Below are 72,089 nucleotides of genomic sequence, written 5' to 3' on the forward strand. Positions count from 1 at the left end.
TGTTAGATGAAGACATTATAAATTAAGGTGTGATAGATACAATAGAACAATTATTACAAAGATATGATGTCTGTATGTATTATAAAGTTTATTGTGTATGACTAGGATGTCACAAATGCCAGACTAGGGTGTTACAAGAGCATGACTGGGGTGTTAGATGAAGACATTATAAATTAAGGTGTGATAGATACAATAGAACAATTATTACAAAGATATGATGTCTGTATGTATTATAAAGTTTATTGTGTATGGCTGGGATGTCAGAAATGCCAGACAAGGGGTTACAAGGGCATGAATGGGGTGTTAGATGAAGACATTATAAATGAAGGTGTGATAGATACAAAGAACAATTATTACAAAGATATGAAGTATGTATGTATTATATAGTTCATTGTGTATGACTAACTAGGGTGCTATGAGGGTATGACTGGGGTGTTAGATGTAGACCTTATATATGTAGGTGTGATAGATACAATAGAACACTTATTACAAAGATATGATGTCTGTATTAATTATAAAGTTGATTGTGTATGACTAGGATGATGTCACAGATACCAGACTAGGATGTTACAAGGGCATGACTGGGGTGTTAGATGAAGGTGTGATAGATACAATAGAACAATTATTACAAAGATATGTTGTCTCTATGCATGCTATGTATTGTATAGTTGATTGTGTATGACTAAGATGTCCCAACTGCCTGACTAGGGTGCTATGAGGGCATGACTGGGGTGTTAGATGTAGACCTTATACACGTAGGTGTGATAGATACAGTAGAACAATTATTACAAAGATATGTTGTCTGTTTTTATTATATAGTTGATGGTGTATGACTAGAATGTCATAAATGCCAGACTGGGGTGTTACAAGGGCATGACATGGGTGTTAGATAGGACATTATAAATGAAGGTGTGATAGATACAATAGAACAATTATTACAAAGATATGATGTCTGTACGTATTATATAGTGGATTGAGTATGGCTAGGATGTCACAAATGCCAGACAAGGGGGTTACAAGGGCATGAATGGGGTGTTAGATGAAGACATTATAAATGAAGGTGTGATAGATACAGAAGAACAATTATTACAAAGATATGTTGTCTGTTTGTATTATATAGTTGATTGTGTATGACTAGAATGTCACAAATGCCTGACTAGGGTGTTGCAAGGACATGACATGGGTGTTAGATATGACATTATATATAAAGGTGTGATAGATACAATGGAGCATTTATTATAAAGATATGATGTCTGTACGTATTATAAAGTTAATTGTGTATGACTAGGATGTCACAAATGCCAGACTAGGGTGTTACAAGGGCATGACTAGGATGTTAGATGAAGACATTATAAATGAAGGTGTGATAGATACAATAGAGCAATTATTACAAAGATATGATGTCTGTATGTATTATAAAGTTGATTGTGTACGACTAGGATGTCACAAATGCCAGACTAGGATGTTACAAGGGCATGACTGGGGTGTTAGATGAAGACATTATACATGAAGGTGTGATAGATACAATAGAACAATTATTACGAAGATATGATGTCTGTACGTATGGTATAGTTGATTGTGTATGACTAGGATGTCCCAACTGCCTGACTAGGGTGATATGAGGGCATGACTGGGGTGTTAGATGTAGATCTTATAGATGTAGGAGTGATAGATACAGTAGAACAATTATTACAAAGATGTGATGTCTGTACGAATTATAAAGTTGATTGTGTATGACTAGGATGTCACAAATGCCAGACTAGGGTGTTAATAGGGCATGACATGAGTGTTAGATAGGACATTATATATAAAGGTATGATAGATACAATAGAGCATTTATTATAAAGATATGAGGTCTGTACGTATTATAAAGTTGATTGTCTAGACTAGGATGTCACAAATGCCAGACTAGGGTGTTACAAGGGCATCACTGGGGTGTTAAATGAAGACATTAAAAATGAAGGTGTGATAGATACAATAGAACAATTATTACAAAGATATGATGTCTGTATGTATTGTATAGTTCATTGTGTATGACTAGGATGTCCCAAATGCCTAACTAGGGTGCTATGAGGGCATGACTGGGGTGTTAGATGTAGACATTATACATGTAGGTGTGATAGATACAGTAGAACAATTGTTACAAAGATATGATGTCTGTATGTATTATAAAGTTGATTGTGTATGGCTAGGATGTCACAAATGCCAGACAAGGGTGTTACAAGGGCATGACTGGGGTGTTAGATGAAGACATTATACATGAAGGTGTGATAGATACAATAGAACAATTATTACGAAGATATGATGTCTGTACGTATGGTATAGTTGATTGTGTATGACTAGGATGTCCCAACTGCCTGACTAGGGTGATATGAGGGCATGACTGGGGTGTTAGATGTAGATCTTATAGATGTAGGAGTGATAGATACAGTAGAACAATTATTACAAAGATGTGATGTCTGTACGAATTATAAAGTTGATTGTGTATGACTAGGATGTCACAAATGCCAGACTAGGGTGTTAATAGGGCATGACATGAGTGTTAGATAGGACATTATATATAAAGGTGTGATAGATACAATAGAGCATTTATTATAAAGATATGATGTCTGTACGTATTATAAAGTTGATTGTCTAGACTAGGATGTCACAAATGCCAGACTAGGGTGTTACAAGGGCATCACTGGGGTGTTAAATGAAGACATTAAAAATGAAGGTGTGATAGATACAATAGAACAATTATTACAAAGATATGATGTCTGTATGTATTGTATAGTTCATTGTGTATGACTAGGATGTCCCAAATGCCTAACTAGGGTGCTATGAGGGCATGACTGGGGTGTTAGATGTAGACATTATACATGTAGGTGTGATAGATACAGTAGAACAATTGTTACAAAGATATGATGTCTGTATGTATTATAAAGTTGATTGTGTATGGCTAGGATGTCACAAATGCCAGACAAGGGTGTTACAAGGGCATGACTGGGGTGTTAGATGAAGACATTATAAATGAAGGTGTGATAGATACAATAGAACAATTATTACAAAGATATGTTGTCTGTACGTATGGTATAGTTGATTGTGTATGACTAGGATGTCCCAACTGCCTGACTAGGGTGCTATGAGGGCATGACTGGGGTGTTAGATGTAGACCTTATACATGTAGGTGTGATAGATACAGTAGAACAATTATTACAAAGATATGTTGTCTGTATGTATTATATAGTTGATTGTGTATGACTAGAATGTCATAAATGCCAGACTAGGGTGTTAAAAGGTCATGACGTGTGTGTTAGATAGGACATTATATATAAAGGTGTGATAGATACAATTGAGCATTTATTATAAAGATATGATGTCTGTACGTATTATAAAGTTGATTGTGTATGACTAGGATGTCACAAATGCCAGACTAGGGTGTTACAAGGGCATGACATGGGTGTTAGATAGGACATTATATATAAACGGGTGATAGATACAATAGAACATTTATTACAAAGATATCATGTCTGTACGTATTATAAAGTTGATTGTGTATGACTAGGATGTCACAAATGCCAGACTAGGGTGTTACAAGGGCTTGACTAAGGTATTAGATGAAGACATTAAAAATGAAGGTGTGATAGATACAATAGAACAATTATTACAAAGATATGATGTCTGTATGTATTGTATAGTTCATTGTGTATGACTATGATGTCCCAAATGCCTAACTAGGGTGCTATGAGGGCATGACTGGGGTGTTAGATGTAGACCTTATACACGTAGGTGTGATAGATACAGTAGAACAATTATTACAAAGATATGATGTCTGCATGTATTATAAAGTTGATTGTGTATGGCTAGGATGTCACAAATGCCAGACAAGGGTGTTACAAGGGCATGACTTGGGTGTTAGATGAAGACATTATAAATGAAGGTGTGATAGATACAATAGAACAATTATTACAAAGATATGTTGTCTGGACGTATGGTATAGTTGATTGTGTATGACTAGGATGTCACAAATGCCAGACTAGGGTGTTAATAGGGCATGACATGAGTGTTAGATAGGACATTATATATAAAGGTGTGATAGATACAATAGAGCATTTATTATAAAGATATGAGGTCTGTACGTATTATAAAGTTGATTGTCTAGACTAGGATGTCACAAATGCCAGACTAGGGTGTTACAAGGGCATCACTGGGGTGTTAAATGAAGACATTAAAAATGAAGGTGTGATAGATACAATAGAACAATTATTACAAAGATATGATGTCTTTATGTATTGTATAGTTCATTGTGTATGACTAGGATGTCCAAAATGCCTAACTAGGGTGCTATGAGGGCATGACTAGGGTGTTAGATGTAGACATTATACATGTAGGTGTGATAGATACAGTAGAACAATTGTTACAAAGATATGATGTCTGTATGTATTATAAAGTTGATTGTGTATGGCTAGGATGTCACAAATGCCAGACAAGGGTGTTACAAGGGCATGACTGGGGTGTTAGATGAAGACATTATAAATGAAGGTGTGATAGATACAATAGAACAATTATTACAAAGATATGTTGTCTGTACGTATGGTATAGTTGATTGTGTATGACTAGGATGTCCCAACTGCCTGACTAGGGTGCTATGAGGGCATGACTGGGGTGTTAGATGTAGATCTTATACATGTAGGTGTGATAGATACAGTAGAACAATTATTACAAAGATATGTTGTCTGTATGTATTATATAGTTGATTGTGTATGACTAGAATGTCATAAATGCCAGACTAGGGTGTTACAAGGTCATGACGTGTGTGTTAGATAGGACATTATATATAAAGGTGTGATAGATACAATTGAGCATTCATTATAAAGATATGATGTCTGTACGTATTATAAAGTTGATTGTGTATGACTAGGATGTCACAAATGCCAGACTAGGGTGTTACAAGGGCATGACATGGGTGTTAGATAGGACATTATATATAAACGGGTGATAGATACAATAGAACATTTATTACAAAGATATCATGTCTGTACGTATTATAAAGTTGATTGTGTATGACTAGGATGTCACAAATGCCAGACTAGGGTGTTACAAGGGCTTGACTAAGGTATTTGATGAAGACATTAAAAATGAAGGTGTGATAGATACAATAGAACAATTATTACAAAGATATGATGTCTGTATGTATTGTATAGTTCATTGTGTATGAATAGGATGTCCCAAATGCCTAACTAGGGTGCTATGAGGGCATGACTGGGGTGTTAGATGTAGACCTTATACATGTAGGTGTGATAGATACAGTAGAACAATTATAACAAAGATATGATGTCTGCATGTATTATAAGTTGATTGTGTATGGCTAGGATGTCACAAATGCCAGACAAGGGTGTTACAAGGGCATGACTTGGGTGTTAGATGAAGACATTATAAATGAAGGTGTGATAGATACAATAGAACAATTATTACAAAGATATGTTGTCTGGACGTATGGTATAGTTGATTGTGTATGACTAGGATGTCCAAACTGCCTGACTAGGGTGCTATGAGGGCATGACTGGGGTGTTAGATGTAGACCTTATACATGTAGGTGTGATAGATACAGTAGAACAATTGTTACAAAGATATGATGTCTGTATGTATTATATAGTTGATTGTGTATGACTAGAATGTCATAAATGCCTGACTAGAGTGTTACAAGGGCATGACATGGGTGTTAGATAGGACATTATATATAAAGGTGTGATAGATACAATAGAGCATTTATTATAAAGATATGATGTCTGTACGTATTATAAAGTTGATTGTGTATGACTAGGATGTCACAAATGCCAGACTAGGGTGTTACAAGGGCATGACATGGGTGTTAGATAGGACATTATATATAAACGGGTGATAGATACAATAGAACATTTATTACAAAGATATCATGTCTGTACGTATTATAAAGTTGATTGTGTATGACTAGGATGTCACAAATGCCAGACTAGGGTGTTACAAGGGCTTGACTGGGATGTTAGATGAAGACATTAAAAAAGAAGGTGTGATAGATACAATAGAACAATTATTACAAAGATATGATGTATGTGCGTATGGTATAGTTGATTGTGTATGACTAGGATGTCCCAACTGCCTGACTAGGGTGCTATTAGGGCATGACTGGGGTGTCAGATGTTAACCTTATACATGTAGGTGTGATAGATACAGTAGAACAATTTTTACAAAGATATGTTGTCTGTATGTATTATATAGTTGATTGTGTATGACTAGGATGTCCCAACTGCCTGACTAGGGTGCTATGAGGGCATGAATGGGGTGTTAGATGCAGATCTTATACATGTAGGTGTGATAGATACAGTAGAGCAATTATTACAAAGATATGTTGTCTGTATGTATTATATAGTTGATTGTGTATGACTAGAATGTCATAAATGCCTGACTAGGGTGTTACAAGGGCATGACATGGGTGTTAGATAGGACATTATATATAAAGGTGTGATAGATACAATATTTTTAGATTATTCTATTTTTAGAACAACCAATACATTTATAAATTCCGTATAAGTCATCATTTCACCAAAGTAGGCACGGGGTTTAAGTATGCATTTCGCTGCATACATAAACTTTAACGATATATTTTTCTATGAAAAAAACTTATTTGTTCATTAAATTATGGTATTATCCTTAAAGGCTTTTACATTATCTTTCAGATGCACCAAAAATTAGCTCAATTGCGTTAATTTTTGTAAAATGCTGACACTTTGAAATTTGAAGATGTATATATGATGACCTATGCGCTTGCTTCAAACATATAACTTAAGAGTGCACAGTCTTTAATCATATATAATATATCTCAATTAAAGTGATATATATATTGCTTTTTATTTATGAAATAGATAAAGTGTAAAATACCTTTATTTTTGGTTAAATTATATAAAGCAACTTTCTTAGTTAAAAAAGATATATTTAATAAACCGATATATACGACTCGTTAAAAGGTCTTTTTTTCTAGCAATGAATCTCAATGTGTCATTTTCATCGTAGAGGCCTTGGATAACTTTAACATGTGCTTTTCAATAGAGTTCTTATATATATATTTAACTACTAGTATGCTGTATTCATTGTTGTAATGCACTGAAATATGGGCCTTTCCAAATTATTGTTATTGTGTTTGTGCCAATAAAATATTTGTATATTTGTATTTGTATATAAATAGGTGCTTTATTAAGCGTAAAACACGATAAACCACCATAAAAGCCTAGAAAAACCAACATAAAGGCAACTACCCATAAGAGTAAAAATCTTCCCCCAGCACCACCCAGGCATTTGTGTATATTACAGGTATAGCCCAAACAAATGCTTATAGTGTCTTTTACATGCCTGAATCTTTATTTATAATACAAAAATATGTGGACGTAGGCCAAATTTTTTTTAATCGACCCTACCCTCAATTTGGATAGCCAGACGCCAATATTGACCATACCAACCCCGGATCTTTTCACCCTAGTGACCAAACTGACCATATTATTGGTCTATACAAGGTGTCATTTTCATCATAAAGGCCTTGGCTAACATTAACATGTGTTTTCCAACATAAATAGGTGCTTCATTAAGCGGAAAACACGATAAATCATCATAAAAGCCTAGAAAACCAACATAAAGGCAACTACCCATAAGAGTGAACATCTTCCCCCAGCACCGCCCAGGCATACCATTGGTTATTTCGTGGCAGCCAGTTTTTATTATTGTCAGTGGAGGATGCCGGAGTGCCCAGAGAAAACCACCGACCTTTGATAGGAAAACTGACAATCCTAATCAATTAAGTAGGAAAGGTCCAGTGCCAAGTATTTCACGTATGATCAGGACGAAAGAGTACAATAGGTATATATCTGCATTGAAGGTCGGGATAATAGCATTATAACTGGGTACCTACCCCGGGTATCTACGGACACCCAATAAGTTGTTTCAGAGGTTATTCAAAATACACAGATTTGTATGGTAATCTCAAAGCATTAGGCATTAGATTTCACGTCTCCTAGCTTTCTAAATTCAATCATCACACACAGTCAAATTGACCACCCGCTCTAGCAATGGTTTGACTGCCGGTAAAAAACGGAAATTGTCACATTTCTATACCTCACTCACCATTGCAGTTTAAATTTGTTTACGAACAACATATACAAAAAGCGAATCTATAGCATGTAGCCATATGCGATCATGTCTTTTCAAAGGACACGGTAGATAAAAAGGCAGCAAAAATCATTGATGTATAGGGTATATAACTGGTAATCACAACATCAGATCACAACAAAGGTAGGCAGAGATCAGACATTGATGTATAGGGTATATAACTGGTAAATCACAATATCAGATCACACAAAGGTATTGAAACATGTTAAAACAAATTGTAATTTAAATAAAAGGTGGAAACTAAATATTGGAATTTCACCAAGGTACAGTGTTTCGATATATTTTTTTCTTCTTCATTGATTATATTTATTAATCAATTCATTAGTACCCTTTTAGCTCTACGTTACTTGTGACGTCATTCCTGGCTTTGTTGTGAGTATATCAGCACTGTTTCAATTCTTTATCTTCCCATACAAATTATTGTGGTAAGAAAAGTTAAAAAGGATAAAAACGTGTTTGAAAACGTACTATTTGTTTTATATCCAGAGGAGCAGATCAGTGGCAAACATTTCACCAGGAATTGTAATAAGAAGGAACATCAAGACTTCTATCAGCCTATTTTCAGGCTTTTCAGAAGAAGAGGCAAAAGACTTGGCTGAAGATTTCAGCAACATTGTTGAAAAAAGCGATGTCTTTACTAGGCTTAGTAAAATTTCCTCATCAAAAAGAGAAGCTAATGAAGTTCGGTAAGCTATTAAATTTTACAAGCCCCTCCTCTTTGGTAATAATTCTAGATAAAAAAAAGTTGTAAACTGCATAAAGTATGCAATGAAAATAGTTAAAAGCTGCCAAGAAAATAAAGGTTGTGTATTTTTGAGTATGATGAAGGAATAACCATTTGCTTTTCAGAGGTCAAGGTTATTTTGGAAATTTTTATGATATATTTGTTTGGCAATAACTTGAATCAAATAACTGTGGAAAGATAGGATGAACATTCATAACTAATCCGACAAATTTCAGATTAAATCAGGATATGGTAATAAAAAAACATAATAAAGTGAAAAATGATCATATTCAACTTAACCACAACCAAAATATATTCTCTACAATTATTATATAACAGAAATTTAAATCAATTAAAAACAACATAATTGTGTGAAAAAAGGAAATTTTAGGCAACAAGACTGACTTATAATTTCCCTTCCATCTTTATTCTACTTAATCGTTAGTTTTCTATTTGTTGTTGATTACTTGTTGCATTTGAATTGCAATATGCAATACTGTACTCAAATATGCATGTATACTATTACAAAAGGAGTGATTACTTTAATTCAAAATCCATGACCCAAATATTTTTACAGTTCAGATTCACACCCCCTACTTGCTATTTGAGGTATAAAACATGAAGAAACAAATTTGGAAAGGGTATAAAAATATAGCAAGTAACACACTGTTCACACTACATGCACCATAGGTACTATATTCGTAGACAATGAAAATCAATGGACGATAAATGTGTCCCCTGACCAATATTGACTGAGGTTACCTCTGGTCACCTTACACCGCTCTTCATATGTTGACTTAGGTTACCTCTGCTCACCTTGGACACATATTGACCATGTTTACCTCTGGTCCAGTTACAATGATGCTCTGATCACATAACAAACTCATTTAATTTGGTTACCTCTGGTCACCTTGTACATATATTCACTATGTTGACCTCTGGTCACCTTATATTAATGCTCACATAACACAATCATTCACTTTGGTTACTTCTGGTCACCAAACACATATATTGACGATGGATACCTCTGGTCGCCCTAAACCGCTATTCATATATTAACTTCGGTTAATGTTTGTAGATAAGAATGGTCAGTACTTGTGGTACAGTTAATGTGTACGTCAAGAAGACAAAGCATTTTCAAAGTTTTAATGGTTGCATACATTAGTACTCACGAGGGTTGGATGTTTGAAGATCATATTGGTCAACACTTGAGGGACCAATGTAACTTACATACGCCCAATTCTGATGTACTCTGATGGATGTAACATAGGAGGGTGTAATACGCATAATACCATAGGTACTCTGATGGATGTAACAAAGGAGGGTGTAATACATATAATACCATAGGTACTCTGATGGATGTAACATAGGAGAGTGTAATACGCATAATACCATAGGTACTCTGATGGATGTAAAATATGAGAGTGTAATACGCATAATACCATAGGTACTCTGATGGATGTAACATAGGAGAGTGTAATACGCATAATACCATAGGTACTCTGATGGATGTAACATAGGAGAGTGTAATACGCATAATACCATAGGTACTCTGATGGATGTAACATAGGAGAGTGTAGTACGCATAATACCATAGGTACTCTGATGGATGTAACATAGGAGAGTGTAGTACACATAATACCATAGGTACTCTGATCGATGTAACATAGGAGAGTGTAATATACATAATACCATAGGCACTCTGATGGATGTAACATAGGAGGGTATACTACACATAATACCAAAGGTACTTTGATGGATGTAACATAGGAGGGTGTAATACACATAGGAGAGTGTAATACGCATAATACCATAGGTACTCTGATGGATGTAACATAGGAGAGTGTAGTACACTAATACCATAGGTACTCTGATGGATGTTACATAGGAGAGTGTAATATACATAATACCATAGGTACTCTGATGGATGTAACATAGGAGGGTATACTACACATAATACCAAAGGTACTTTGATGGATGTAACATAGGAGGGTGTAATACACATAATACCATATGTACTCTGATGGATGTAACATAGGAGGGTGTAATACACATAATACCATAGGTACTCTGATGGATGTAACATAGGAGAGTGTAATACACATAATACCATAGGTACTCTGATGAATGTAACATAGGAGGGTGTAATACACATAATACCAAAGGTTCTCTGATGGATGTAACATAGGAGGGTGCAATACACATAATACCATAGGTACTCTGATGGATGTAACATAAGAGGGTGTAATACGCATAATACCATAAGAACTTTGATGGATATAACATAGGAGGGTGTAATACACATTATACCATAGGTACTGTGATGGATGTAACATAGGAGGGAATCTCAAAAGATTGACACAATGGAGAAGCCAGTTAAAAGTTACATGTATGACAAAGGTTGTGCTATCAGTGGTGTTGTTTCATTTATCAGCGCTAATCCGTATATGGCGTATCCAGAAATTTTCATAAGTGGGGGCCCACTGACTGACCTAAGAGGGGGCCCGCTCTAGTCACGCTTCAGTGATTCCCTATATAAGCAACCAATTTTTTCCCAAAAAGGGGGGGGGGGGCCGGGCCCCCTGCCCCCCCCTAAATCCGCCTCTGAAATTGAATAATTTGTGTCCGATTCCGAAAACCCGAATATAAAGAAACGAAATGTTGAGTTATATCCAGGAGGAATAGTTTAAAAGGAAGGATGACAAGTTATAGAAATTAAGGTTGAGACAGAACAACAAAAATTACCATTATATTTATATATTTGAATAAAAAAAAAAAATCAGTGTCGAAATTTTAGTGAGGCAATTTCCTCACTTGCCTCAAGGGTAGCTACGGCCTTGCGGTAATATAGTGCATTTGTTCTTTGTCACAAATTACTCCATATAGTGAATATAGTTTATTCATATTTTATTATGGGGCCGCATGGGGCCGGATCGACGTGGGCCGGATCGACTTGGGCCGGATCGACTTATAATAACAATCTGTGAACTTTATATCGTGTGAGACAATAGTTTAGACAAAGGAACGTTTAGTGATATATTTGATTCTTTTTCCGAACACCACCACCAATCTTTTCATTTGGTAACCTTATACCTGTTTACGACAGGGTGCTCCGAAGTCAACGGAGGAATTTACCAGCACAACAACAACAACAATAATGGCTGTTGACAATTATCACTCACTTATTTAAAGTTTATTTTAGATTTTAGCAAGTGTATATATATTCACGGAGTGTGTACATACTTAAAGACTTTTATCCATATTACCCTCAAAAGAGGGGTGTTCCTAACATAGGAAGCTCATACGAAGAAAAGAAGGTAAATCAATAGAAAGTAGAATTGCGTATTTTTGGATTATTCTATTTTTAGAAAAACCAATACACAGAAAAGCACTATTTATAAATGTTGTTTCTTGGTACCTAAATAATAGGAAATTGGATCGGGAAACAAACGTGAAATTATCGCAATTAGTGAAGAAATTGATCACTACTTCGAAGTTTTATAAATATCTACACAGCAGTGAACATTTTAAATTTACTAGTTAATAAATTTTATCAAGTTAAAACTGAAGAATATCCTCATCTCATGGGCTTTTCGTGCTATTAATTTTTTGTGACATCACAATTTTAATTGAGAAAGCAAGCATAGTACATATTCATGCATATATGAAGTACGAAAACATTGATCTGATCATATGTGGGGAAGAATATTTAAAACTCTTTAAAACTACCTGTCAATTAACAACATTCAATCGTAAAAAAGAAACCCAGAATATATGCAGGCTTTAGAAAAAAGAAGACTATAGATGTAAGGGGACGGGTTTAAATAACATGTACATTATGTAGAAATGAGACAATTCTATACAGGAGACCAGATGACCCAGAAATAATAACTATAGGTCACCCCGTAAGCGTTTAACAATGAGCAAAGCCCATACCGCTTAGTCAGTTATAAAATATAAATGTACATGCAAATATTATTATAATATAGCCGTCTAGGGTTTTAAAACGCGTATCACATGTTTAGAATAAGATTGTTCAATTAAGAAATTATGCTTCTTTTAATAATTTAATTGAGTTGTAAAAGTGTTGACTGAAGCACAACTTGTACGAAGCGGTTCGTTCGAAAAATATGCACACGATCAACAATATAAAATCCCCCTTCCCTGTTACCACCAAAAAAAAAAAATACAAAAAGAGGCATTCATTTCTTATAATTATATTTCTATGCTAATAAAACAACACAAAAAGTTTGAACAAGTTTTTCTTTTATATACCAGTGCACTTTTTTTGCAGCACGTGTCAACTCCAATTTAACATATAATTTTGATATTCCTTAATATGTATTTTTAATTTCAGACAAACTACTCGTAATTTCTTGAAAGTTTTTGATTACATTTAATTTTTTTCTACAAATATAACTTCCTTGCCAACAGAACTGCCGTTTTGTTTGTTTATTAACAAAGACTTCCGAAAAGAAATGTTATTCTTATCCTTAATATATACGCTGACTTTAACGACCTTATACTTGTTTAAATACAAAATCAAGAGATGTTCCGGTGATTGCGACTTAAGTAGCAATTTAACAATATTTTTTTTTAAAAATTGTATAAGAAGGCACAAAATTTAAAGTAGGCACGTATACATTTTGGAGGCCGAGTTTACACATTTCCCGATTTTTTATTGAGTTTAAAGTAACATATTTATCTTAAATTGTTATAAAAAACATATTGTACGTCCAAACAATATTAATATAACATCAAGATTTTCGATAATAACTGATTTCTTAAATTCTTTGAAAATGCTGAATCATGCTTACTTTAGTAGCTGTTTTAACGCATCGGGACTTTGGTAGCAATTAGTTAGTATATATATATATATATATATATATATATATATATATATATATACAAATTAAGAACTCCATAATGAACACAAAATATACATCTAAATGCATATCGAAAAAGTTTAAAGCATTAAATAAATCTATAGAAAAAATGAATAAACACACATGTATCCATATTCATAAACAAATTAAGTGCTTGAAATCATTGGAGGGTAAAGAATGCTATATTAACTTAAAATAAACATTGTATTGCATTTATCAAATATTTTAAATTTTAGTTATCTTTCTTTTATCATATAAATTGCCCATGCTTAACTTATTTTATATATGATTAAATGGTTTTCTTGACAAGTCTGGTTATTTAAATACACATCATTTTGTGAACTATCACCCCTATTTTTTGGTGAGGTTTGTGTTGTTTATTCTTTAGTTTTCTATGTTGTGTCATGTGTACTATTGTTTGTCTGTTTGTTCATTTCTTTTTTTTTTTGCCATGGTGTTGTCAGTTTATTTTCAATTAATTGAGTTTGACTGTCCCTTTTTTAATTGATGAGTATAACAATATTATTAATAAATTGCAGGAATGTCTTGGACAGAATGAAAAGAATGTTCATTTCTCTGCACCAAAGGGTTGGCAAAGTATTTTATAGGCAGGATAACCCAAGTGGACAAACTTTTATAGGGTATGTAATACTCCCAGAAATGGGAAATATTGAGCAATACCAATTTTTAAGCTTTTTTTATAAGTATGCTAGAAAAAAATACTTACTCTATTGGTAATTTATAGATACCAGCTATGGATGTGAACCAACAAGGCTTAAAATCCAAAATATAATGCTGAAAGAAAAAGAAAAAAAGTGATATTAAAAGTTTTACTATAGTGTTCATAAACGAAGATATCACATATGTTGATGTTTAAAGTATTCAAACTACCTTTTTGACTCTTTAACATGTTTAAACATTCAATTTACATGATTAAAATAAATGTTGAAATAGAAGTGAAAAGAAAAATTATTATAAAAGCATTGCATACATGTTCTGCTGAAATAGCTGAATAATTGTAAACTCAAGAATGAACGTCATTTTATGCTTGTAACCGACAAGCTATAAGACTACTTAAAGTCACAAGAAAGAGGTACAAATTTTGAACCAAACGCAAAATTAACTATTGGTACAGAGAAATATCTGACCTTTACGTCAATTTCAAACTTTAATGTAAATACTGTAATATGGTTGATTGTTGCTTACTGGTTACTAAACGTCCAGTGGCAAATATTTCATGCATGTTCATGACGATAAAATACTAACAAGTAGTCATGATAGTATGAAAATACTCAGTCAAAGTCAAGGTTTTTAAACCATGAGAGAATGTGTTTCTTTTTTATCTAGTTTATTTACTAGTATATGTTTTGGATTTTAGTATGAGGTCGATTTTCACTAAACTAGTACATTTTTATTTAGTGGCCAGCTGATTTTCTTGCTGTGTTGAAGACCCGTTGGTCTTTGCCATATTCCCTATTTACAATAAATTCTGTGTGAACAAACTCAACAACATCATCATAGATAAAAGGATTAAATGTTATGTGGCACACACGTTTTGTCTGAAAAGAACTCATCAGTTTTTCTTGAAAGCAAAAGCATACTAGTGATCTAGAAGGCCAAGTCAGGTATGAAGTTAAAGAACCCTTGATTCTGAAAGGTTCTGCCAAATAAAGCTAAGGTACACATGAAAAATTGCAACATATGTTTTCATATGTTTTTCATGTGTTTTTCATATGTTCAAAAACATATGTCAAACGTATGTTTAGAACCACTCATGAAAAACATGTTTTTACTACATGAGAAACATATGTTTAACATATGATAAACACATGTTTTTAAAAAATCATATGATAAACATATGTTAAACATATGTTAAACATATGTTTTTCATGCCATCAAATCATATGATTTCATATGAGGATCTCAACATATGTTTTTCATATGTTTTGTTTTTTTCTAATTTGATACTCATAATGATATAAATATGAATTTCATGTGAGAGTAAATATGAAATTACATATCTATTCAATAGAAAGCATACTTTTAAAGTACAAGTTAAGTTTTAGACACTGTATATAGCATGCCATGTACTTGAACAACACATGGAAAATATGAGATATAATTTCTAAAGCACTGACAATCATTTTAACAGTCAGACATTATGGCGACCATGAAATTTCTTGAAAGCTGACTTTCATTTGACTTACTCATAGCCATGTCCAAGCAACTTTTGAGAAGCAAAATTTCTCACAAAATCATTATCAACAGAATTATAATCAAGCATGCAAGAAATACATCTAGCTGTCTATGTACCTTGAACTTGTAAGTCGAATAACAAAATGATTAATAAGGTTGAAAGAAATTATAAATTCTATAAACTGGTCCATCATAGCTTGCTAATAAGTTGGTTTTTACTCCCATTTCAAGGCCATAGAATTACTAATAATCACTTGAGTTGTATCATTGGCAATCATCTGTACCAGTTATCTTTACACTTCGTATTGAGGACTGTATCTTGAACTATATTGTGACTTGGATAGAGAGTTGTCTCATTGGCACTCATAGCACATCTTCTTATATGTCCTAAATGTGAATATCTAATATCACTATCAAATGTCATATTGGTTGATCTGTGCTAATTAAAAACATACAAATTTATGTATTAACAAATGTATTTATTTATTTTTATTTCAGTATCTTTTTGGCTATGTTCCTTCTTTCATCATGTTCATTCTTTATAATTCATTCCTTAACTCCATCTCATTGTTTCTTCTTTACTACATCTCATTACCTATAATAGAAAATGTAAAAAAATATACTTATGTGAATGCTTTTAATTAAATGAATGAAAAACTCTGTTTATTTTTTGGAAACTGCAAAAACTTTCCTTATTTATTAATTAATAAATAAATTAGGTGTATTTACTGTCTCCTGATTGGTTACTAGTATATATTAGTTTCATTTTCAATATTGTCAAATTTTATGGCGACACACCCCCACTCTGTCATTGTGTATTCATATGTTAACATGTGTGTAATTTGTTATTGTTAATATAAATAATACAAAAAGTTCTTTAAGCCTTTTTTTTTCATGGAAATTTATATATTGAATGGCAATAATTCATTTTAAATTTATTGAAACATAAAATTAATTTTTGATTCTTCACATTTCACATAATACGCTTTGCAGACTATTCAATGTGAAGAATTTTATATTAATATTATGGTTCAATAAATTCAAAATAAATAATAGCCATTCATTAAACAAGTTAAGTTTATTCTACGCTTATTATTTGATGTGTAATAATCTACAAAACTAATCATTTAATAACTGATTTTTTAACCAATATTTATATGTCATGCTTTAACACCACTGTATTTGGTTATGTAAAATTGGGTGTCAGCTTTGAATTAATGTGATAATGGCTTTTGTTCCACCTTGAAGGATGTTTTAATTTATCTTTAGCTGCTAATATCAATGACATTTTGTGATTTGTGGACAGCAGTCTCATCAACAATCCTCCAACTCCTACCCCATCTTTTTTTTTATTTTTATGTGATTACAAATAATCACATTACCTGTACAGGTATGTCATGAGAATCTAGTTTGACAGACAAAAATCAACAAAACATTTAAGGAATAACAGTACTGTAGTTGAAGAGTTGCCACCGTCAATTGTAGATTTGACGGTCGCAAATGCAGTTTTACTGGCGACGCGTAGCGGAGACAGTAAAACGGAGATTTGCGACCGTCAAATCAAAATTGACGGTGGCAACTCTTCAACTACAGTACTGTTATTCCGATTCTAATGCATTACAAAAAGAAATAATACGAAAAAACTTGAAAAAAGATCTAAATTTTGACAAATAAGAAAAATCCGCGAAACTTCATGAATGATTTTGGCGCAAAGACGTCATGGCTAAACGTGACGTCATACAAATGAAAACTTACAAACTCGAGATTATTACGTTACCTGTACGATTCAAATTCGGATAAAATTATATTAAAACGGCGAATTCGAGGTAGGTGTTGTTTTATTTTCGATTACATAGTAGTAATCGAACATTTGTTGATTCAACAATTCAAAATGTCGGGTTCATCCTTAGTTACGCCTAGTCAACTGTGGATTTGACGGCAACTTTTAGCCAATGAAAAGAATTGTTACATATAAATTGCATTAGAATCAAAGATTAATAGCTATTCTTAATACACTTTATAAAATTATACATATACACATTATATTTTTATAAGAAATGTCAGTTAGGAATTCAAACCATAATTAAGATATACCTGGTTGCTGTGCTGCTTGCCTTTGAGTCATCCTTCTATTATCTAGCATCTTCAATTTGTCCCATTTTCTTTCATCATCTTTCTTAGTAACTTCATCATAATACTCCCCAACTTTTGCCCAAAAGTCAGTAAAGAACTCCAACTCATCACTCCCTTCAACATTCAATTTCTGGGAATGCATAAATGACATCTACAAGAAAAATTTTGATTATATAAAAAAAAAATTGAATAAGAAAGAATATTTGGTTGCCAGGCATGCATGTCATGTTGTAACAGGACATAATTTCCCTTTATAAAAGGCATTTATTATTAAAAACTCAAGAATTTAAATTGAAACTTTATGTTTTTTTTGTGATTATAACAATTGTGTACAAACACAGCTTTCATCTTTTTTTTAAAGAATGAAATACACTGGTTAACTTATCGGCGTAAATGACTCAATGAGTTATCACTGTGACGTGAAGGGGGGTATCTTCACAAGAAATAAAATTGCTGTTTTATGATGAAAGAACAATGAAAAATGTCATGCATGTTGATCTTAAACCCATTTCACGAATCACAGTGAAATCAAAATGGCTCAACATGTTGCACAAATATAACCCTTTATCACCCTCTGTGATGTAATTACATAGGCATTGTGACTGATGAAATCCAGGAAAGAAAGATCACTCATGTATATCATGTATAAGAAACATTTGTTTTTCAAATTGCTATATACAGATATAACCAGGGTATTTTTTTATGATAAACTGGTTTGTTCAAATTGAAAATGTATTTGAAATTTTTATATTTTTGTCAAAGGTTCATAGTAAGCATTTTGTCAATTTGAGTTTTATGAAAATTTAACGAGCCAAATTAATTTTAGAGAATGTGTTTAAACCACTTTTTTGAGAGTGACTCTTTCAAAATATATTGTTGTCATATTGAATTTTAAATGGACTTACCAAAACCAAACAAACCTGAATTCTCTCTGGAGAATCACAAACATCTACACTGGCAGAACTGGCATAACTCTCCAGATAGGTTTTACAAAACTCTTGTAATGGCATGGCCTGAACGTCTTTGCCATTCTTAATGTCTGACATCAACTTAAAAAAAAAATACAAGCAATTATAAACTGTATGCAAGAAGTGACTGCAAAAATGAGAATTTCCAAATTTATGTAAGTTGATATAAAAATTTCCTTTTAACATTCTTTAAAATAAGATTGTGTCTGCTGACATGATTGCCCCCCGCCAAACTATACAAAAAGGTGCATAACTCTAGAACAGTAAATGGCTTCTGCCCAAATTCGTCTGCATTTTGGTTGTAAGCATTGTGTATGAGTTTGGATGAAGCAAGTTTAAAATAATTTATGATAGCCATTCATTAAATATCCTTATCAAGTTATCACAAGTCAAACTTACATATTTCATTTCCAACATTTTGTGGAATTCCTTGTGCATTATTTCCAGGGTCTTGTGCAGATGACAAAGCCTCTGCAAATAAATCCCTTTGGCTCAAATCCCCCTCCTCCTGTGAATCCTGTGCAAAATAAATATATAAAATTATCTTCTTACTTCACCCATGTACAAATGTAGTCTTTCCCAAAAAGTTTTTCATCTATCAGTTTGAAAACTAAATATAACCAGATGTCCCGTTTGAATGATTTTACACTAGTAATTTAGGGGCCTTTTACATCTTGTTGTTCAGTGTGAGCCAAGGTTCCGTGTTGAAGGCCGTGTACTGATTCGATTTTTGTTTAAATCAAAGTTTTATTTTGGACTCTTTCGACCTCAACATTACCAAATTGTTAACACGGCCCAAAAATCAAAAATCTAAATACATGGTTAGATTAAGCATATCATTGAAACCCCATACATTCAATTTTTGTTGAAATCAAACAAAGTTTGATATTGGACCCCAATTTGGACCAACTTGAAAACTGGTCCCGATTATCAACTAGAAGTAATTGTAACAGGATGCTGTTATGAAGTTTCCCAACCAAAGCTCCCATAATAAGCCATTCCCATGGTCCAATATTTTATTAGATTTGTTTTATTATCCCATACAAGAATATATTAGGTTTAGAGGTGGGGATCTGTACTGTTTACAAGATTTCAAACAGAAGGATGTGGTTCCCCCTGTTTTTGCTTTGATTTGTTTTATCATCCCATACAAGAATGCATATGGTTTAGGATTATCAGTAATGATTTACTAAAAAATAGTAAATTAAAGTAATAATTTGAAATCGTGATTTTCATGCAGGAAATTAGCCGATAATCGTTGTCCGCTTTCGGTCTTTTGCGGTTCGTGCCGAAATTTTGTTATAAGTTTCAATTAAAAAAAATATATGTTAGTTGTAAAACTATTTTTTTTCGGTTCAGCCATTCTTTGAAGATTTTACACATGAAAATTAGAAAACGGTGAAATTGTGTCCCAAGCGAATTTGCGCCCCACTCTATTGATAACACTAAGCAGCCCTAACTTACATCAAAGACACTTGACTGCCTTTTTGACATTACTGTAATTTCTGTAATAAATATTCACACTTTTGACAGCAGTAATGTCGCTTATTATTTACACTTTTGACAGTAATGTCGCTAGTTTAAACACAATGTCATTCAAAAGCACTGAAGGCGTCGTCTGCTTTATGACGTAAGAGAGAGAGAGTAACTATATACCTGAACGCAGTGCCGTATAATTATATTATTTTATGCTTTTGTCAAAATTTGACTAAGCACAGTATTATTGTTTTACGAAATATAAATGTTTTCATTTTATCTACTTGATATTTAATCTTTATTTCAACAATTTCAATAATAATAATAACAAAAGGTTATAAAAAAGTTCCCTGTTTTAGCAAAGCTAATGATTGGATTTCGGTATGTTCGGGTAAGCACTTGTTAACACATGATAAGACTAGAGAACATCGCATTATAACCCAAAATGTCAACATATGAGTGTTCTCCTTGCAACTTCACAACAAGACGAACTTACCAATACCAAAGACATCTTCAGTCAACAAGACATGCACAGCTACACTTCTTAACATCACATGAAAGTCCCGTATCTCAAGATCATTCGCCAACACAGTCTATATCTTCGCCTCTGATAGTCCAACCTCCGTCAAGTGATAATGGGTCTTCTAACGTATCGTCGCCGGTTCAAATTGACACACACGACCAGGAATATTCGGAAGATGATTCAGATGATGATTTATCAGACGATGTCGGTGATCATGCCACTTCAAAAACAGAGCCACAATGGTTTCCATTTAAGTCAAAAGCAGAGTTGTTGATGTATGTGTTAATGAACTCCACAACTCACCCAGTTGTAAGTGTTTTATATATTTACTTGCAATAAGATATATCATAAAGAGAAACTGTAAACAGCAAAAGTTTTCAGCAAAGTCAGATATACAGATGAGTGAATTATATGACCATAATTATCAATTGACTCCTTATCATGCTTAAGGCATGTACAAAATTATGTAAGAAATTATTGTACTTTATAAAAAAGAAGATATGGTATGATTGCCAATGAGACAACTATCCACAAAAGACCAAAATGACACAAACATTAACAACTATAGGTCACCGTACGGCCTTCAACAATGAGCAAAGCCCATACCGCATAGTCAGCTATAAAAGGCCCTGACTAGACAATGTAAAACAATTCAAACGAGAAAACAAACGACCTCATTTATGTAAAACATGAACAAAAAACAAATATGTAACACATAAACAAACGACAACCACTGAATTACAGGCTCCTGACTTGGGACAGGCACATACATAAATAATGTGGCGGGGTTAAACATCATGAACATGTTAGCGGGATCTCAAGCCTCCCCCTAACCTGGGACAGTGGTATAACAGTACAACATAAGAACAAACTATAACAATCAGTTGAAAAAAGGCTTAACTTTGTTTTATAACAATTTTTAACAATTAGTTCGTCATATTTGTTTTATTTTACAAGGTTCCTAAATATTTCACATAATTTTAATTAATAGGCATTGAAAAAAATAAAACCATTATTCAATTTTCAGAGTGATGAAATAGTGAAGTTTATCATTTTTATGATGGGAGAACTGAATGTGACAGATGTCCCAACTCTGCAGAGTTTGAAAAATAAAAAGATTGGAGACTTCAGCTGGAAAGATTTTGTTACAAAAGTGAGGGCTTTATTAAGGTTTATGTACCCTTCTGTAGCCATTTTTGTACGAATTTTTCAAACCTCAATTGTATCAAAACTACAGATATAATGAATAATAGAGATAGGCCATTTAGTACATATTCCAAGGGGAACCTAGATGCAAAGCATTATTTTTACTGTTTCATTGCATTTTATAGAAAAAGAGGACTTTGTGGCAAATAAATCAACATTTTTATAGAAAATCCACAGCCTTTAATACAGAGAATTTTGTTATAAAATTTGAAATATAAATTACTTACTTGATTTTCTATGATGTGCTAGTGTTTATTTTTTACAAAAAGTTCTAAGAAACCTGTAAATTCCAAAACACCTCGTGCTGAGTCACTAAAGTCGAGCACACCCTAAAAGGTGTACTTGATTTTGGCCATATTTATATTTGTTTTAACCAATAACTACATTTATAAACTTGTTTTTAGGAAATCAATGCTAGCACTGCATGCAATAATCATATATCTATCAGTTATCAAATTGCCAAATATGAGAGTACAAGGATAAATGCTGTGGATTTTCTATAAAAATCTTGATTTATTTGCCACAAAGTTCTCTTTTTCTATTAAATGCAATGGAACTGTAAAAAATAAAGCTTTGCATTAAGTTTCCCCTTGGAATATGAACAAAATGGCCTATCTCTATTATTCATTATATCTGTAGTTTTGATACAATTGAAGTTTGAAAAGTTCGTACAAACATGGCTACAGAAGGGTACATAAACCTTAAGGATTATGTACCATTGTCAAATGATTGTATATTGATTCATACAGAAATTTTATAGAAAATCCACAGCATTTATCGAGGGTGATAAAGAGGGGATGCTTGCACGGAAAAAAACGTGAAATAAGACATAATTTCATGTTGAACGTGAAATAATTTTTGTCACGTCAATGTTGCACAAAAAAAACCCCACCTTGATTTGAATCTTTTGTGACTGAGTCAATGTCCTCTGTATATATAAACTCTCTGTTTTACATAATATTCAATCAATCTTTTTTCTTGACGATCCCTGCCTAGTGTTTGAACTTTATTTGAAAAATACAGAGCCCGTAAAATACTCATTTGAAATCACGATGCACGTAAAATTAAGTAAGCAAAACACGTTGATCGAGGAACCTGTCTTGCAAGACTGAACGTCAAATAAAATAGAAGAAACATGTTGAATGTGCAAATAAAAAACGGCGATCACGTTGCACGAAAAATAACCCTTTACCACCCTCTTTATCCTTGTACTCTCATATTTGGCAATTATATTACTGATAGATATAGAATTATTGCATGCAGTGCTAGCATTGATGTCCTTACAACAAGTTTATTAATATAGTTATTGGTTAAAAAAAAAATTCGACAAAATCAAGTACACCTTTTAGGGTGCGCTCGACTTTAGTGACTCAGTACGAGTTATTTTGGAATTTACAGGTTTGTTAGAACTTCTTGATTTTTAGGGGGGGGGGGGGCTATGGTTTTTTTTTCCAAAACAAACTTTTTTTTCACCTTTAGCGAATGACAATCTTTCAATTTTAGCAAATACATATAGTGGCAGCTGAGGGTGAAACAAACAATTTTTTTTATCTCAGGGTCAAAAACAAATTATTTTTTCTCATAAAACTTGAAACAAAACATTTTTTTCCAAAATAATCCATCACCCCCCCCCCCCCCCCCCCCCCCCCCCTCGAAAAACAAATGGTTGTTGCATAAGCATATACATTAAAGTATAAAATAAAGGATTTTATGAACATGTATATCAGTATATAGAAAAAAGTAGTATCAAGGCGGTTTTAATGAGTAAATTAGTTAAAATCTTATACATACAATTATTGACTCAACTAAAATAGACACTTAAGTGTTATTAAAATTTGTCTAAGATCTTTCGGCAGATGAACTTGAAATTTGAGGCCAAAATAGGCCCTTACCAGACCTCCTTTAATATCTCAATGTCATGTAGTCTACATTAAGCTTAATTATACTAACAGCACTTTTGTTATACATGAAAGGCATTCATAGTGCTTTGTACACTAAAACGTCAGAGGAAGATGTCCCCCCCCCCTTTTCCCAAAAAATTTTGGTGGGTTATAGAGGGAATCATTGAAGCGTGACGGAATCGGGGCCCCCTTTAGACAGTCAGTGGGTCCCCTCTTATGAAAATTTCTAGATCTGCCACTGAATTTGATTTATTATACATGTTATACTGTACAATTTTTTTGTAGTCTACAAGTAAAGATGGCATCCCTGTTTGGTCAATGAAACCATCACCGATCTTAAAGCTCAATATGGCACATCCTAAGATATCAAAGTCACTCAAAAGGTATAATTAATTCTTAGAACATTTATTTAATTTTAGAAAAATTGTTATTGATGTTGATCACAGAAATTAACAATTAACAACTGCTGTACCGTCCTAAACAATGAGCAACGCCCATACAGAATAGTAAATTATAAAGGCCCCAAAATGACAAAGCAGATCAGTTTAAACTAGAGACCTAATTAATGTACAAGTAAATGAATGAAAAACAAATATCTAACACAGCAATAAACGACAGCAAAATTGCATGCTCCTGACTTGGGACAGGCACGCCATACATAATGTGGCAGGGTTAAACATGTTACAACATTTTTGTGACACAGTCATATTACAATCTTTTGCAAATTAAAAAAAAATCAATGTAACATGTATATGATATTTTGTAGAAATGCCGACATAAGTGATATTATTATGCATCCTGCTAATGGAAAAAAATGGATTGAAGATCTTAATTTCAACTCCAAAACCCAAGATGGACAATCTCTAATAACAATCCCATTCAATATGTTTCTTGATGATACATCCACTCATAAAAGTAGACGCTGGATGCCACTACATTGCATTCAGATGCAACTCTCAGGTATTTTTGTTTAGGTTTGGTAATTTATAAAAGAATATTTAAATAACGTCTCACTGTAATATTTTTTTCTGTCTATGAAGAAGTAATATTAAAAAATGGTGCACACTGAATTACCTGTGTATGTTATTTTGAATAAACAGAACTTATTATTTTATTCTTAATTCCATTTTAAACCAGATTCCATGAAAAAAAATTCATGACGTCACGGTCACATGTCCCCTGTCCTCAGTTCTAATGACCTTTTGATGTAGGACCCCAATTTATTTACTTGTGATGGTGTTGATGGATTGAGTATAAAAATAAACTTTTCTTCATCAGATAAATCTTTAACAGAAAAATTAAAATCCAAGTTGTTAGCTCAAATGACCCGAGGGGCCAAGTGAGCTTATGCCATCACTTGGTGTCCGTCGTTCCGTCGTCTGTCGTCGTAAACTATTTCAAGAATCTTCTCCTCTGAAACTACTAGGCCAAATACTTCCAAACTTAAACTGAATGTTCCTTAGGGTTTCTAGTTTATAAATTGTATCCGAAGTTTTGATCTATCAACAAACATGGTCGCCATTGCTAAAAATAGAACATAGGGGTCAAATGCAGTTTTTGGCTTATAACTCAAAAACCGAAGCATTTAGAGCAAATCTGACATGGGGTTATATTGTTTATCAGGTCAAGATCTATCTGCCCTGAAATTTTCAGATGAATTGGACAACCTATTGTTGGGTTGCTGCCCCTGAATTGGTAATTTTAAGGAAATTTTGCTGTTTTGGTTATCTTGAATATTATTATAGATAAAGATAAACTGTAAACAGCAAAAATGATCAGCAAAGTAAGATCTACAAAAAAGTTAATATGACCAAAATTGTCAATTGACCCCTCAAGGGGTTATTGTCCTTTAATGACAATTTTTCACAATTTGTTCATCATATTTGCTAACTTTAAAAAATCTTCTCCTCTAAAACTACTCAACCAAATTCAACCAAACTTCATTTGAATGATCAGTAGGGTTTATAAAATAAAGTTTGTGTTTTATTTTCTATTTGGTCAAAAAACATGGCCGAAGGCATTGTTTACCAGGTGAGCGATTCAGGCTCTTGAGAGCCTCTTGTTAAAAAAGTTATTTCTTAGTTCCATATTTAATTTACAATTTAATATAAAATGTTTTTCGTTTTCTAATGTTTTAAATTGAAGGTATAATCTCTGCTCTCTATGAATATATGTATGTCTGCCTTTTTCTTCATTTAAATTATGGTAACTAATTCTTAGTTTTGTTATTAATTTTCTATAAGTAAAGTTTGATGTTCTTAAATAGTCTTCAAAACATAAATTTTGTTTAAGTATAAAAGGTAACAGGATTATAATGGCTACATAAGACTCATCAGTGACGCTCATATCAAAATATTCATAAAGCCAAACAAATAGAAAGTCGAGAACATTAAATGATTGAGAACTATTGATCTTATTAATGAATAATTTTGAAGAAGACACTAATTGAATTTCAGTTAAAGAAAATGAGCAGAGACGTAAAAGTCGAGAATTAGTGTGACAACATTTTTGTTGTTTACAATTTTATTTATTTCAGGAGATTCAAAATTTTAAGTGTCTAAATTATTTATTAAATTATATAAAACGTAAATAGAATTATGAGTCATATGACGTGATTTTATTTTTTTGGGAGGTTAATACATGTGAAAGGTATCGAAGTTTTCCCTAAAAATGTATATGGTATAATATGAAACTCAAGATAGAGAACAACATGCACATTTAAAAAACGAAGTGAATGGTGATAAACAAATATTATAAAATTGAAATTGTATTCAATACTTTTTATTTCTAAATTATTTCACTGCCAACCAAAGTAGTTATTTGAGAACGAATAATCAATTAGCCAAAATAGTATTTCAGTTGTGGGCATGTCATCCCCATTCTCTGGAATAAAGAAGTTTAACTTGTAAATGCATGTGTTTGATGTTTGGAAATATGATGTCGCAGGAAAGGCAAGATCAATAGAAGGCTTAATTGGATAAAGGCAGATGTGGTGTGAGTGCCAATGAGACAACTCTCCATCCAAATAACAATTTAAAAAAGTAAACCATTATAGGTTAAAGTACGGCCTTCAACACGGAGCCTTGGCTCACACCGAACAACAAGCTATAAAGGGCCCCAAAATTACTAGTATAAAACCATTCAAACGGGAAAACCAACGGTCTAATCTATATAAACAAAACGAGAAACGAGAAACACGTATATATTACATAAACAAACGACAACTACTGTACATCAGATTCCTGACTTAAGACAGGTGCAAACATTTGCAGCGGGATTAAACGTTTTAATGGATCCAAACCTTCTCCCTTTTTCCGAAACAATAGCATAACATCACAACATAAAAAAACATACGATAAAATATCAATTGGCAGACTTAACTCAATCAAAAAACGTATGATTACACAATGAACGAATAAATTTGATCTGCGATATCTGAATACAAATGCACAGTTAAATAAATATTAGAGACAAACATTCATGACCAAAAAGCTGACAAACAAATTCAAACACACTGAGTAATATTTAACCAATCAATGTTCACTATAGAAAAAAACCGGTTTTTATTAATTGCATATCCAAGGACTGGCTCCTCATCTGCCCATGTCACAAACTTAAGTATGTTCTGTAGAGTGACAGTGCCTCTGCGACCACCTAAAACATAAAATAATCAGTACATTTATATCGCAATACTATTCAACTAGTTTTAAGGAATATAAACACCATATTCAAATAGTACCGATTATTTAAAGGATTCGAAATTGTTTTGTATTTGGTCTTTGTGGAGTAGTTGACAACGAAAAGCTTATGAACTTTGTTGTTGATATTTTATACTGATTATAGCTATCACGTCCTCCAGATCATGTTTTACTTTGACTGTGTATGACGTCTTCAATCTACTTCCATTGGATGTTTAATGTGTAATGTTATAGAAATTAGTCTTAAATACATGATAGTTCATACTGTGACCTCACCATATTTGATCGCGATAAAAGTGATGTGACTGGGGCTTTAAATGGCTCCATTTCAACTGTTTCCTCCTCTTCAATGATAACTTCATCAGCAATTTTAATTACCCGTTTAGGAACCATGATGTTGATCAATCTGGTACTTCAGTTTTTTGAAAAAGCATATCTTTCGGCATTGGGATTAGTCAATACACATATAACCCATGGCATGTGTTGTCTTGCTCCGTGTGTTCTTTTCTTTTCTTTGGATTCCTGATGTGGTTGATCATTATCTTGCTTCTTGTTCTTCTGTTGCTTTTCATTTATCTCATAAAGTATTTAATATGAGATATCTAAGTTATAGTGTATAAGATATCTTACAGACTATATAAGATATATTCTATATTATATAAGATACCGTCTTTTTGTATACTATATACGGCTTGCCATAGACTTTCCTTTTTTTTTACTTGAAACAGCTATTTGTGTTCCTACAAATATATGTCAAGTAAACATCAATCTAAGAGACACCCAACAACATCTCCCCTAAACATATCTATCAAGTAAGAAATAGAAAACTTACATATTCTTTTTGAAAGTCTTTTCCTTGACTGTCAACAAATCATGAAATTTACTGCCTGGATACAAAGCATCCAGATAGCAAGACATGTTGGTAAGTACAGTACTGTCTAATGGTTTAATCACAGTCTTTTAATATCAAATGATAAGCTAGGCCTACTGGAATAAGGTGAAATAACCCTACAGGAATATCCCTATAAATAGAAAAAGATAAAAAAATAATTTATGAAAAAATGTGATATGAGATAGTTCATGCTGTTTGTATCTAAAGTATTTATAAGTTTTCACATTCACGCCTGTAACAGTCAACTATGCTGCATGTATAGTTATAACCTTTTCATGGGGGCATTTTTTTCAGATCCATTTCCCACCTACTTTTTGAATAGATAGCTGGTATAGGTCTTCTGGTTATTTGTGTTTTTGGTAGATCAACAGCTGCTAGACATTGAGAACATTTACATGTTGTTTGAACAGACCTTTCGAAGTGTTTCATACACACTTCATGGTTAGCATTAATTTCAGCTATCATATCTTCTTTGGATAAAACTATTCTGTGATTGTCTCCAATCTTAGTACTTTTGTTGTACAATGCACAGGTATCATCATCATATAGAAAGTTGGTCAAATATTTTCTTAGACTGTACTGTTTAATTTTTGGTTGCTTTTACACCAGCTTTGTGTCAAATTGTTATGGCGGCCGAACCTCAGACAAAAAAAAAGATATATAAGTGTGAAACTGTACTTACTTGTTAGAAAAGTTCAGTTCTTGTTTGTTCACAAATTAAAGAATGTAAGACAGTATTAAGTTTTTTTTTTTGTAAAGACATCAACTCAGCTTCGTGCATTAAAGGTTTACAAATCTACAGCATTCTTGATTTTCTAAGATATTGAAAAACCTTAATGTCCTACTTATTTAACCTTAGTTATTATCTAAACTTGTTATATAAAACAAACGGGATACTTGATTTAATTTGTTAAAGGAAAAACCAGACGTGGAAGCTTAACAGTTTAGAATGTTTTGCCAAAAGTTTGTATTACAACAAGCCAAAATTGTAAGCCGTAACTAACGCATTAGCCAATTTGCTAGTAGTCGAAGACTGACGCTGGCTAGCAGAAAAAAAAACAGTCCTAATTAATAGGAACCTACCTTATGAGTTTGTTACAGACAAGTTGCTCTTGCTTTAAAAGCAATGATATTAAGAATAAGTAAGCCTTTATATATACTTTTTAAATTTCAATTATAGAAACTGTATAGTTAATCAAAGAGCAGATTGCTCTGAGGGATACGATTGCCATTGTTTCATTGACACATGTATACATGTAGCTGGATAATATTATTTTCAAAACTAATTCAACTGCACATGTAAAATGTAATTTACGTAATCTGAATAGTTACAAAATAGCCAATCCCTGATAAAAGTGTATGAACACTGTACTAAGGCCTATTGTGTTTTATTTTTGTACTATCAATTCAAAGTTTACTTTCCACACTGACAGCAGTCAGAGTGAGAGAAGGTATTTTCACTTCGTATCTTATTACTTATTTTCCTACGTTAATTCTAGGAGGAACCCCATTCCTAACTGTTAAAATTTTTAATTTCCTTTGGGTCAGTGATCATGACTCCTTTCCGTACACATTCCACGGTTTAAATTGCGATCGTTTTTAACATTATACGACGTTTATTGACAGAACGAGCTAATATTGTTTTTCATTCAGAACTCACGGGATTTATTTCCGGAAGGGAGACAACTCGAAACGATAATATGGAAGACTCCATTTCGCCTGAAGGGATGTTCTAGTTACAACTTGACTTAATGCAAATGATTTAAAATTATGCAACAACAATTTCTTTATGGAAGTATAATCTCAAATATCATTTTCATAACGGTAACATATAAGAAAATCTCCACTTCAGTTCTTATATGACAGAAATAGATTTATCGGAATTCAGAGAACTCCCATTTTATCAAAACTGGGAATTCCCTTTGACGTGTTTTTTAAAAACACTAAATATAAATACTGCTTAATTCTGATTTTCCGTGTTGTTAATTGAAAATTAAATAAGCAGATCCTGTAGATATGTTGAGGTGTATACAACAAAGATAGGTTTATGGTCGAGACTTTGATCTTGTTGATGATTCAACAACTATCGATGGCGAAACAAATTTTATAATGGTTAACATAACCAGTTTACTTGAAACAGCTTTTGAAGAAATTATCGACCTTACTGATATAAGTTTCACTTTACAAGTCCAGTTTATGATGGAAATGTTAGGTAACTGTAACAGGTTCTCATCGTTTACCTTTTATAGAGTATGAATGATTTGTTTACTGTTTAAGGGCTTATACGTCGACTTTCAAGATTTTCAATTTTTGCCAATGACTCCTCTTACTGACACTTTTCACTAAGAGATCAAATGTTAACTTTAATTAACTACGGTTAGACTTACCGTTTGAGTTAATAGCTCATCACAGATGTATTGCATTATCAACAATAAACAATATTTTATGGCGCAGGATTAACCTAATGCATGCAAAATTGAACTGCCCAATTCACTGACCACACCGAGAAATTATTCAACAGACTACTCCGGGTATTTTTTAAGGCTAAATTCCAAAGACTTACATCAATTGTGGACTGTTCAAAAACCTACAGGCAAGAGCTAAAGTATATTCAAATCACAAAAAAACGTAGCACCGTAAAGTTTTTCATAGCATGCAACCCATTAGGGGTTGTTAATTTTCTATCAAATGCATGGGGTGGTAGATTATCGGATAATGAACTTGTGCGCTCTTGTGGTTTTATCGACCGTAAATATCATCACCCAGGTGATCAGATTCTGGCAGATAGGGGCTTCCTACTTCAAGATGTCTTTGCAACAGAGTGCTCAGCTGAACTACTTATACCAGCCTTCACAATTACCCGCCAAAGAGGTTGAAAGCTCACGAAAGCTAGCGAGTGTAATAATTCATATTGAAAGAGTTATTGGAGTAATGAAGAATCGTTATACCATTTTGAAAGGGACTTTGAATATTGTTTTTTGGTGAATGATGAAGTTGAAGAATCTTGTTTTACCTCAATTGAAAAAAAATTGTAAGATAAATTTTGGTTGGTATGAATTTTTCAAACTTATAACAACTGTAACAATGGTAAAGAGAGGCCAACATCAAAACTTGCGTCAGTCAATTCATTGTTTTAACTACACATACATGAAATGCTCTACTCCGTGTCTGAAGGTTTATATTGACTTATATAGGAGGACACTAGGAACCCTATTTATCCGACCAGTAGAATTCTTGGTAGTGGCAGGGCCTGTGCAAGTATGAGGCTCAAGTATCTATATATGTCAGAGATGGAACTCACAAGTGTGATTGGATTGTCACCCTTCTGTGTGATGTTTAACGCTGAATACTATTAGTATTTCCTGAGCACATTTTAAGTGCAATGGTAAAACACAAGTAACGTCCGATAGCCTTAATGTAGATCATAGGAATATGTTTTCTCAGATAGAATTCGTTCATACTTTGTATAAAGATAGTTAATCAGCCGCGTGTTACCAAACAGTAAAAGGTTTTGTTTGTTGATCAGTCCAGAGTTACTACGCTATACCAGAAGGCTACAATTGAAAGCCGTTCCAAGCAATCTTATCATTATTGAACACCAGTAAGATTCAGCTTAACGAAACGCCAAATTTATCTGATAACTCAATAACATCTTCCATTAGTCGTTTTCTATTATGTGACATTGTTGGCGGAGGTCTTGAAATGAACACAATAGTATATATATCTCACAAGAAACGAAGAATTGAAACAATGAGATTTATCACTGTTCGACAGATCAAATATATCTACGATACCACCAACTAATACTGGGAATATCAAAGAAACTGGAGTTGCGATGGTTACAGATGGATACGCATAGTTCGCTATGGACTTCCACAAAATAGCCCAATCGTTTTTGTTAGATGCTAAAGTGATTGTTTATGGGTTGCTTAACGTTCAGAGGCAATATTTCATGGATGTTCAGGACGAGAACATTAAATACAATAGGTAGGTCTTGTCATAATAGATGCCATCTGGGATGATGGTCGGGGAAATTTGGATTGCCACAGGAAAATGATGGTACATAAAATTAGGTCCGAAATTTTGCCTTGAAACAGGCAGCCTGCTGACCCCTCAAAGAGTTGTTGCAAGTGTTCTAAATGTGAAAAGAGCGGGGCACTCTATACAAGAGGCATCGGATTCAAAGTCCCCATTCTGAACGGACGTGACTGCGAACTTGATACATCCCGCACAGCCAAACAGACACCCCACTTCGGCAAGCATTCTACTGCCGGTCGGGAGAAGACTCCGTGACCATTTCGTTTCCCCAGTCACCCTTTGGGGATGTTGGATGCTAAAATATTCGCACACGAGCTAAGGGCAACAAAGGCAAAGATGAATTTAAAAGGCGCATGTATTATAAAGAGAATTCATCGCTGAAATTGGTTCATTACGATGAACTTGCATACACACAACCACATTGCAACGACTTATGTGAAAACCCGAGGGAGTACCTTCGAACTAAACCTTCTATTAATGCAGACATTCGTGAGCGAGGAACGGCGAAACAATCACATAAAATATACAAAGAAATGGTTGTCAGCAAACCGGTCGAAGATGTACTGAGGAGTCATAAATCATGGGAAAACAGAGCAAGTAAGAGACCAACAGAGTCTGTTGCGCAGAGAGAAGCGTCTGACACGTGACTAGATTTATAGTACGATGGAAATTGCCTATTATTTATACGGTGTTGTACACGACATTACCATATCCCAGACTTGTTCTGTATAGTAGCACATTCACACATATTTACCGAATTTAACAAGGAGTTATTGGTGAAATCAGAAGAACCTGCATAGTTATCATTTGACACTACTTTTAATATTTCTGTACCAAGGCCGGAGTAACCGTACCAGCAGCCTATTTATATACATGATAGAAAATGTGGTGATGAACATTGTCAGTTTTGGAAGGGAACGATTTAACTTGTACTTAATATGAAGAGAGCGACAGTTGTAATTGTTGCTGATAGAGACAAATCTTTGGGCACTGCATTAAAGACACGCGTGTCTTAAGTCAAGCTTTGCGTCGAGATGTCAAACAGTGACTACGAACACATGATGGCAAGGCAGATGCAGATGTTAGAGTTTTAATGCAAACAGACAATCTAGCAAAGTTTGAAAGTTTGTACGATACACTTTCCCTAAAAACGAGTAAACCCTAAGACGACTATAATGATAACCTTTTAGATGTTTCATAAATATGGCTATATCATGGTTGTAGCAATCATATTTTAACTGTAACAACCCTTTCGATGTTAAAACATTTTATTAACGACGGTTTCAGCGGTTTGAGTGTTGAAGTAGTTATTAAATAACTGTAACAACTTTCAACTGCGACAACATTTTCGGCGTTTAAACAGTTTAATTATGACTGTTACAATTTAAAAATAGTTGTCCTTACATATTTGTGACAGTTATTTCTAGCCATATCAATATAGTTATTTTTAGTTTAAAAGGAGCTGAGACAGTTACAGATATTACCCTTTGCTTCAATTAAAGAAAATTTAGTTCTATGACAAGGTATGGTTGTTTTTACCATAAATAAAGGTTGGTTTTGAGAAGGTACTGACACAAAGTTTTCTTAGAAAATTTAGTTCTAACACGGTATGGTCGTTTTTACTGTAAGTAACGGTTATTTCTGAGGAGGTACTGACACTCAGATTACTTAGAAAAGTTAGTTTTGACAAGGTATGGTTGCTTTTACTGTTACTTAATAAGGTTGGGTGTGAGGAGCTACAGCATTCAGTTTACTCAGGAAGTTTAGTTCTGACAAGGTATGGTTGTTTGTAATGTAAATAAAGGTTGGTTCTGAGATGGTACCGACACAAAAGTTTTCTTAGAAAATTTAGTTCTGACAAGGTATGGTTGGTTTTAATGTAAAGCAAGATTGGTTCTGAGGATAAAAAGTTTATTTTTTACAAATGTTTTTACTGTAACTTAAGATTGGTTCTGAGGAGCTACATACGCAAAATTTTCTTAGAAAATTTAGTTCCTTCAAGGTATTTTTTTTTTTATGTAAATGAAGGGCAGTTCTGAGGAAGTACCAACACAAAGTTTACTCAGAAATTTGATAGGCACTTGCCTAAGGTTGCCTGGACCCAAAGACCTAGGTGGGTAAAGTTACGGAACTTTTAAATTGAGGTCCAAAGTTGGAGTAGGGTGACCCTACCATCTCCCTTATTTAATTCATTAAAAAATCCCTACGACAAAGCTTTTGTCCCCACTAGGTACAAATGATAGGCACTTGCCTAAGGTTGCCTTAACCCAAGGCCTAGGTGGGTCAGTGGGTCAAGTTACGGAACTTATTAAATTGACCCTACCACCCCCTTAATTTACCAAAAAAAAAATCTTAATTGTATACAGATACCCCAGTGTTTTTTTTCTCTCCAGAGATTAGGTTGAGAGGCCAATCAGAATTCATATTTATTCAATGGGATTTTTTTTCAATAACAGTACACCGTCGGGGCTTGCAAAAATATATCCGACTGTTTTGGAAATCGGATGCTCTTTGCAACAATGTTTTACAAGTTAAGTCCTATTAGTGATTCAGGCTCTTGTTGTGGAAGACATGAATATTCAATCCACCTTTCAACACTGTAAAAATAAAACCCGTAGTAAAACCTATGTAATAAAAACATACAACATAATAAAATATTTCACAATTTTAAAATCAACAACTATTTAAAACTACTAAGGCGGATTTAGGACCTGCGCCTAAAGTGTTATACAATTCAGCGAGAAAAAATTAAGACTCAAGTTGATGTCTAAAATTAAAATGGGATGACTTAACAAATTGAGGTTTTATTTAATCTTACCTGCAGTAGATGGGAAACAATATACTTTGTCGCTATTCCTGGCTGACCAAGCCGCTTGAACTTTGGCGTCATACAACAATTAATTTTCCATTGTGGCGTCAGATGTTTTGTTTTATGAAGTCAAAATTTTATGGGAACCGGGTTGATATACAGCAATGGCAGACAAATAGCGATAAGAGGTATTGGCAAATGGGCATTTACAAGGTTCTTTATAGCTTTCAATGAATAGGTTACCGATCTTGTTCCATTCACTCGTCTTTGCATTAAAGGTGTTTTCTTCTGAGAATCAAATGCATTTTTAAAAATAACCCCCAGATAAATATAAAGGATATACACAAGATTTTGGAAATGCATAAACAATATGTATGAATGGTTACTTCCACAGTATTTGGATAAAAAGAAAAGAGTTGGTTGTGGTGAATGAGTTGTTATGCACCAGCGGGAAATTATGCCGGAGTATGTCTTGGAACTTGTTAGAGAACTATACGCTTATCCTGTTGAATTCCAAAATATGGGGCATATGTGGGAATCATAGTACACTGGGTATAAAATGTGTAATTATAAATGGTCTAAAACTGCAAATATTGTGTTTTTATAAATGAAGTGAAATATGATGCTAATACATATGTGAAGTGTTAGCTACAGGGCATTTGGTTTTTAATGGCCCAAGAGCATCTGGAAACCTCATTATCACTGGTGATAATTCAACAATCTGTCATTCCTCCTGATGGAAGTTCTTTGGGTTTAATGTTCAATTCGATGAATAAATTTTCTATTCTACTTATCCATTTACGCCACCTTATTTCAGCATTGTTCTCGTGAACCGGAAAACTCGGAAAAATTGGTAAAGACGCAGCCATGGTTTTATTATCAGTGTCACTAATTAATAAATAAAAAATAAGTTTTATGAACTGGTATTACGTAAATAGTGTATTGTAATATATCATTAGGAATTGCATCAGGCCCAGCTGATTTACCTTTTTTAATTTTTCTTAATATCTTTTTAACCTCAGAATATGTTATAGGGGAGTGTGTATTCTCATTTTTGGGGCAAGTGATTTTCAGCTTCTTTTATGAATTTTTCTATGTTTGTTTGGAAACCCAAGTTAATATTTTTATAAGCGCCTTGGTTTTAAAAGTTATTTTCAGCATTTTTAGTATTTTCATAAATGTACCCCACATCTCTATCTTCATTCTCTTAAGGTCTTAGCGAATTTAATGTTTGCCAGTATTCCTGTGAATTTTGTTGATTAAATGACTACTTAATTTATATTAAAGACAAATCCCTCTATTGTTTCTGCGCATTCCGCCTTGCGTCGCCTTTGTTTCGTTTTTTTCTATGACGTGCGTCAATTTTTCCGCGAAACATTTTAAAAGACGTCGTCGCCGATAAACTATATGCTATAGCGGCCTAGATGGCTCGATTTAAGGGTCGCTTTGTACGACAACAGGAGAAAGACAGACGTGTACAGTTATCTGAACTCGTTTCCGATAGAAATGTTGCCGATCATACGAAAAACACAGAGGCTACGGACACATACCAGTCTATCTGGCTACCAGGAGAAAGACGGATGTTTGAGCCATACCAAGTTTCAAAAGATTTGAAAGCAGGATGCACCGACTGTGGGAGCACCTTGCATATTACAGACATAGTGGCTAAGACCAATTGTGGTTTATGCTTTTTTATGTATAGTCTTTGCGAATGTGGAAGTATGAATGCTATCAAATCAGGAAAAGTATATCATGATGCTTCAAAGTTTAAAACCAGACCCATCTTTGATATTAATTCTAAAGCTGCAATTGGTAAGTTTATAGTGTTCATGCCTACACACATATAATATATCCAATATAATTCACATTAATACCATATTGTTTCAGCATCGAATTCAGAATTGCAAAAATCAATAACGACGTACACATTTTATTTTTATACAAAATGTAACCGTTGAAGCAACAAACGTAAAGCAGTAGACAATCTATAATACTAAAATTACGAGGTCCAATTTGTCAGCCGTCATCGGGTAAAAACGACAAATCAAAGAATTCAACTCTATATATATCTAATATAGGACAATGGTGTAGATTAAAAATTACACCACTCAAGACCCTTTTGTTTTCAGCATAATTAATATTGCCAATTATTAACAAGTTCCGGGTCGAATCCGATACCGATACAAATAGTATATTCAGCTATTACCTTATCTCTGTACGTTCCGCATTTGACAGGCGCACCACCAAACGGTGTATTTAGGATTTTGTTATATACACGGGTCATAATAAAAGGACTGACACTACTAAATTCAATCATTGTCAAATTGTTCCCTATTGTAGTTTTATTCAGCAATCAGCAAGACTTTCTAAGATAACTAATATAGGACAATGCTGTTGATTAAAAAATACTCCATTCCTGGATAGCCAGGACCTTTTATTTTCCAAATAATTAATTTATCCAAAAATTGATAAGTTCCAGGTCGACGGGTTCAAACAGAAAGATTTGAAAGCAGAGAAAACTGTGTATCTTATAATAATCGACATGACTTATTAGATGACAATACCAATTACTAAAATAAGGCTTAGGCATAGTTATATACTTTAATTCGGTCACGGACCCGCGATATCACGGGTGTGTACTTGTATTATCTATGATTACTCTTCTTAATCGTTTTGATCGAGAAATGTACTTTTACTCTTATGTATAAATATTTACATGTTAAAAACAACATTAAACACAACTGTATTTAAATAAGCAACAATGTCATTTTATTTTGAACATGTAACGTTTTGTATGTGACGTCATCAAAAAGGGTGCTTTCAATGACGTCACAGTAAGCATAAGCAAGTACCCGAATAGTGTAAAATGTTAAATTATAGTATCGTTAAAATAAATGATCATTTAAAACGTGTCTTTTTTAATGCTTTAATAACTCAATACAAAGATTTTCTGATAATAATTTAAGGTATATACTTAATCCAACCACTACCCAGAATATATTTGTTCTGTCAATGCCAAGTTTGCGGTCTAAGTCAGTCTTTAAAAAACTTGATACATGTGGATCATCTGATTTGATGTAAAGCATACGAAAGATGGTGGCTTGTTGTTTCCCGGAGTGTAAACTACTTCTTTAACAAAGTCTTTTTTATTGACCATGGACATTACTTCAAGGACTTAGTGTGCTTCCTAGTGTGTAGTATGCAGACATGAAACCCAAACATAACTAAAGAACAGCAAATGTTTTGCAAATTGTAACTATCTTTAAGGACAGGTTGGCAACATACACAACTTTCATTAATTGCGTTGATTCCGACTGGAAAATTGCAAATGTAGTATTTTAAGTTCAACATGTTTAGATCAGTTTTTTTTTTTGTTGATTTTGAGCACAAACTGTTAGGTACTTGTTTTTTCCTGAAATAATTTTATTTCTATTCATTTCCTTGTCCAATTGATTTGATCAACAGTGATCTTGATTAATATGTCTACTCACATTTGCAACATGGTCTTTCAAAACAACAGCTACCATTATTTTTCCATCCTGACCCAAACGTTTTATCACATTTTAAACTCCTTTTCTTGTATCAACCCAATCCATTTTAAGACTCAAAGACTTTTTAATAAGTGCAAAGTTATGGATGATGAATCCCATTTCTTTCTAATATGTAAAATAAATGATCATTTAAGACGTGTCTTTTTTAATGATTTAATAACTCAATACAAAGATTTTCTGACAATAATTTAAGGTATATTCTTAATCCAACCACTACCCAGAAACTGAGGACATGGGGCACTTGAGGTCCTTTGTTGTTTTTAATGTGTTGGTTTATTTTTATTTTATATCATCATCATATTGTTGTTATTACATGAAATTGTCATACATTTGGTCCTCTTAAGGGTGTAATTTGTGCATTAATCAAGATGTCAAAACATGAAATACCACCATTCTTCTCCCTCACAATCAGCAATTTGTAATTTTTCATCAGCTATCTGTAGTTTTTTTTTATCGCTAGATTAATGAATATTTGCGACAGTAAAATCTAGTTTTACAAATACCCTGCGTAAAACATAATACAGTGTTCTCAATTCGATAAATACCATTTGACTTACTAGGCAAACATAATGAGGTTACTAAAGTGCATTACAAACCTACTCATATGTGAGATAGCCACTTTTCTATTGTTAATGTGTTTTTGGTGATTGATATTTTTAGCATTTGTTTTTTACTGGTTTGCATGACCTTTCATTTTATGCACCAAAGTGTTAAATCCACTCATTAAAGTGACTTTGAAACTTCCAGAAAGAGGTTATAAATAAAGGCAACAGTAGTATACCACTGTTCGAAACTCATAAATCGATAGAAAAAACAAATCCGTGTTACAAACTAAAACTGAGGAAAACGCATATCAACATTGTCATATTTATATCATGTATTGGTTATTTTGCAGATGATCATGAAGTATATGTAGAAATGACACCAAAAAGGCAAACAGTTTTTGACTGTCCTGTGGAAAATTGTACAAAGCAGTTTTCAGATGCATCAAGTAACATTAAATAATAAATAATATTTTTTATTTCTAGGATTTCCAGCAATGTGTTCTAGATGAACTTGTTTACAGTTTTGGAGCTGGCAATCCGGTACCGGAATGATTTTCTGGCACAGCCTGAAGATGACAACTACAACAGGTGTCATCGCCATGCTGCCTACAGGCAATACATTCTATGGATTCATGGATATTTGGGGGCCGGCAATAGGAGGTTATACCCAGCTGTTGTGTGTAGAGAAAAAGGGACAAGTATCCCGATGCAACTGGCCAGTATGTTGGGATTGTTGGTGGCAGACTTGGATAAATAAAATAGTAATATGAAAGGTTTTATTTTCTGAACACCAAACTGAAGAATAATGATCTGAATCAACAATAGCACAAAGCATAGACCAAATAATTACATATGGGAAAAGTTCCATGAGAAAACAACATATTATTTTTTTGTACATAAATGAGGCAGTTACTTTTCTCGTTTGAATTGTTTTACATTGTCATTTCGGGGCCTTTAATAGCTGATTATGCGGTATGTGCTTTGCTCATTGTTGAAGGCTGTACGGTGACCTATAGTTGTTAATTTCTGTGTCATTATGAAATATAGATTACAGTGATTTAATTTTAGTCTGGATACTGATGAACTACCACTGTTCATTGGTTGTTGTTTGGTGAGAGCCAAAGATCTGTGTTGAAGACTGTACTGTAACATTAAATTGCTTACTTCAACTATATGGTGTTTTCGAGTGAGAGTTGTCTCATTGGCATTCATACCATATCTTCTTATGAAATTTTAAGTCAGTGAACCATGAAATATAGGTTACAATGATCTTATTTTGTCTTGATAGATTCTAATTATCTTATTTTGTCTTCATGTTGATTGACTACCATAGATGCAAGTTGTTGAACTGTGAAATGGCACTCGCAATCGGAACAACAGACCAAATCAGAGAAATTTATCATTGACCAATGAATTATGCAAATAATGTAAAGGTCAGATATTACTAACCAGACCAAAAAATGTACACCTTGCCTAAACCAAATATATTTCACCTATTCCATATGATTTTTGAAAAAACAGCAAACAAGTTAAAAAAAAAATGTTTGTGAGTTTTCCATTGAAAACACTGTCACATGTCGCCGAGAAATGACAAGTTTTAACAGGAAGTTCATGATCAATGACAATAATATCACTTTACATGGTATAGCACCCTGGGATATAACTTTGAGCCATATATTTAGTACTAAATTACAATGAATTAGTATCATTAGCATACAAGGTCTATTCTAATTCGTACAATACAGGTACACAATCAATAAGAGCTGATCTAGGATCAAATGTTAGGCGATTTTATTTTTGTCTGAACATAACAAACTTTCTAAAATGCTTCAACAATTCATTATGCATAAAATATTATAATCAACTAGTAGTTAAACGGACATCAATCCATCAGTCCAACTGTAATCGAGAGTTTTTTTCTGGGTATTCCTTGTTAAATCTGGATATCTTGTGTGCGACAAGATCAGCTGTTGATGGTGGCAAGGTTGGTGCAAGTGCTGCTGACACTCTCCTTGGGTCATTGACATCTAGCAGCACTTTTCTGTTCATCCCAACGGGATCTTGTACTCGGTTTTCTACTACAGTTTTTATTATGGTAGGGACATGGTGATAGTCTTTGTCCTCCCTTTTGGCATACACTGACCACTGTATACCAGTCTTGCTGTAGTATCTCTGATACCTAAAAAAAAATTTTAATGTATAGAAATACCCAATAGTGTACCAAGTGATAGACGACCCAATAGATCAAATATTTACGGACTTCCCAAAAAAGTTTGTATTGCAGTCTGCATATTATGGAGGCTGACAGTATTGTACTATTCCATAAACGATTTTTCCAAATAAAAACAAGAATGTGTCCATAGTACATAGATGCCCAATTCGCACTATCATTTTCTATGTTTAGTGGATCTTGAAATTGGGGTTAAAATCTAATTTGGCATTTAAATTAGAAAGTTCTTAACATGGGGAATATGTGTACTAAGTTTCAGGTTGATTCGACTTCAACTTCAATTGCCTTGACCAAAATCTACTAGTACATATGTTTGTTTAGAGGCAAACTAAAGCAAGACTCCGGGTGCGGGATTTTCTCGATGTGTTGAAGACCCATTGGTGGCTTTCGGCTTTTTTCGACTCTTTAGTTGGGTTGTTGTCTCTTTGAAACATTCCTCATTTCCATTCTCAACTTTATGTGACGTTAAGTTGGAAATCCAGGATAAGTCAAGGATGTTCAAATCATGGTCATATACATACATGTATCTATGATGAAATTAGGAAATATTCATGGGCGGATACAGCCATTTTTAAATAAGGGGGTTGCAACCCAGGAGAAAGGGAAGTTCCAATCATATTACCCCATTCAAAAGCATTGATCGTCAAAAAAAAGTTGGTTCTGACCCCATAACCCCCTACTGAATAAGAATTTAACGACGCCGTTATACTTACGACAAACAGGTACTTATTTAAAATTGATACTAAAACATATTACTTCGAAAAAATACTTATAATAGCAACAAATTAACATATATTCTTTTTATTTTATGATATACATCCCAAGGGTGACTGGGGTATAGAAATATGGTCACTTGGTCTTCTCCCGACCGGCAGTAAAACGCTTGCCGAAGTTGGGCGTCCGTCTGGCTGTGCGGGATGTATCAAGTTCGCAGTCACGTCCGGTCAGAAGGGGGACCTTAAATCCGATGCCTCGTGTAAAGAGAGTGCCACGCTCTTTGCACGTTAAGAACCCTTGCAACAACTCTTTGAGGGGTCCGTAGGTGGCCTGTTGCAAGGCAAAATGTCTGTCCCTATCCAATATACCCTCCTTTTCCGGTGGCAGTCCAAATTTCTCCAACCATCATCCCACATGGCCCCTATTGCATCAACCTACCTATTGTATTTATTGTGAACTTGTTCTCGTCCCGAATATGCATGAAATATTTGCCACTGGACGTTAAGCAACCAACAATCAATTTTATTTTATAATGTATAATAGCTTTGTGAATTGATTCTTAGCTTATTTTGTTACGTTTTCCTAACGTACTGTGGCAAGTTGTTCACTTATTTTCCGGACGAAATAGTAGCAATAACGAAAAAAAAAAACAATACTTAAATGTGTTCATCAAAATAGAATAAGAATTTTGACAGCTACTGAACAATGAAGAAATATTACAAAGGGCATACATTTTGAGAGAACAATATTCGCCTACGATAAAAAAAAAAACAAAAAAACAAACCTCCTTTACTGTAACGTAGTATATACAGAAGGGCAAAATACATTGAAAGATGATACACTCCTACATACATGTACTTATATTCTTGCATTACTATACAATGTTGTAACTTTTAAAGGATTAAATTAAAACTAGGAGGTATCGTTTTTTGTTTTTGGCATAAACAAATATTACAGTGTGTTTCGTCTTGCTCCCCTCGGTGAAATTACAATACTTGCACGCCCTTTCCTTCATTCTCAATCCGCCTCTGGATAAAATTTAATTTTTAAATGCCTTTGCGTAGTTTTGATAAAGCGATAATTATAGATATATCTATGGCAAGCCGTCTTGCTATTTATTTGTATTTCTAGATATCTCATATATATAATTTTATTTTTATATTATATGAGATATATTATATTATTGCATAGCAATATAATATTTCCCACAGAAAGTAACCACTAGTGCAATAAATCTTCAAAATTCATGACGTCATAGACGACAAAATCTTATTTTAAACCAATTTTTACTCTCAAATATTTTATTGTTATACAATAAAAGGGTTATTGCATGAATATTGGGGAATATTTATGCAATAACCCTATGTTATATGAGATCTCTCATACAGTTTATAAGATATCTTATATACTTTATAAGATATCTAATAAAGTATACGAAATATCTTATAAATATTTTTAATATAAGGATATCTGTGGACGGCGACGACTGAATGTTTGATCGCTATGTCTCTCTTTTTCGATAAAAGTCGAAGGCTCGACAAAATGCATTTACAAAAAATGATATTATTCTCACTATTTAAATGATCTTTTCTTTTCTGAAATAGGTCTTTAGCATAATTTGTTTTCTTTTTTAGACCTTACTATCTATGAGTACCCACATTATCTTTAAGCAGATCAATGGATATTGAATCCAGACCAGACAGTCAAGAGAATTTACCGTAAATAGAAAATTAGCAAAAGTGACAGCAACACACGTTTGTGTCGATTGGTGTGATAGATTTTGGACAGGAGTAGCAGACTGTGGTGCATTGATTCCAAAATCTTGACAAAACAACAACTGAACACCTTTTTGTCTCTTTCAAGTAGGATTGTGCTATTTTTTTTTTTTTAAATGCCAGAAATTAATATGGGATAGTTTGAAGAAAAAACTTTCAAAATGACACATATTAGCACAAGGATTCATTGCAATTAGACAGTTTCTGATTTTGTGTATTTTCAACTTTTTATTTTTTTATAAACTAAATAATTTGATGACCTGCAAGTATTTTTTAAATATAAACACGCAAGTCTCAAGTGTGGTTCATGCATTTTTTAGCCGTTTTTCGTTTAAAAAGGGGTTTCCCTTAAAAGATAATTTAATCAAGACATCAAAATAAAATATTGAACTTGATTTCAAATTCATTTTATTTTCCTGTTTTTGCCATGTTTTTATCAAATCTTAGCATATTTTTAAGTGAGAAAAGAAGACTTCTTCATGCTTCTAGTGTTCCACACTCAATTTAAAACATTGTCACATTTCATATGCAGTCTTACAACTAAGCCCGAGAAATCACATCAAAATGATGTTGGGCTTATCATCTGCACCACTTAGAAAAACACCATAATTTCAAATTAAACTGTCACTCCAATTAAAATTTGTTAGATGACAGGAAGCACATGTTATTTTATCCTGATCCACAAGTGGTAATTGTTGCATACTAGTAAATGGATTAAAAGTAAAAATACACGACACTGCCTCCCCCTTTTTTGAGAGGTTTTATATAAAAATGACCCTCCTTTGCTTTTTATAACATACTATATAAAATTGCAATTACGTTTGATAACTATATATTGATTTGGGGTATGTATGATCTTCATTTCATATAAGAATATGCTATTCAGAATCTTAAAATTATAATAGAATGAAATTCAAAACAGTGTGGCTGTGGCCATTGATTGACACATTAAATTCATCCATTGACTTGGACAATTTAGGTGAACGTTTGTATGTAACGACCACTGCTCACTATGTACTTTTTAAAGACACTTAAACTATGGGGTCACCAAAGGTTCTCAACTACTCAATAAAGTAATTAGAAAAACTCATCAGAAATAACACGATGTTTTGATTTATATCAATTATATAAATCAAAACATAAAGGTTATTCCTGATGAATTTTTTGAATTATTTTATAATTAAAGGCGTTAAGAACCCTTTGGTGACCCCACAGTTTAAATGTCTATCGTAGGTACGTCGTAAACAGTGGTCGTTACATACAAACGTTTTGGCACACATAAACTTATTGGCAGTAAAAAGAGCTGCAACCTTTTAAAATTCTACATCAGCAATTGAATTTACAAAGACTTTGGCAGTTTCCTGGTTCCTATATATTTGACCTAAATTTAAACCTTTCATTTCATCAAGTTCACATAACCATAGGTAATCCGACAGTGGCCTATTTTTCATTACAATGGCATGGCAATTTATGAAAATTTTGTCAAGTTTTTCAAGTACATTTTGATTTTAATGTTTTTACAATTTTGGCAGCAGAAGAATCCCCTTTTTGTTTAGATTTGGCTTCAAATATTAGGACTGCCTTTTCATGACTTTTGCTCTTATGTATGTTTAATGCGTCTTTTTTGTAGCTCACAAACCCAACTCCTACATCGATCATTTTATCATTAATATATTCAACACAAAGTTTACAATTCATTCCCTCGTCTGTACTGTAAATCCAAGGGAATTCTTTCTCCCTATCAAAAACTTAAATATACTTTCATGTCTTTTTCTTAGAATCATATTCCTTGTCCAATTTTCTTATGGCGACTTCGGTTTCTTTAACCCCAGGAATATGTTTCCACATTTTTGTTTACTTCAAACGCGGATATTTATGAATTGTAAACGCAAACCGATATCGGCACGATTTCTGAATTTTAACAACTGGTTCCCGATAAAAATTTTGATGACGAGTATACGGTTAAGTTTGTGATCAAGGGGTACCAGTGAGAGTGCCGTCTTTGATTTGTCAACGGCTAGATTTTACTTGTACTTTTTTTCCTTTCGACACCTGGGCTACCACAACTGAATAAAAAGATCGCCCATGTCAGTTTCTGGTCGCCATTAGCGACTGGGCGACAGTTAATTTTTCCCCTGATTCAGAAAGTCTAAACATTGTCTTGGAATTTAAAATTGATTCAGGGGCCTGTCGTTCAGCATCGTTTGTTGATGTTGTTCATTGGTATTTTCCCGTTAGATCGTTGGTTTTCCTTTTCGAATTGTGTACGCTAATAATTTTGGGGTCCTTTTTAGCTTGCTGTTTGGTCTGTATCAAAGCCCTGTGTAAAAGGCCATACTTTGACCTGTGTTTGCTATTGTCAGGTTGAGAACAACCCTCCCTCAGACAAGGGGTCATGCATTTTTACTGATGTAGAAGAGAAAATAGAAATACCAAGGATTGGTTTAGTTCTTCTATACAAAACCTTTAAAAACTTAGAAATTTGTACTCAATAAGAGGAGAGTTACATCATATTTTAAACAACTTTAAAAGAGGGGTCCACTTATTTTGAATAATATTAAACTGTTTAAGTAAATGTGTTAACATGGTTAAAGTACAGGAATATTACAAAAATTCTTGGACATGTTTTGGCCATTTTTAAAATACCAGATAGATATATAGTTGTTTGAGAAAATATAAGCCCTTTTGTACAAACAAATATATTATAACTTATATTGATCCCTCATAAAACATGTACATGTAAAAGGGATACATTTATAACATTAAGGAGTTGCTCCCAAACTGAATATGACTTGGATGGGGAATTATCTCATTGTTAGTCACACATACATAGACCAGATTTAATTATTTCTTGGTGAACAGGGAAACAATACTTCAGAAATTAAAGAAATGTCAAAGTACAAGTGATCAATCAAGTTTTAATACTGTCAAAACCTACTATTTTATGTTTACCAAAAAAAATTTAAATCGCTCGCCTCTACTTTTCAAGCTTCGCCTCAAAAATTTGCAAATAAAATATCTTTTTATTAAAATTTTCAAATCGCTCGCTAGCCCCAAATTTTGGAGTCCAAAAATCCGTAGAACAAGAATTTAAATTGGTGTGGCCTTATACAGTAATATCAAACAAAACACTATTTGTTAACTATAAACCTACAGTTCTTCCAATTCTTTTATACTCTTCATGAATGTCATCCATTCTTCTCCTTCCTCCTCTTCATGGTATATCTCTATCTAGTTTCAGAGGCAAAGATTTTTTAAAGTTAGAAAACATGATAAACAAATTGTGTAAAATTGTCCTTAGAGGGCAATAGCTCCTTAAGGGGTCAATTTTGGTCATATGAACTTATTTGTAGATCTCACCTTGCTGAACATTTTTACTGTTCACAGTTTATCTTTATCATTAATAAATTTCCTTCGGAACAGTGAGCTAAAAAGCAACTTGTAAAAAAAGAGAAATATTTCGCTACTATGGTCACAGAGCAAGAAAAACTTAGTACAAAGTCAACACATTAGTCAGTATATAAAACTGAATTCTACTGTCAAAAGCTGACGAATAAATCATAGGTTTAAATCTTGATATACTGATAATAACAATTTACTTCTTCTTGGTGTAGATCATCTTTTAATAATTCTTCCATTTTGACTTTATCTATGCTTTCACAATTTCCTATAAAATAGTTTTTATATCAATATCTTTTCTATTTCTTTTAGCATTAAACAATATTTGTCACTTTAAAATGTTGTTTCAGGATCTAATGCATTATAGGTAATATTTTCCAAAGCCTACACCAAAACATTATTTTTTACTTAAATGTATCCTAAACAATAGAAACTCAACCAAATCATGTTTTTTTTTTCATTTGGCATTGAATTAGAAACAGCCAATATTCAAACAGCATTCTTTCATATCAAATACTTAGGGACAGGACAACCTGAAGCGAGAACAGATGAATGGACGCACGGACGAACAAACTGACGCCCAGACCTGAGAAATCATGCCTATAAATGGGATGGGGCAAAACAACTTAATTCATATAGTTTTTTCACTGACCCTCCTTACCTTCCCACCCCCACCCCCCTCTTAACCTAATTTGGGGAAAATTGATTGACCAACAAGGGTATAATAGAAAATCAATATCCACCCCAAAACTATTTGAATTAAGTTGTATTTTATCCTTCATTGATTTTTTGATGTCGTCCCTTATACTAAAGTTATTGTGCGGAAACCAAATGTCTACAGAGGACGATGAAGATGTGATAGCGATGCATGACCCAAAATATGTTTGCTGTAGTACAAAAACCAGCTTAAATTAGCTTTTGATAAGACAACTAACTGATCAATTCATTGAGCATTGGGTGTCGCAGATAAAAAAAACTAGAGGCTCTAAAGAGCCTGTGTCGCTCACCTTGGTCTATGTGAATATTAAACAATGGACACAGATGGATTCATGACAAAATTGTGTTTTGGTGATGGTGATGTGTTTGTAGATCTTACTTTACTAAACATTCTTGCTGCTTACAATTATCTCTATCTAAAACAGTACTTTCTGTGGAAAATGTTATTGAAAATCTTCAAATTTTAAGAAAATTGTTAAAAATTGACTATGAAGGGCAATAACTCCTTAGGGGGTCAATTGACTATTTTGGTCATAGTGACTTATTTTTAGTTCTTACTTTGCTGTACATTATTGCTGTTTACAGTTTATCTCTATCTATAATAATATTCAAGATAACAAAAAAAAACAGCAAAATTTCCTCAAAATTACCAATTCAGGGGCAGCAACCTAACAACCGATTATCCGATTCATCTGAAAATTCCAGGGCAGATAGATCGTGACCTGATCAACAATTTTACTTCCTGTCAGATTTGCTCTTAATGGTTTGGTTTTTTGAGTTATAAGCCAAAAACTGCATTTTACCCCTATGTTCAATTTTTAGCCATGGCGGCCATCTTGGCTTGTTGGCCGAGTTACCGGACACATATTTTAACTAGATACCCCAATTATGGCTAAGTTTGGTTAAATTTGGCCCAGTAGTTTCAGAGGAGAAGATTTTTCTAAAAGATTACTAATATTTACGAAAAATGGTTAAAAATTGACTATAAAGGGCAATAACTCCTAAAGTGGTCAACTGAAGCAGAAGCAATAGTTTTGGCTTTGAAATTTATTGCTTCTTCAGATAAATAAAAATTTACTATATGTTCTGATTCACTTTCATGCTTACATGGGTTCCGAGTCATGTTGGAATCCTTGGAAACACAGCTGTAGACCTTGAGGCAAAGAATGCCCTGGATGACCCTTTATCTAACTGTGATATACCCTATACTGATTTTAAATCTAATATTAGAGAATATGTTTTTAATATATTGAAAAATGAATGGAGTAATAAAGATGATAATAAATTATTAATCAGTATTAGTGATATTAATTCTAGTTGTATCTTTCTACAATTTCTAAACACCTTAAAAAATTATCTATTTCAAAGTTATTGCCATTCCTGATAAATTCTTGGGCAATAATATCTCTATAATGTTCGTTTATTAAGTATGCAAGAGATGCAAAAATGGGTCGTTCTCCATCTTCAACGTGATTTTGATCAACAATTCATTCAACTCCATAATTTTGAAGATTTGCTGCACCATCCAGCCTAACTGGGTTCTGCAGTTGCCCAGATGTCCACAAATTCAACGGTGAAGCTCTTGCGCTACGAAGTCTATGGCCAGCCCAAGCGTCTCGCCAAAATTCTAGTTCTTTTGTTAATTTCTTATATAAATATATAGTGGAGGGTAGCTAAATGGATCTGATTTAGTGGATCAAGAATGCCCTGATCTTGCATGTGGTAAAATATGTTTTACAAAAACTTAAAGACTCCATCATATACATCTCGCCATAGTCTCTCAATCCTCTGGTTGTGCGTGCTCTTCCCTGTGATCATAGATGGTCTGCAATGAGGCCCTTCCGGAAGGATGAGCATACAATTACTGTAAACAATCACCCATCACCTACAAACAAGGGTGTTATTTCATTCGCAGCGAGGTAAAGATAAAATTTGGCGATAACTTGTATCTGCCAAAATCACGCTGTTTTTTTACCATTAACTTTCATCTATACTATTAAACGAAAAGACCTCATTTTGGGTGTCGCTTCTCTTCCTTCCACCATAAATCAATCATCATGCCTCTGTGTCCTATAGGTAACATGCATAGTCGCATTTGTCATCCATTCTTATGATTATTCAGATAGAGTTATTTTGGGAGAAAAACGACAAAAAAGAAGTCCGGATATGATTCCGTCATCAGACTGAATTTTAGTCACAGATAAAACTTCCGGATTGAAACATGCACAAATACAACCAATCGTATGATAGATAACAAAAATGAAAAATAAATAAGCCAATCAGAGCGTTCTCAATATCATGGTGTTTAGATCGCAGGAACCACAACTATTATACCTCCTTAAAGAGGATAATTATTTTTCGCGTTTATCTACATGTAATAAAATTAACGGTACCAATTTTCTTGCACCAGATGCGCATTTCGACAATACATGTCTCTTCAGTGATGCTCGTGGCCAAATATTTGAAATCCAAAGCTTATACAAAAGATGAAGAGCTATAATCCAAAAGGTCCAAAAGGTATAGCCAAATCTGTGAAAGAAATCAGAGCTTTGCATGAGGGAGATACATTCCTGAATTTATAATAATTTGTAATATTTTGTAACAGCAAATTTTAATAACTACGATTATACTACTTCAATATATAGAGACTCTCTGTATTCTGTCTACTGTTTCCTTGAAATGTTAACGTTTACTATCTAAGTGGGGTCTCATTGGGGGGTTCCGATCCCGGATCCCGCTGACAGTTTTTTTCTTCAGATTCCCGTATGCCGCTTACATTATGTACGTAAGCAATTCTCATTTTTTTTTGTCATTTCCCGGGTCCCGCAAGACCTCATTTCCCGTTTTCACGACACAATAATTTGACTTTCACGTGTCACGCTTAGACCCCAATGAGACCCACTCTAAGGGGTCATACCAGTTGCATATATTAAAATAAGTTATACATGTGACACAAGTACAACCAATCGTATGATAGATAACAAAAATGAAGAATAAATAAGCCATTCAGAGCGTTCTCCATGTCATGGTGTTTAGATCACAAGAATCAAAACTATTATACTCCTTTGAGAGGACAATTATTTTTCGCGTTTCATATCATGGTGTTTAGATCGCAAGAACCACAATTATTATACCTCCTTAGTGAGGAGAATTATTGTCGGCGTTTATCTACATGTAAACTACGATTATACTACTTTAATAGATAGAGACTCTCTGCATTCTGTCAGGGACTTTCTATGTAAGTATAGAAGTCCCTGATTCTGTCTACTGTTTTCTTTGAAATGTTTACTATTTAAGGGGTCATACCACTTGCATATATATTAATAAGTAGAACATGCTCAACTTCATCTAAAACTACCTCGACCAAAAACTTTTACCTGAAGCGGGACAGACGGACGGACGGACTGACGACAGAACGAACGAACGAACGCACGGATGCACAGACTAGAAATCATAATGCCCATAAATGGGGCATAAAAATTTATGATTGAAAGGGAGAATAGTGATTTGACAAAAATGAAAGTAAGGTAGAGATTAGAGGGAGACAGGATCTTTTTCGGGGCGTCTATATATAAACAGTTACATTTATTTCATGTTTGAAACGGTGCAAATTTTTAATTTGATTTGACTTTTACCAAAAGAAGCATTGTAGTAAAGGAGGAAAATAATTGTGGTCTGAGGCCAGAAACACGAAAATAATTGAATTTAACAGAAAGGAAACAAATATCGGACTTTAGAAAAAGGGAGAGGGCTTTTGGTACCTTTTATGAAATTCTCCATACATAATATCTTTTACAAAAAATCATCCTACAACAGTTCACAAGCTCGCGGGTGTGTTCTAGTTATAATTATATGTCTATGTTTTTATTTTCATAAAACATATTACATTGTAGTTTTGCGGTTAGGTGAAAGTAGTCACGTGACCACTAATCCACAAATAACAATCGATTTCAAAAGTGAAGTGCAGGCTGAATAAAGCCACGTCGTACAAATGCCAACTTTGGAGTTTAAGAAACTGCTAGGTCTACTTTTTTATACAAGTTTAATTTTTAACTGTAAGATGAAAAACGAGTTACTTTTACGAGAAAAATGGTTTTATAAACCACAACAATACTCTTCCAATGGCGCTAGAATAATAAACCACAATTATTTTTATTTGTAACAGCCCTTTCTATAAATTGCAACATCTGCTGAATCCATACATTTCTGAAATTAAGAAGTACTTATCGATCTTCAACCTGCACTCTTCGTTTATTAAAAAATGGTGTTGAAAATGTTTTTATTTTCAAAGATAAACACAAACGCACCAAAGACGTAGAAAAGCAAACATGGAATATAACAGGTCTCATCCGGAAACAGTTGGTTGGCGGCAAACTTCAATTGTTAATTCAATTTTTGTAATTATTATTACCATCGATGAAACATTTTTGTTTTGTTTATTATGTACAAATTATTTTCTTTAAAAATAAAACAAAGTTATTTGAATGTGCAAAAGTTTTCCCGGCTTTCTTGGGAGATGCCAATACATAGCAGGTCGTACAGGATAAATAACAATCAACAATAATATCCGAAAACTTCTAAGCGATCACAAATAATTAAAGACAAATGTCCTAGACAACATACAATAGCTATCCTATGCATTATGTGTCGTACAAAATTCGTATACCAATTGATTTATTACGAAATTTCACCCTCAAATACCGGACTGAACTGCACCAACTATATTGAAGATGGAGGAAAGCACATGATGCAACTTGCACCATGGGAAACCAATCTATCACCATCTCGTATCGATTTATACTTTTATCAAAACTTGTATTCTTGAGGCAGTAGTTTTCAACAGCATGTATCGCAAATTATATTGTAAAACTATCCAGAATTATAGAGAAATCCCGTTAGACATCGCGAAACAACACCACCATACAGTATTTATCTTAATAATGACAATCACACCTCATCCAAATATATAAATCAAATAAATTGTAAGGAAGCTAAAATCAAGCCATCTTGCCATGAAATACCCAAACTCACAGCCTGTTGACTGTCAAAAATGAATTATATTTCAATAATATACTATTGTGATGGGCATTGTGCTTATTTGAAAAAAAATCAAATTAATTTTTCTCCATAAAATTAATTGTGAACATGAACACAATAAAAAAAACGACAAGTATTTAAATTCTACAATACAGCCTCAATAATACATGATTTTTTAATTATTAGGTAGATGTAAATAAACCACACAATGAACATTTGTAACTTTGGCAAAGTTATTATAACAAGGGCAACCAAAGACCTTTCCTCAATAAATGTCTGGAAGGAGAAAAAAGAAAACAAAAAGAAACCAATCTACTCAAGCCATATCAATCTCCAAGACAGATTTAAAAAATATGAAATATTCATGGACCAATATCCAAAATGACTATGAACTTCAAGGATTTTATTTTGAGACATAAAAGGCTTCAGGGGTACATCACGGACACAAAGTATTGGAACAACAACAACAAAGAAGGACAACAAAATAAATTTCTGGAGTACTTTTCTTTTAAAAATTGACAAAAACTACCAGAGCCTGAGAAAAAACAACACACGTTGGAAAATTTCAGGCTTTGCAATACTGTTCACATTGAGCACTCATCACTCCAAAAGTCTGCCGCTCCAGGCCACCGTTTCACAAAGCCTTCGTAAGTCTACGTGTCATCGTAAGTTCATCGTAAATAAATCGTAGAATTTACAGTCGTTTCACAAAGCCGTCGTAAGTTAAGATGATCGTAAATAATGCGTAAATCCTGGCGTAACTTACTACAGCTATACCCAATCGTAACTCGATCGTAGTTTTTTTCCGCGAATATGAATTAAACTATATCTAACTTCTAAGATGGCGACAGCGTTCATTGTAATTGATGAAGATATTGCAAATATGAGAAGGAGACGAATCTTCAATATCAGAACCACAATTAGTACTTTTGATGATTCTTTTAATGGCGACAGCATTCATTGTAATTGATGAAGATATTGCAAATATGAGAAGGAGACGATTCTTCAATATCAGAACCACAATTAGTACTTTTGATGATTATTTTAATGAAACTGATATTATATCCAGATATAGACTTGACAGGAATAGTATTAATGAAGTTACTTCGGCAGTAGCACAAGCATCCAACATGAAACAAACAGGTCGCACGCACTAACCCCTGAAACTCAGGTTTTATTAGCATTGCGCTATTATGCCAAGGGGGTTTCCTATCAGAACTGGTGGACTTACATGGTGTGAACAGGGCAAGTGCATAGTCAAGAGGATGGGCAATTTGATCAATTTTCCGGTAGAAGAACTGCAAAAAATCAAACCAAAGAGGACTTCCATGACATAGCCGGAATGCCAAATGTTCTCATAAATTAAGATATTAAGATATTAATTCTGATAATAGCCGCAAAGGATGATGAGCTAGCATTTGTTTGTAGGAAGCAATATCATGCCTTGAATGTTTAAGCATTATGTGATGCAAATCTTAGGTATAACTCACTCTTAACTCGCCCCTTTCATTCCCATTAAATCGTTTGCCGCCCAACTGTTGTTGGCTTCCGTCTCAACAAAATAAGCTTTCTATCACGTCCGCGTTCTGATATCTATTTATAATAATATCACTACAGGCAAAGTGGTTATCGATAAAATGTATTTAGAATAATGTCATCTCAACTCTTAATATGTATTCATTTTATTATGTTAAATGCTCATATTTTTCAAATAATGATCAATTTATATTAGTCCAGTCAATTTGAACAGATTTTTGACAAAATTGGTCAGATTGTGGTAAAAGCATGAAATTTGGCATAGTAGTAGTTTATGTCACGGGCAACATTTTAAGCTGTGGACCCACTCTGAAAGTCGAAATTGGCGGAAGAGGCGGACATTTTAAAATGGCGGCTGTTTGATCTCTATAGATCAATAACAAAAAATCATGAAAAAGATATTAGAGAAGATATTGACACACAGGTGATACCCTCATTTGCATATAACATTTATAACTGAACTCCGAATGTGAAAAAGCTAAGGTGAAAATGTTTCTTAATCTGGTACACACAAGAAGAGAAGTGTACAAAACATTGACATTTGAACGTCCAACGAATCAAAGAACATTTATACAGATGCATTTGCAATTCTAAGAAAAATGAAACAGTTCAGAGGTACATAATCAATATGAAAAATCAACGCCAAGAAGAAACATCCGACAAATTAAAATTCTCTAGTATGAAGATACATTTTCTTTATAAAAATTTATAATGAGAATTTGCAATATGGCGGCCTCCATGTCATACACACGATGTAGCCCCTACGAGTAAGAAGTTAAATAGATGGTCTGAAAATGGTCAGAGAGGACTGAGAGTTGAAAATAAGTCAATTGGTAATACAATACAAAAGATACAGGCGTTAAATTGGAGTCAATGTAATCCAAAGCTACAAACATTGAAATCATGGCAAATAGTACAAAAAAAGGGGGAAACTCACCCCATAAAGACGGACACATAAACTTTTCAAAGTCGTCCAACCAAGCTTCGTTCAAATTAAATAAGGACAGCGTGCTTGTCTGGAGGAGGGCATTATTAACTCGATATTTTATAGACTTGGGGAACGAAACCAAAGCAGATGTAAAGTGGACAGACCACGACGAAAAATCGAGGGTAGTGACAATCAACGACGAGAAACGTACGTTTGCGGCAATGTATTGTATTAATTATCACATGTATTAATTTGTATTATCTCCCTTACTCCATGTGTCATGATTATACATGTATGATTGATGGGTTATTTCCCTTTACTGTTTACCGCCTCACGATCATTATTAAATGTGCCTTTCTAACGATCACATGTGTTATAGTTTTCTCTGCTTACTGGCGTGGCGGCAGCGGTTTAAGAAACCCACATCTCAAATAACTCAACAATTTGATCATTATTCCACTCTAGAAGTAAAAGGTGAGCAGGAAAATTTGTCATTTATTCTGACTAACACGACAACATTTTCTATTGTTGGACTTAACTGATCTTTACAAAATGGCAGGCACACGTGCTGCAAAACAATGGTCACTTTCAAAAGTTGAAACAATAACATCGTTTGAAGCATGGAGACAAAACTTACAATATACCTTGTCCCTTGATCAAAACTTCGCAGCGTTCCTTGTAGATGGATTTACATGGCTGAAGAAAACCAACGCCAATCCTTTGCGTGGCATTGCTGACGACGGCGAGGTGGTTGCCGAAGCTAACCGACGAACAGCAGCCCAAAAGTGCACACATTTGGACCTTATGCTTGGGCAAATAGCAAATTACTGTCCGATTATTTCAAGAAACACTAATTAAAAATTCGACATCCATTAATTCTATTTGGCAGTCAATTCGTCTACACTACGGATTTCAGTCTACTGGTGGACACTTTCTTGATTTTAATAGCATCTTTTTGGAACCAGATGAACGTCCTGAGGACTTATTTCAGCGATTGGCTAGTTTTATTGGAGACAATATGCTTCGTGCCGGTGGCATATTCATCACCACGGAGAAGTACCTGAAGCCGACGAAGAACTATCGCCTTCTTTGGAAAACCTGATTGTACTAACTTGGTTAAGACTTATTAATCGTGACTTGCCTAACCTAGTGAAGCAACGATATGGAACTGAGTTACGGTCAAAAACATTAGCTTCTTTGAAACCTGAAATTTCACAGGCACTTGATAGTTTACTTGACGAAATTCATTCAGCCACTGATGCCAAGGTTTTACGGGCGTCAATAAAAGACAAACATTTTGACAGAAGTGCAAAAAAGACAGGTACTAGTAGTATAAAAACTGGTCGTCAAATAAAGTGTTGTATTTTATGTAAGCAAGCAGGTCGTCCGTCCCAACATTTTTTAAGTACTTGTAAATATTTACCTGATGAAGACAAACAATATATGTCCAGAGTAAGACAATCTTATGATTGATTGATTGTTGGTTGCTTAACGTCCAGTGGCAAATATTTCATGCATATTCAGGACGAGAACAAGTTCACAATAAATACAATAGGTAGGTTTGTTGTAATAGAGGCCATCTAGGATGATGGTCGGGGAAATTTGGACTGCCACTGGAAAATGAGGGTATATTGGATAGGGACAGAAATTTTGCCTTGCAACAGGCCACCTACGGACCCCTCAAAGAGTTGTTGCAAGGGTTCTTAACGTGCAAAGAGCGTGGCACTCTCTTTACACGAGGCATCGGATTTAACGTCCCCTTCTGACGGACGTGACTGCGAACTTGATACATCCCGCACAGCCAAACGGACGCCCCACTTCGGCAAGCGTTTTACTGCCGGTCGGGAGAAGACCAAGTGACCATATTTCTATACCCCAGTCGCCCTTGGGGATTAAGACAATCTTATTGTACAGAAGTAGGTGATAGTGAGTCTGAGGACAATGTTAATGTTGATAATGAACAAGTCTCATTTTTAAATGATAATGTAGGTCCTAGTAAGCTTAGAGTTGTATCTGCTTTAAGACGGGTGAGCACTAAACAGTCCCCTTACTTTAAGGCATTTTATAAACATTTCCCGATTGAACTAACACTAGATACGGGTGCTGAGGTGAGTATGATAAAAGCTTCTTCCGCGTATTACATCGGCGTAACAATCAAGAAAAGCAACCATTCCGCTCTACAAGCTGACGGTGCTACCCCGTTAAATATAGTTGGTGAATGTCATTTCACACTTTCGAGAGACGGAATCGAGTTACAGTTAGAGGCCCTAGTAGTGAACGACTTGGACGTTGATATACTCGCCGGTATTCCTTTCATGTCATCGAACGACATGGCGATTTTCCCTAGCAAACATAAAATCGTAATACGCGATAAGGTAACTATTGTGTATGGTAGCCCAAACGAGGAACTTAACTCTAGTAATACTCGCGTACGTAGAACACAGGCCTTTCTTATCCGGGCTCCATCAGCAAGTTCAGTAGTTTGGCCAGGATGTTACGGCGAATACGACATCCCATCGGAAATGGAATCGGATTGCATTCTCGCGATCGAGCCTCACACTGACACTTCTCGCAAGAAAGATTGGCCCAGTCCCCAAATTGCTCAGTCCGTCGCAGGCAAAATACGCATGGTGAATAACACGTCGGTACCGCAGTTCATACAACAAAATGACCATTTCTGTCGAGTACGTCTTACAACTACCATAGACAACGCACCAGAGGCTCCGGACAATATCCGCGACATAAAAACAACGAACTAAATAGACTCGACACATACTTCCCAATTTTTCAAACAAGTCTCTGTAGATCCAGATAATTTACTTAGTCCAGATCTCCAAACCCAGTTTAATGAACTTCTGCGAAAGTTCAGTGAAGTTTTTAGTCCGAACTTTAAAGGTTATAATGGGGAAATAGGTCCTTTTGAAGCATCTGTTAATATGGGTCCTGTCCAGCCTCCCCAAAGAAAAGGTAGAATGCCACAGTATTCAAAAAATAATTTGGTAGAACTCCAAAACAAATTTGACGAATTGGAATGTAAAGGAGTGTTCCGTAAACCCGAAGACGTCGGAATTTCAGTCGAGTATATTAACCCTTCATTTCTTGTCAAAAAAGCTTCCGGTGGTTTCCGACTTGTAACAGCATTTGCCGATGTTGGCAGATATAGTAAGCCGCAACCTTCTCTTATGCCCGACGTGGATTCCACACTCCGTACGATCGCACAGTGGAAATATATAATCAAGTCTGATCTTACGAGCGCATTTTACCAAATCCCCCTGGCAAAAGATTCGATGAAGTATTGCGGAGTCGCGACCCCTTACCGTGGAGTTCGCGTATATACACGTTGTGCGATGGGAATGCCTGGTTCCGAAACGACTCTTGAAGAACTAATGTGTCGTATAGTGGGGGATTTCTTACAAAAAGGTTGCGTAGCTAAGTTGGCCAATGACTTATTTTGTGGCGGTAATACCCCGGAGGAGCTTTTATACAACTGGGAGTGCGTTCTTCAGTCGCTACAAAAAGCAGGAATTTGCCTATCACCTAGCAAAACTGTTATTTGCCCTAAATCGATAACAATCCTAGGTTGGATTTGGTCACAGGGTTCAATTTCCGCTAGCACACACAGAGTAGCAACACTAGCCTCGTGTCCCGTACCAGACACTGTGCGGGGTGTTCGATCGTTTATCGGTGCGTACAAGATGCTAAGCCGCGTCATACCGAATTGTTCCAACTTAATAGCCCCATTAGAAGAGAAAATAAGTGGTATGAAATCAGTTGACAAAATTATTTGGTCCGACATGCTAAGAGAACATTTCGAGTTTGCCCAAAAGTCTCTGACCTCCCGTAAAGCCATCACGCTACCTAGATGCAGTGATCAACTGTGGATAGTCACAGACGATCCGTCACTAAACGCGGTATCGGAGCGACCCTTTACATAAATCGTGACGGTAAAGTTTCCTTAGCAGGATTTTTCAGTGCTAAGTTGCGTAAACATCAAGTGTTGTGGCTACCGTGTGAAATCGAAGCGCTTTCCATTGCCGCTAGTGTCAAACATTTCAATCCCTTTATTATTCAGTCAAAACTGCAAGCTAATGTGTTGACAGACAGTAAACCATGCGTACAGGGATTTGAAAAACTATGTCGCGGTGAATTTTCGGCCAGTCCGCGTGTCACATCGTTTCTATCAGTTGTAAGCCGATACCAGGTCAGCGTCAACCATTTATCCGGTCGTGCAAATATTCCATCCGACTTTGCAAGCAGAAACGCACCCGTTTGTACAGAGCCTAATTGTCAGGTTTGTTGCTTTATATCGCGTACCGAAGATTCTGTCGTTCGAGCAGTAAGCATTCAAGACGTTCTCAATGACGAATTTCGCTTACCTTTCACCACCAGGTCGGCCTGGATTAATATTCAATCAGAATGCCCTGATCTTAGACGCACTCACGCTCATTTAAAACAAGGCACTCGGCCCTCCAAAAAACTGACAAACATCAAAGACGTCAAACGTTACCTGAATGTTGCATCAATCGCGAAAGACGGTTTGTTAGTTGTTCGGCGTTGTGATCCTCTTGCTCCACCCAACGAATTGATCATTGTTCCACGTAGCGTTCTTGACGGACTCGTCACCGCTCTACATATTAAGTTGGACCATCCGTCAAAACACCAATAAAGCCTCGTCTTAAAGCGTCACTTTTACGCCTTAGATATGCCAAAGGCGACCGAACAGGCTAGTGACTCCTGTCACACATGCGCGTCTTTAAAACGGTTCCCTAAGAGCCTCGTTGAGCAGTCTTCAGAAGACCCACCGGACTTGGTTGGCATATCTTACGTGGCCGACGTTCTTAAGCGCAACCGTCAACTCATACTGGTCGTCCGAGAAACTGTAACGTCGTACACTAGTACATGCTTTATCAAAGACGAAAAACTGGGTAGCTTGCGAGATGGGCTAATACACTTATTGATACCTTTAAAGCCTTTAAACGGTCCCAGTGTTGTCGTTCGAGTTGACCCGGCCCCGAGTTTTCGCCCTTTATGTGACGATTCATATTTAAAGCAACTCAACATATCAATTGAAATTGGCCGTGTTAAAAATCGGAACAAAAATCCAGTTGCCGATAAAGCCATCGCTGAGCTCGAAGACGAGTTACTTCGTGAGGAATGCGATCATTATCCTCTATCTGAAAATACACTAGTTATTGCTACCACGAGACTTAATTCTAGGCTCGAAATAAAAATCACGGATTTAGCGAAACTTCTAAATGCAGTCGACCCAGTTGTCCGACCCCTGATATTACTATAGGGGATTTGGTTTACCTTTATACCGATAGGTCAAAGACCCAATCGCGAGATCGGTACCTTGTTGTAGCGCGTGATGGCGACTGGTGTTTCATCAAAAAATTCTCAGGCAATCAACTCCGCGCCTCGTCCTACAAAATAGAACTTTCGGAATGTTATAAAGTTTTAAACACTATAAGTGTCCAGCAAAATCCAAGATATTCTCAGAACGTGTACAATCAGGAGTCTGATTCAAATGACCGTGACGAAGATAGCCTTCCTGGGCCTATCCGTGACCTACCACCAGATCCTCATTGTTTACAACACTTTTAATAAGCAAGTTTTTAAAGTTATGTGATTGACACCTTGTAATGGGTCCTTAACAACTCTTAACTGCAGCAAGATGGCAGATTATAAGCATGACAGCAGCAGGGATGTCGCTGTAACAACTGCACGTATTGTTGGTCATCACCATTAAACTATAACTCGTTTTGAGAATAAAAATCAGTCAATAAACGATGTTAAAGACGCTAAAGACCTTCCGAGATAATGAAGACCCCTATACCATTTGCTAGGGAAACTGAATCATAATGAAGGTATGTCAGAAGAAAACCCATTTCACACAAGACAATCCAAAAAAAGAGAGTGGTGGTCATACAGCAGTCTTTTTACGAAAACTGTTCGAGATCGACTCATCGCTACTGGTTATCGTGCGATAAGACCATTTTGGAGACCTTTGCTTACGAACAGACACACAGTTTCCGGTATCCAATGTAGTGCAGAGCTCGCCAAAGTTGCAAAAAAGCATCGTGGAGGAAGATCCATTGTTCCAATGGAATTCGGTTCATCTTCCTTGGTACTAATTCTTTGGCGTAGAACAGTCATCTGAAGATTAATTTTGAAATGTCTGGCATTGTAAAGTTCGACTACAGTAAATGTTGTAAAATGCATTTTTTTTTGGTAAAAAAAACCACTTCATTTTGTTATTAAAATTGTGGTTATATAAATCATTTTTTTTCAAACATTTTCTGTTCATTTCAATGCCAATGTTATCATAAACTATGTTTCAATAATATTATACGAATGTTTTATTATATTTCATCCAAAAAAAGAGGCTGATTTTTCAAGTTTTAAAAAATCAATGTGTTGCAATACTTTTTTCCATGTGTATATATGACAAATTCTAACAATCAGGTTTACAACACAACAAAACCTTCATATTATTTTTGGTCAATGTTTGTTTCTATCTAGAAAGATATATTTTACCTTTTGTTTTTAAAGACTGGTAGTGGTTTTCCCAGTAATGACCTAGCAAAAATGGATTGCCTTGAAAATTTGGTTTTCCTACAATCCAAATTAAACTGTTTTCTGGAACTGCATCAGGTGAACTAGTGACAATGCAGATGTCCATTTTTAGCATTCTTGCAGTGCCAAGTACAATTATATGATCTGCATACACTCCATCCATTGACATATTTAAAAGGTAGTTGTCAAAATTGGTTTCGACCAAATCTTTTAAGGAAACTTGGCCATCAATATCCTATATAAAATGGATCAAATATGTCTTTATCACTTACAAATATAACGATAGTTGCGAATATGTTCTTGCAATGGGAGTTATTTATGTAAATTTGTTTGAATAAAGTGGTGAGTTTATTAGTGCGACGTTATTCGATGGTTTAGTTTTATGTATGTGTAACTGATTGTTTAGAACTATTGAAAACAATTCTAAAATTACAAATTGTAAGAAAATATAAGACTTCCAAATTTTCCAATGCATCTTTTTTTTATTATATTTTTTATCACGTCAATGCTCTTCAACTTCGTACTTTATTTGGCCTTTATAATTTTTTGGATTTGAGCGCCACTGATGAGTCTTTTGCAAACTAAACGAGTGTCTGGCGTATATACTAAATTTAGTGTCCTCGTATCTATGATGAGTTACTGCATATAGAAACAATTGTGAAACAGTAAAAATACATAATTTGAATATACTTCAATAGAAATGTCTAGCAGAAGTCAATCATTGTATAAAGTCGTGAAAAATCAAATGATTTAGTTTTATTGACACTATATTACATTTCAATTCATATCATAAATAATCACACTTACTTCAAATAAATAATTTGTTTGAATAAATTTGGTTACATCTGACCGCAAAGCCTGTGGAGAAATAGGAGGAAGTTGTAGTCTTTCCATCTGATGACTCATTGCTTCAAAAAAGCAATTTCCATTACCTGGTGTAACACCATCAAACTGAAGGCTGTAATAATTGCAGTTGTTCTTAAGTCTTCTCTCCAATTGTTTCTCACTATTCGCAGCATGATGCAAAATCAACATGCAGATGTAAATTTAGAGTCAAGAAGGTATAACAAACAAATAGGATGAATACTTAATCATAATGAAGTGTAAAATACTAGATGACAAAATTATAAATTAACAAGTAGTTTAGGGGCCAGCTGAACAACACCTCCGGGTGCAGCAAATTTCTCACTGCATTGAAGACCTGTTGGTGACCTTCTGCTGTTGTCTGCTCTATGGTCGGGTTGTTGTCTCTTTGACATATTCCCCATTTCTTTTCTCAATTTTAAACAATTACAGACAACGTTGGAAACACAAAAGAAAATGTTTCCCCAGGAAACATAAAAAAACTTTCCCCAGGAAACACCCTAAAAAGATGTTTCCCTAGGAAACACAAAAAAAAAGTTTCCACAGTAAACAGCAAAAGAAATGTTTCCCCAGGAAACACCAAAAAAAGTTCCCCAAGGAAACACCCAAATAAAATATTTCCCAAGGAAACACCAACAAAAGTTTCACAAGGAAACACCCAAATAAAATGTTTCCCCTAAAACATGAAAAATATTAATAATAAAAATACGCCCCATTTGACATGGGTTTTACAGATGGATGGGAGAGGTCCTGATAGCTAGTATTGGTTTGCATTGTAATATAATTTATCATTACAGTATCATACCTGTTAAACAATAATTAATAGATAACGCTGAAAACACAATAGAAAATATTTCCCCTGCAAACACAAAACACGTAAAAAGATTCCCCAGAAAACAACAAAAAAAGTTTCCCCAGGAAACACAAAAAAAATAATTCCCCAGAAAACATAAAAAAAAAGTTTCCCCAGGAAACCCCAAAAAAAGTTTTCCCAGAAAAAAACACCCAAATAAAATGTTTCCCCTAAAAACACGAAAGATAATAAGAATAAAAATATGCCATCTTTCACATGGATTTTACAGACGGATGGAAGAGGTCCAGATAGCTAGTATTTGTATGACCCCCGCTACCCTAGGGTGGGTTTGTATTGTAATATAATTTACTATTATTTAAGAATTGAATGCTGCTTTTTGTAAATTTATTGGGGTGTAAAAGCGTTGACCGAAGTACATTTTTGATGAAGCGCGGAAGCGCTTCATACTTAAAATGTGCGCACGATCAACGCTTTTACCACCCTATTAAGTTACAAAAAGAAGCATTCAATACTTATAATTACATTTTATTTAGCTAGAATCATGAAAACACGATTTTTATCAAGTTTTCATTTGATTTACCTGTGCACTTTATTGTGGGACCTCGTGTCATCATGAATGATAAATGTTATTGTCTAATACAATTGTTTCAGGAATAGCACGTGCTGTGCAGTTAGCCAATCAGAATAACGTATTATAATGAAAAATACATCTAATGTAATTATAGTGTCATATCTGTTAAACAATAATTACTAGACACCGCTGGAAACACAAAAGAAAATGTTTCCCCTGAAAAAACAATACATTAAAAAAGGTTCCCCAGGAAACACCAAAAATCAAAGTTTCCACAGGAAACATATTTAAATGTTTCCCCAGGTAACACAAAAAAAATAATTCCCCAGAAAACATAAAAAAAATGTTTTCCCAGGGTGGGTTTGTATTGTAATATAATTTAATATTATAGTATCATATCTGTATACATGCATATGTATATCCAATTTTGAACAATAAAACCTTTTTGACCGTAAAATGATAAATTTCAAAACACCAGTTCCAGCTGGTATAAAGGAATGCTATTAAATAATTTACCACAAAACAACAATTTTTTTAACAAGTGTTGTTGAGATACACAGAAGGTGTCAACAGGACAATAAATAAGACGATTAATACCTTCTGAAATTGTTATCTTCTGCTTTAGTGTCAATGCTGTCTTTCTGTTTCTTTTAGCATGATTAAACAAATAATCTGAAATAAAAATCCAGGTATTTTTAAATTAACTTGTCTTCTACGAGAGTTGTTATTGATACAATTTATTTTGTTTTTCAATTTAGGGACAAGAAAACCATAAATCTACAGGAAAAAACTCACTTAGTACTTACTAGAACACACCCGTATATCGCGGGTCCGTGACTGAATTAAAGTATATAACTATGCGCAAGCCTTATTTTAGTATTAGTATAGTCATCTGATAAAGTCATGCTGCTGATTATAAGATACACAGTTTTCTCTGCTTTCAAATCTTTCTCTTTGAACCCGCCGAACTGGAACTTATCAATTATTGTTAATATTAATTCTTTGGAAAACAAAAGGTCCTGGAATGGAGTATTTTTTAATCAACAGCATTGTATATTAGTTATAAATATTGAATTCTTTGATTCGCTGTTTTACGTCATGCCCGCTAACAAATTGAAAACTGTACCTATACGCCTTACTTTAGTCCAGATTTTTAGTATTCGTATTGTTATCTTAGAAAGTCTAACTGATTAAAATACTACAATAGGTAACAATTTGACAATTAAGTAGTGTCAACCCTGTGATTATGACCCGTGTAATACTATATAGCATATTAATCCTGAATACTCCGTTTGGTAGTGCCTGTCAGATGCGGAACGTACAGATAAGGTAATCGGTAACAGGTGAATATACTATTGGTATGGGTATCGGACTCGACCCGGAACTTCTTAATTATTGGCAATATTAATTAAGTGGAAAACAAAAGGGCCTGGGGTGGTGTAATTTTTAATCTACACCTTTGTACTATATTAGTTATATATAAAGTTGAATTTTTTTATTCGTCGTTTTTACGTGATGACGGCTGACAAATTGGACCTCGTAATTTTAGTATTATAGATTCGTATTGTTATCTTAGAAAGTTTAAATGATTAAAATACTACAATTACAATAGGTAACAATTTGACAATTAAGTAGTGTCAACCTCGTGATTATGACCCGTGTAATACATATAGCATATATATTAATCCTGAATACACCGTTTGCTGGTGCGCCTGTCAGATGCGGAACGTACAGATAAGGTAATTGGTAACAGGTGAATATTCTAATGGTATCGGTATCGGACTCGACCCGGAACTTCTTAATTATTGGCAATATTAATTACGTGGAAAACAAAAGGGCCTGGAGTGGTGTAATTTTTAATCTACACCTTTGTACTATATTAGTTATATATAAAGTTGATTTCTTTGATTCGTCGTTTTTACGTGATGACGGCTGACAAATTGGACCTCGTAATTTTAGTATTATAGATTTATGGAAATGTTTGTACTCCTCCTGTTTACAGTAAACATTTCTTCTCATAATTATATGATACGCACTTCTAATGTACAACTTCATTTAAATTTTTCGTTGGTGTAATATATTATTAAATTATCATGCCTGAACGACGTAAATAATAGCAATACCTGAAGACTCCATGGTCTAAAATGATGAACCTGACGACATCTTATACTGAAACATAACAAAAATGTAATAATAAAAAAATGGTAGTAAAATCATGTTGATATAACTTTTACTAAGAAATTGCTAAAGTACTAAAGCGTCGCCAGTAAACTTAATTTGCGACCATCAAACCCCCAATTGATGCCATCGGAGCTTAAAATACAATACAGTTATCTCCTAAGTAGAAGAGTTGTCTCATTGGCACTCATACCACATCTTATTATATCTATTTACCTGTATTTTACCTGGAAAAAAATCGGCGCAAGTTAAAAAACAAAAGAAATGAAAGAAAAAATCGGCGCAAATGAAATGCCGATCGGCGCAAATGCAAAACGCCGAAATTAACATGTAGTTAAACAATGATTACTAACCAACACTGGAAACAAATAAAATGTTTCCCTTGGAAACACACCAAAAACATCCCTGGGAAGCAACCTGAAAATAATTTTTTTCCCGATGGAAACTAAAAAACATGCTTCTCCTGTATAGCACAAAAATAATAAGAATTGAATGTGTCCCTTGGAAACATGAAATGAAATCTTTCCCAAGATAACGTTGTAGTTCATCCCAAAATGGATTAAGATTTTCATCTTTAGGACGCCCATTCAGTTTTCTCAAGTCATAAAATAGATTTGTTTCATCTGCTGTAAGTAGAAATTCACATACCCTTTCATCGACCTCTGACTGCTTAGATGTTTTTGCAGCAGAGGAGTCTTGAGTCAAAAACCGGAAAACATCCCTCAAAATAGCAGGTTTGTATTGTGAACCAGCTGAGGTGTAGCGATTTATAAATTCCCTTCGCATAGCTCTTGTTGAAAACATTGGCAAACCTTCTCGTACAACATCAATTGCTTCCAAGTCACAATCACCGTGCTTCAGGTCTTCATCAATTTCCCATATAAAAACAAAGTTTCCAAAATAATTTCCATGATGGTGAGTGTAAATCTTCACTGGAAATGGTAGTGATAAATGCTCCAACCAATACCTTCTATCAATTTTGTCACGTGGTGAAAACTGAGTCTAATATACTTTATTTTTATTTGTGATGTGTCAAAATTATTTCATAACCAACTTAATTCTAACAGAGACATTATATGTATCATGTTGGATGGAAACCAAACAAACAAACTGGTTTATCAGTAAGAATGTGTCTGTATTGTTCATTTTATATCTAAAGGGTTGAGATAAGTTTCAAGCGAGGTTAAAGTACATGAAGAAAGCACTTGAATCATCACATACATATCTAAATAAACTCATCATAGATAGCAGGACTAAATTAAGTATACGACAAACGCGCGTTTCGTCTTCAGAAGACTCATCAGTGACGCTCGAATCCAAAAAAGTTAAAAAGGCCAAATAAAGTACGACATAGAAGAGCATTGCGGACCAAAATCCTAAAACTTTTCCCCAATACACCTGAGGTAGAAAAGCCTTAGTATTAAAGTTGTACTAAAAAAAATGAAATAAAAACATGAAAAAAAAATGAAATGAGGCCAACCTTAAAAATATGTTTGTTTGCAGTTTTCCGACTGTACCTTCAGAGTGAAGGGCCGGTAGGTAGGAAAAATATTTTATTTTATCAGCCAAAATAAAGTTTACATAAGCAGTTACACAAACCAAGTCTCTCCTGCAGAAAACAACATTTTAAAACAACAAACACTGAAAACCTATGTGAAATAAACAGGCATTTTCAGATTAAAAACTTTTAATCAAATTTTAAACTATAACATAGTGTCATTATCAAATATATGACATAAATATATGGTATATGATATTGAAATACTGGAACACTTATAAACAAGGAATGACTAGAATTGTTTTAAAAATTAAAGAAAAATATTCACATTTCTGACAGACACATATATATATCAGCCTAAATATTTTTTGGTCCTTTTTATAGACTTATATATATATATATATATTCTTCCTGACTAGACTGCTTTGATGAGTTAAGTATTTCATCAGAAAAATGTAGATATTAAAGCTATAGATACCTGTCCAGGATTATTGTTTATTGATTATTGTTTATTAAAGAGTGTTTTCAATAAATAAAAATCAACCTGGAATTGAATCTTCCTCAATTGAGAACAAACATGGGAACTTAAAAAAATATATAAGACAACTGATTGTTTTGAAATTTCTAACAATATTTGTAATTGGTTCTTTTCCAAGAACCCATAGAGAATAAACTCTGAAAATAAATGGTTTAAATTTATAAAGTTCTCTGTCAAGTTTAAAAAAAATATGGTCCTGTAGTTGTGTTTTTATATACATGTTCATTCATGACAGTTTTTTAACGTCAACAATACATCCATTGATTGATTTATGTTAGTTTGTCTTGGGGTTTCTTTTTATAATGGGTTTCCCACTTTCTTGCAATCATTACAAATAGGGAGTACAACTTTGAATTTGGCCAGTTCTTCAGCATCTTTTTTCAGAATTAGGTGATGCACAATACAACAAATGTCCTTCTGTAGTCTTATTGGAGTGTTGTCAGCATAGTAACTAAATTCCACAGGAGTTCTGCAATCCATTTGCAGCCTAGTGTGAACTATACCATGAAGTGTGTCATCTGCAAGATAAATCACAGTAGTTTAAATTGCAACAAAGAAATTACAACAATCCATTTCAATATTTCCAATAACATTGAGAATGGAAAAGGGGAATATGTCAAAGAGACAACAAAGAGCAGATAACTGTCTTTATGTACCCTTAGTATATAAAAAGTAAGAAGATGTGGTATGCCAATGAGACAACTCTCCATATATATGCATTCTATTTTTTAAACTGCTTCAATATAATATATTGTAAAAACATGGAAATTAATTGTAAAAAGTCTGTCGGTTCAATGTTGCCCATGATCCTTTTAAGCATTTATATTTGTCCTTATATACAACTTGGATTACCAGGATATTTAACTCTTTTAATATGCCTGGCACTTTTGTATGTGTAAAATAAATATAGCTGTTCTCCATGATTTATTTTTTTCAATAAGGAGTACTTTTGAGTTCAGACATGAAGACATTGGATTTGAATACTTAAATGTTGGACTACAAAACCTTTATAAAAATGTTGTACATAGGATATCAATATTAAAGTTTAATACCTTCTGGAACAATGATACAGCCACAGGTTTAATCATGTTTCTCTAACATTCTATTCAATGTCCTGGCTTCTCTGCTTGTTAAGGTTTTTATTGTTTTGCATAGATGCAACGTGGTTTACCACACTCATAACATGCAACTGTGCGTCTGACATTTTGTCCAACTAAACCAGCATTACGAATGCCCTGAAAAATAAACAACAGATATTCCAGTGTTATTTTAAAGTATTAAACATGTGTAAAAAACAAAGATTTGTATTGTTCATTTTTTAAAGTTTAGTTTGCATCTTGTTTGTCAGATAATAAAAATATATTTATAAATCGATTCATGTCTTTATAGTACTAGCTTTTTCTTGAATAATTATTTATCAAGACCACTTAAAGTTTTACCTGCATCTGTTCAGCAACAACTGATGTCTTTGTATTTTGGGCTGAAGGTTTATCAGACTCATTTGTGTCAGTTCCTAGTACTTTTTCAAAAGGTTCGTAGTGATTTTTGTCAACTTGCATCATTGGATCTGGCACCCATGGAAATGTAATTCCTGATCTAGAAGGACGACAACAGTTGATATTTTGACATTTTTTTATCTGTAACATGTAGGCTCTCTGCCGGCAGTGATCTTGAAGAAATTTCATATAATCTGAAATTGAAAAGTAACTCTTTATTAAATAGTTTCTGTCAAGATATAAAAAAAAATTCAATTGGAGTTATCTTTCTTTGTCCAGAATAGTAGTTGAATCAACTTAAATCATTGTTTTATGCAATATACAATATATAATTACTTTTACTACCAACTGATAAATTAAAACAATCTTTACCATTCAGTGATAACAAGCACTTTATTTTACATTTTAATATTTTATGATGTGTATAAATGAGTAGTTATTGTTGCAAACTCCATTAGAAATTTGAACTGAGATCAGTTTTGGAAAGAGGGAAAGGGGGATGTGAAAAAAAGGGGGGGGGGGAGTTAAATTTTTCTCATTTCAGATTTCATAAATAAAAAGAAAATTTCTTCAAACATTTTTTTGAGAGGATTAATATTCAACAGCATAGTGAATTGCTCAAAGGCAAAAAAAATATTTAAGTTTACTAGACCACATTCATTCTGTGTCAGAAACCTATGCTGTGTCAACTATTCAATCACAATCCAAATTTAGAGCTGAATCCAGTTTGCATGTTGTGTCCATACTTGCCCCAACCGTTCAGGGTTCAACCTCTGCGTCGTATAAAGCTGCGCCCTGCGGAGCATCTGGTTTAATTTATAGATTGGCAGATCACAGATAAATTTGTGTTGCAAGCAACGTTTTATGCGTACTTTATCTTCAAATATTTGTATTAAATCCTGTTTATATAACGGAAGTATTAATTTTACTTTATTTTTGACGAAACAAAGATATTATTTTTTTAAAGGCAGTGATTTAAGGCCTGACTTTCAAGTCATGAGGTTCATCTTTTCTTACGCGACATCCAACAAATCTATGCTGGGGGTCATTTGGCCAGAAATAGATCCGGAAATGTTTAATTTTCTCCTCTTCTTTTTGTGGTACGAAATGGTTTGTGTTTCTTTCATTTACATTGGGAAATAAAGAAACGATCAGTGTGTATTGTTCATTTTAAAAACTTTTTTATTAATGTGTATTTTGCATTATAAGCAGTCAACCTGATTACAAACTATCATTATTTGAATTCCGTGTGGAAAGAGATCGGATCAATTTTTTCATTCTTTTTTTCTTTCTGTGTAACTTGTGGAAAAACTCCCATCAGGAAGTTTGAAAACTAAAATGCCCTTTTTTTATTCTTTTCTTTTATTGTCTTATTGCAGCTGTCAGATTATTACTTAAACATACCTTCTTCCTCACCAGCAGAACTATCATCATGGCTCTGCAGCATTGATTCTACAAATACATAGAGCATAACAATTAAATGATCATTAA

The 72,089-nt window shown here is 34.0% G+C and overlaps 2 protein-coding genes and 1 long non-coding RNA gene across 3 annotated transcripts; 1 reads left to right on the top strand and 2 right to left on the bottom strand.

Annotated features, from left to right (window-relative positions):
* Window positions 1-16,442: 16,442 nt before the first annotated feature.
* Window positions 16,443-19,172, bottom strand: LOC139494741 (uncharacterized). Its single transcript, XM_071282945.1, has 3 exons — window positions 19,023-19,172; window positions 18,079-18,268; window positions 16,443-16,579 (listed from the first exon to the last, which is right to left on the bottom strand). The coding sequence occupies exons 1-3, from the start codon at window positions 19,161-19,163 to the stop codon at window positions 16,566-16,568; spliced, it is 345 nt and encodes a 114-aa protein (XP_071139046.1). The 5' UTR covers window positions 19,164-19,172; the 3' UTR covers window positions 16,443-16,565.
* A 1,754-nt stretch (window positions 19,173-20,926) lies between these two features.
* LOC139493945 (uncharacterized) lies at window positions 20,927-22,793 on the top strand. Its single transcript, XM_071282116.1, has 3 exons — window positions 20,927-21,393; window positions 22,112-22,237; window positions 22,695-22,793. Exons 1-3 carry the CDS (start codon window positions 21,007-21,009, stop codon window positions 22,791-22,793), a joined length of 612 nt encoding a protein of 203 aa, XP_071138217.1. The 5' UTR covers window positions 20,927-21,006.
* A 46,465-nt stretch (window positions 22,794-69,258) lies between these two features.
* On the bottom strand, window positions 69,259-70,756 carry LOC139494742 (uncharacterized). Its single transcript, XR_011657131.1, has 3 exons — window positions 70,542-70,756; window positions 70,155-70,337; window positions 69,259-69,620 (listed from the first exon to the last, which is right to left on the bottom strand). It is a non-coding gene; the product is annotated as an uncharacterized lncRNA (long non-coding RNA).
* Window positions 70,757-72,089: the final 1,333 nt, after the last annotated feature.

This window comes from Mytilus edulis, chromosome 11 (assembly GCF_963676685.1).
Source record: "Mytilus edulis chromosome 11, xbMytEdul2.2, whole genome shotgun sequence".
NCBI classification, from domain to species: Eukaryota; Metazoa; Mollusca; class Bivalvia; order Mytilida; family Mytilidae; genus Mytilus; species Mytilus edulis.

What these genes read in the sequence shown, in the direction of transcription:
- LOC139493945 (XM_071282116.1), top strand. Translation starts at nt 21,007, where the DNA reads ATGTCAACATATGAGTGTTCTCCTTGCAACTTCACAACAAGACGAACT. An exon ending in ACTCCACAACTCACCCAGTT is followed by an intron (nt 21,394 to 22,111) that starts GTAAGTGTTTTA and finishes TTCAATTTTCAG; the next exon opens with AGTGATGAAATAGTGAAGTT. An exon ending in GGAAAGATTTTGTTACAAAA is followed by an intron (nt 22,238 to 22,694) that starts GTGAGGGCTTTA and finishes ACTTGTTTTTAG; the next exon opens with GAAATCAATGCTAGCACTGC.
- LOC139494741 (XM_071282945.1), bottom strand. Translation starts at nt 19,163, where the DNA reads ATGTCAGACATTAAGAATGGCAAAGACGTTCAGGCCATGCCATTACAA. An exon ending in TTCAGGTTTGTTTGGTTTTG is followed by an intron (nt 18,269 to 19,022) that starts GTAAGTCCATTT and finishes TTTTTCTTGTAG; the next exon opens with ATGTCATTTATGCATTCCCA.